At 35.6% G+C, this 71656-nt stretch overlaps 7 protein-coding genes and 1 non-coding gene across 9 annotated transcripts; 4 read left to right on the top strand and 4 right to left on the bottom strand.

Moving 5' to 3' along the window:
* Positions 1-1487: 1487 nt before the first annotated feature.
* On the bottom strand, positions 1488-2962 carry LOC111212174 (gamma carbonic anhydrase-like 2, mitochondrial). Its single transcript, XM_022713606.2, has 2 exons — positions 2501-2962; positions 1488-2063 (listed from the first exon to the last, which is right to left on the bottom strand). The coding sequence occupies exons 1-2, from the start codon at positions 2883-2885 to the stop codon at positions 1687-1689; spliced, it is 762 nt and encodes a 253-aa protein (XP_022569327.1). The 5' UTR covers positions 2886-2962; the 3' UTR covers positions 1488-1686.
* Positions 2963-3933: 971 nt separating this feature from the next.
* LOC106430807 (protein INVOLVED IN DE NOVO 2) lies at positions 3934-7217 on the bottom strand. Of its 2 annotated transcripts, none has more exons than XM_013871606.3 (7): positions 7003-7217; positions 6245-6645; positions 5261-6075; positions 4883-5170; positions 4589-4798; positions 4256-4494; positions 3934-4183 (listed from the first exon to the last, which is right to left on the bottom strand). In XM_013871606.3, the coding sequence occupies exons 2-6, from the start codon at positions 6636-6638 to the stop codon at positions 4258-4260; spliced, it is 1944 nt and encodes a 647-aa protein (XP_013727060.2). In that variant the 5' UTR covers positions 6639-6645; positions 7003-7217; the 3' UTR covers positions 3934-4183; positions 4256-4257. The 2 variants fall into 2 exon arrangements, with proteins under 2 accessions (XP_013727060.2, XP_022569322.1); XM_022713601.2 differs by having other exon boundaries at positions 6245-6638; positions 7003-7110.
* Positions 7218-8717: 1500 nt separating this feature from the next.
* Positions 8718-9221, bottom strand: LOC111212173. The gene has a single exon (XM_022713605.2). It carries the CDS (start codon positions 9102-9104, stop codon positions 8895-8897), a length of 210 nt encoding a protein of 69 aa, XP_022569326.1. The 5' UTR covers positions 9105-9221; the 3' UTR covers positions 8718-8894.
* Positions 9222-15124: 5903 nt separating this feature from the next.
* On the top strand, positions 15125-19142 carry LOC111212171 (non-specific phospholipase C6-like). Its single transcript, XM_048766081.1, has 3 exons — positions 15125-15911; positions 16265-16767; positions 18105-19142. The coding sequence occupies exons 1-3, from the start codon at positions 15331-15333 to the stop codon at positions 18575-18577; spliced, it is 1557 nt and encodes a 518-aa protein (XP_048622038.1). The 5' UTR covers positions 15125-15330; the 3' UTR covers positions 18578-19142.
* Positions 19143-35832: 16690 nt separating this feature from the next.
* LOC106430812 (nuclear transcription factor Y subunit C-1) lies at positions 35833-37161 on the top strand. The gene is made up of 2 exons (XM_013871612.3): positions 35833-36726; positions 36841-37161. Exons 1-2 carry the CDS (start codon positions 36065-36067, stop codon positions 36842-36844), a joined length of 666 nt encoding a protein of 221 aa, XP_013727066.2. The 5' UTR covers positions 35833-36064; the 3' UTR covers positions 36845-37161.
* Positions 37162-38974: 1813 nt separating this feature from the next.
* On the top strand, positions 38975-40219 carry LOC111213824 (protein transport protein Sec61 subunit gamma-3). Its single transcript, XM_022715660.2, has 3 exons — positions 38975-39236; positions 39336-39471; positions 40039-40219. Exons 1-2 carry the CDS (start codon positions 39143-39145, stop codon positions 39449-39451), a joined length of 210 nt encoding a protein of 69 aa, XP_022571381.1. The 5' UTR covers positions 38975-39142; the 3' UTR covers positions 39452-39471; positions 40039-40219.
* Positions 40220-46404: 6185 nt separating this feature from the next.
* On the top strand, positions 46405-55665 carry LOC106394129. The gene is made up of 7 exons (XM_048766925.1): positions 46405-46571; positions 48869-49301; positions 49416-50208; positions 50344-50537; positions 50865-50952; positions 51049-51619; positions 52385-55665. Exons 1-7 carry the CDS (start codon positions 46405-46407, stop codon positions 54534-54536), a joined length of 4398 nt encoding a protein of 1465 aa, XP_048622882.1. The 3' UTR covers positions 54537-55665.
* LOC125592122 lies at positions 49458-49564 on the bottom strand. The gene has a single exon (XR_007327972.1). It is a non-coding gene; the product is annotated as a small nucleolar RNA R71 (small nucleolar RNA).
* Positions 55666-71656: the final 15991 nt, after the last annotated feature.

Here is a 71656-nt window from a genome sequence, read left to right as displayed (position 1 = left end):
ATAAAAACATAATTATCAATACACCTAGCCATATTTTAACCAATAAAAAAATAAATTAAAATAGAAAATCGATAAATTTTGTATTGAAAAAATAAAATGACATTTATTTTGAAACGAAAATTTTAACTCTTCTGGTGGTGTCAGTGCTCCTAGGGATCAACTCAAATGTTATTGAGTTGCCTCGAGCTTCTCAACTAAAACTGTCAAATGGATCGGCTAATCATGGGTCATCCGTCTCTAAACTAAAATGAGTATAATTTGATCATATCTATTTAGACCGTGAATTATAATTAGACAAAATACACAAAACCAATTAGATCATGGACATTATTGGGTTTTGGGTTTGGACTATACGAACACGAACCGTCTAATAATGTACAATCAATATGTTTTTTATTTAAATTTAGGAAAATAAATTATTTTAAGAAATTAATTGAGTTTTCTCACCAAACAAGTTTTTGGCCAAAACCATAAAACAAATATCCCATAAAATCGTATAAACAAATTTACACGTAAAGTCTTATTTTCATGTTAAAACCACAAAATAAATTTATCCGTCGAAACTGTAAAAATATATTTTCTCGCAAAAAATTACAAAATCATGTTTTGTTGTTAAAATCGCAAAATCAAGTTTTTTCGCTAAAATCGTGTTTTCTCACCAAAATCTTAAAGTCTTGTTTTCCTGCCAAACAATTTTTTGCCAAAGCGACAAAATAATTTTTTTGTCGAAATCGTATAAACAATTTTTTTTGCAAACAATCTTGTTTTCCGTTGTCAAAACGAGTTTGCCGACCGAAACCACATTATCTTGTTTTCCCTCGAAACGAGTTTTTCCACTAAAACCACAAAATCGAATTATGATGTTTTGAATAATTTAAACAATCCCCTATAGCAGATTTGTATTGTACCAGGTTTTTTTTTTATGACTTACTATAACAGATTTATTTTCTAAGCTAATATTTTTATATGGTATTTACTGAAAACTCCATGGATAGTCCATGTAAACGTAACTAATCGGTTTGATCTTTAATGGGTTTGTTTCTTAATAGATATGGTCACTATCTGTCCGTAAACAAAAATGTCCATATGGACAGATAGACGCGAACAGTCTAATTGACAGCTATATTTTCAACAAGTATCAAAAGTCAAAACTTTGGCAACAATTTTCACCAAGGCCAACCAACTTTAAGTGACAAGTGCTAAACTGGTTTCAAGTGTGTGTGGGTTCTATGTGAATCTATTTTCTAACAAAATTGGCACACAATAACTGGATAGATATTTAACATTACTGCCGATCCACAAAACAAAAGCAACAAGTGAGGCACCATTTTATTGTCTTGAACATTGTTTACTTTTTTCGTGAGTTATATGACTATTTGTGCTATGTTACAAACTTGCAATCATTTTTTTTTTGTTTAATCAATAAACTGCTTCTTTTATGTATCTCAGCAAATCTGAAGCTACCCCTGACATAACTAGACGAGAAAAGGAAAACGTTTTCACCATTATCATCTTATTATCGAAAGTTCAAACACAAGGATATAATTTAACAAAAAAAACAGCGAAGACAACATTTTGAAAACAGAGCTTTGCTTTTCTTCTTGTTCCGCAGCTACTTATTAAGATCAGAATCAGATTCAAAAACAAAAAGGGAAGCAGCCCGAAAACCTGGAAAAGGAAAGATTTCTAGACAGCAATCCCAAGGGATTTCTTGAACTTCTCAACCTCAAGATAGACGGTTGAGTAAGGCAAGAACTCAGAGAAGTAATCTCCACTAAGGTGGTTAATGGCAACAGCGAGTTTCGGGATCTCTAAGGTTTCCTCATTGGTGAGTGTTCGAATAAACCTAGCTGGGTTGCCTCCCCAGAGTTCACCAGATGGGATTCTTCTGCCAGGTGGAACAACGGAACCAGCTTCCAGGATTGACCGGGTTTCCACCAGGGAACCTTCCATCAAAATCGAGTGTTGCCCGATGATGCATTCGGGTTCGATAGTGCATGACCTTAAAAGACTGTATGCACCAACTGTCACATACCTATCGATCAATGTCTCTGCTGGTAATCCTGTAATTTTCCAAAAGTAGAAAGTGAAGATGAGATATTTTTTTTTCCTCTCATATCAAAATTAAAAGCGAGCACCACCAAGAGATGCTCTACCCTTCGAGATACTAATATCGAAATGAAGACTGTTTTGAATATACAGAATTATTGACCAGAGAAGGAGGTAACTCAAATAAGTAACTACACTTTAAAAAAATCACTCGGCCTACTTATATGTTCAACTAGAGCCTAACCAAAGCAGGAGGTGTATGAGCTTAAAACGATGACATGAAATCAAGACTACAAGAACTAAACATGATGCAACTTGCTATAATACATTTGAGCATCTAAGCAACTTCCTATTACTACACAAGATGGTCTTTTGTGGTGTTATCCTCCATACTAATCTAATCACATAACAAGTTACAACTGGAATCAATAACAATGAAGAGAACAAGAACCTGTTGGGGACGACCACGCGGCATGAACAACACACCGTTCCTGGACATTAGAGCAGAACCCAAGGGTGATCTTGTTGAGATCTCCCCTCAAAACGGCACCGTTCCAGACGGACGACCCGTCCCAGACTGTGACCTGACCGGCCAACACGACGTTAGGTGCCACGTAGGCGTCGACTGCGACCTTGGGTAGCCACTGTCCCAGAGGAATGATCTGTCTCTGGCCTCTGTAGTCCCACTTCACCCGATCAGGCGACGGCGTCACCTCCGATATGGGCTTAGGAGCTTCCGTCGTCGCCACCGCTACAGCTTCCGCTGCGAAGTAACGCCGAATCAGATTCGATGAGGTGACGCATCTTCTGGAGATTCGAGCTAGCGAGGTCGCCATTGGTATGGAAATCAGGATTCTTCAACGATTTCTAGAGAGAGAGAGAGAGAGATTCCGAGAAATGAATCGAGGGGAAAGCAGTATTGGGCTTTTCCTGGTGAAGCCCGTATATTATGGGCCTAATCTGGGTAATTAAGGTTGTAGTAAAACGCAGTGTAGCAGCTTACACATACTCGAACGTAGTGTGTATCTACGTAATGGCTGGCTTCTCACTTGTGTTTCAAGAGTTTGGATGTCGAACCAAAGGTTAAGTTACAGATATTATGTTATCATAAAGAAAAAATGTCATCTAGTTCCTCTAACATGTGTACGTTTAATATTTCGCAAATTGCAAAATGCAAATGAGAGGTAATCTCTATATTCTTTTAAGTACCTTTAATTTTACAAAATTTTAATGACATTCTGTAAAAGAAAAATGTTAACAGTTCAAGTTCTATAACATAAACACAATTTTCAAATATATATGAAGAAAAAATCATTAGCATTCAATGAATTTCGTATTTAAATTTCAACTAAAATATATGTATATCCGTAGATTTTTCAGATTTATATCTTTGTATTTTTCATAGAAGATTTTTCATATCCACTAAAATGCTTCAAGTGGCGAAAAAAAACATGGTGCTATCAAAGACAGATTATTACAGTCATATTTGACATTCAGATATAGATTTTGAAAGAAACTTGTTTAAAATTACATAAATTTCAACGAATACTTAAAATCACTAAATGCATAATGGGTGAATTTGACTATATAAAATAAAATCATCACTGACGACCAAAAAAAACCATCACTAATAACATATGATTTTGTTTGAATTGAATAATCCATTTGAATCCAACAACAAACAACCCCCGTTTCACTTGAGGCACTTAGATTCATCAAGCGGGGAATATAATCCGTGGTGGACAAAAGGAAACGAGTTGATCATGGAAGTTTTTTTTTTTTTTTTTTGAATTATACCTTTTATGAAGCAAATGGCGTGGGTGTATATAACTGAACTTCACGGAGGATTCTTGTGTGTTGCATCGTTTTCAAAAGAAGACGATGTAAAACGGAAACATAGTAGTATATTCAATGATATCAATATGAGACAATATAATTATTGCTCGTCGTCCAAATATGTTAAAAGATACAATGCAAGACATCAAAGATGTTTGTGCCCCTTATTAATCCACTAATGAGTTCTGATAAAGAGAGAAAAAAAAAGCAGACACCAAAGGTTCATCAATTCCTCTGCAACTACATACCGCATCAGTGGCACAATATTATTCAGGCTAGTTTCCGCTACTCCTTTCACCTGCGAAACATCATCACCAACTACTATTATGAACGAAACATATAGGCAGAAAAAAAACAAAGCTGAAATAACCTTTAAGCCATTCCACGCTTGCGTTTAGCCTTTTCCCATTCATCAAGTAAACAAGTGACACCTTCTTCAAGTGTAGCCTTCCTGTCTTCTTTTAAGTTCCATAGCTCTGTTGTAATGTACCTTCCACTTGGGTTATACTCATTTATCTCCAACAAAGCTCTCGTTACAGCATTATAAGGACCATCTCCTAGATCATCCTTAAGCTCCCTCAGCTTCTCGTCTCTATCATCTATCACTTCCTAATAATCCCACAAAAAAAAAAGAAGCTTCAATCTTTCAGAGAGAATGATTCAATATTAAGTTACTAACCAAAAAGAGAAGTGGTCTTCTTACCATTTCTCTTTCTTGATTTTCAAGCTTGATCCGCTTGAATGGATGCCAATCTGGATCTTTGAGATAGTCTTCCCAGAGCTGGAGAACGTCTATTGCTCTGTCCTCCACATCTTGCTGACAATACTTTTGCTGCAGTGCATCCATGAATGGTTTCGTCACCAGCTCTCCCATTCTCTTTACACCGATATTTTGTTTCCACTCTTTCATAATCTGCACGAAGAAGTACAGTAAAATAGTTAGAACCAAAGATTTAGACGTAAGGAGTCTATTATTTATGTGCATTTTGATACGTACGTTTACCAATTCTTTACGTGCTTCTTGAAGCTCATCGTTGGTTCTGCGCTCTCTGAGTATAAGAGTTTGGTTAAACTTGTCGAGGTCAGCGAGTTCTTCTTCCTTCTCAGTTAAACCTTTATAGATATTCTCCACTTCTTTCACAATCTCAGCGTCTCCGTCTGATCCCATGTGCTTCTTCACGTTCAACTCCCCTTTCAACCGCTCAATCTCTAGCTCTATCATTTGTTTCTGATCTCTTTGTCTTTCTAGTCTTATGATCTTCTCATGAAGCTCCTCCTTTTGCCTCTGAGATAGGTTACACATCATCACACATCACATTTTTCAATAATGATTATGAAAATAAAAGCCTTAACAAGAAAGAGGAAAGACACTAACCCTCTGATTCTCAGCCAGTTTTTTAACTTCTTCGTCCGCCTTTTGTTGTTCCATGGAGGCTAGCTCAAGAGAACTATTCTTGGAAGCATTCTCTTGCAGATCTTCAGCCAAGTTCTTCCTCTCGGTTTCATTGTGAGCTTCCCTCTTCGCCAGCTCAACACCTTTGATCTCGAGTTTCTTCTTCTCCAACTCCAACTGCATCTTTAACCTCTCGTGATCAGCAAAGATCTTGTTAACATGACCCATTGTCCTCTCCTGTATAGCATTCAGCTCGCTGTTGTGCTTCTGAAGACTCTTCTCCTTCTCTTCCAACTTCTCCTTAAGCTCCTTTGACTTCGCTGAATGAAGCTCCTCAATTTCCTTGACTCCTTTCTTCTTCTCCTCCACAAGCTGCGTCAGATTCTGCACGAGCTTCTGCTGCTTCCTCGCCTCTTCTTCCGTAACCTCAGCTATAGTTTTGAGATCACCTTTCTTCCTCAAGTCTTCTCCGATGATGTTATTCCCGTTGTAATCATCAGCACGTGCGATCCACGCGTAAAGACCAGACTTGGGAGGACCATCTTTTCTCAACCAGTCTTTCTTCCCATGACCATCTACAAGATAAGCCTTGTCGAAGAGAAGAGCATTGTGAAGTCCATTCCAGTCTCTGTTGAACTCCACAATCGCTGTCCCTGAAAACCCCCAGTGGTTCCATAAAGTACGAACCCTAGTGGGATTAAACCCTCTTTGAATGTACTCATCTCTTAGCTTAGACCCACTCTCACCCGCGGTTCGACCATTTTCTGTCTTTGTAGTTGGAATGTTAACCACAACACCTGTTTCAGTAAAACATACACACACAACAATCAATAAAAACTTCCTCAAGATCACCTAACAAAGTGAATCTCTATATATACCTATGTAAATGTATGTTTTTGTTATTATTAGTACTGTAGTTGTTCCGCATGTTGCCATTCGGACCTTTAGAGTTTAGTAAGTGTGTACCTTTCCAAGGACATACGAGCTTCTCATCCTGGTCACAATCTTGAATAGGATCACCAGTTTTCCTTCGCTTGGAAGAAGGCTCAGCTTGTGAATCATCAGCAAGATCTTGTTGGAGGTATTTGGCAAGAGCACGGTGGCTTGCTTTCTCCTTTGCGGTTCTTTTGTCGGAATTGCTTTTACCAACTCCAGAAGCATGTTGGAGCAGATCTTTGTACTGGAAACTCGGTTTCTTCTTGTTCGGACAGCAAGGACACGTGAAAGAATGAGGAGAGAGTTTGACCTTGAGCTTTCCGCTTTTGAGAGATAGGTAGATCTTGTCTCCATACTCTTCCATTTCGGAATCACTAATGTCTGAATCTTCCTCGTCTGAACTTAAGACCACCGTGCTCCCCATCTTGTTCCTTGGTTTAAGATTACAGTTTTGTAAGAAAGAATATGAGATATCAATAGTTCCAAAAAGAATCTGTTCTGGTTTTGAATTTTAACAATGTGGTTCCCTTCCATTACTTTTTTTTTTCCTCTAAAGTTGATTCCTTTAAAGTTTATTCCTTTACATTGTTGAGCGAAGTGATACGTTAATTGCATGTTTGATATTTTGCAAGAGATTTATGAAGATGTGTTCGTAATTAAAGAGGGAGGGAATTGAGAAGAGAGTTGGAATTCAAACTACATCATCGATCTGAAAGTGAAACTCTGTTTTGTCCTCTTCTGAGGAATGCAAATTGAAAGAAATAAAATAGTTCACCGGAGAAACTTACAGGAGGGGAGGAGGAAGATGACGATGGTGAAGCCGGCGATAGTGTCGGAAAGAAGACGAACCTCTCTCTCTCTCTCTTCTCACTAGCTTTAGGGTTGAAGCCAAATTAAAAATACAGTTATGTATGTCCTTTATTTTAATTTATTACTTTTCCTATCAGAGATTTTTTTTTAAAGTAAAAAGAAAAAAGTCAATAAGAGATGAGAGAGAGTAGTCAAGACTAAAAAACTGACGTATCGAATATTTACTGTCTTTCAATCTTCACCATATATCCACTTTTTTGTTTTTACTCTTTTAGATATTTAATTTACCGTTTATTATTTTTTATTCTTAAAGTGGATGGATATTCAGTGGAGTAACTTTTTTACCTCTCTCTTGCGTTGTGTGGCATACAAACTTCTTTTTCACTGACATCTGAGAGTCGTAACTCGTAACTATTTTTATTACTTGTTGGAATCCGTAAAACATTGTTTTTGCCACACACAGTACACTTAACAAGGACAATTTTTGTGTGTTCCAAGGCTTGATTTGATTGATGATCGCTGTAGCATTGATGCGCGTTTGTCACACGCGTAATCACTTTTACAGTTAGTAGTTGAGTTGCGTCGTCGTACTGTTCAGTATTATGATACATGTTACGTATCTACTTCTGTACTTTCGAACCTAAACAGAGAGAATCGGGTCGATCTAAAGTTAAAAGCCCATTTGTTCTTGTGAGCTTTTAGACGTTTTTACAATTTATAGAACCCAAAGGAGAAGGATCAGTTTTAGCTTTGAGTTAGTTTTGGGTCTCGTTTAAATACTACGTTCAGTTTTATTTTCCATCAACATCCTACGTAGATTTCACAAGCATTTTGAAACATAACATTTCAACTGTATCGAGATATGTTATATTTATTTGACATCTTATTCGTTTTCAGTGTTAGCCGGATCTCGTGTTGAATTAGACAACTGCGACAAATTGTGTTAAAAACAACAAAGTGTATCCTGATTTGTGATGGAACTCGTTGAATGAGAAACCTTGCGAACAGATTTTTCGGTATTTGTAGACTGGTCTAGGATATAACAAAATATGGTTTTCGCCCTAAATTTTAAACAATGGAATATGACAATATACATAAATTATTAAAAGAATCGGTATGTGTCATATTGGGTTATCCGCAGAATCATATGATACCCTAGTTGATAACAATCTAATTATTGTATCAAGTATTAAAACCCGATGTATAAAAATTACATATATTAGTATAACAATTAACAATGAAAATTGGAGAAAAGAGAAAAAAGAAAATGATAGTTAACTATTGACAGAAACTGCTAATCAAATCATCAAAATGTCATGTAGCACGCAAATAGAACTTTCAAAATAAATAAATAAATAAAACGCAAGTGCAAGCGACGCGCAAGATAGCGACACACGAACCAAGTCTGTCTCTAGCCCTTCCGAGCAAACCTCACCAATATTTTACACATGAACCGAACCAAACGGAAGAACCCCAATCCGAAGTCACGCTAAACCAGGAATCTATCAAAACCGTTAAGCTTAACCGGTTCTTACCGACCTCATGCAAGTTTACTTTTTGTCCACTTTCACCAACACATTCGTAATTCATGCAACAAACAAACCACAAACCCAGAACCAAATTAATCTCAAAACCAGTCACGGCCACAAAACCATAATTCAAACCCAGAATTAAACAAGAGCAAATTATGAAATTTAGGTTAAACGCATATTCAGATTAAGAATCACATATCCGGATATGTTTACACCACAGACAGAGAGCGAGTTAAATACAAAGCCAAAGACCAATTGTAATTTTAAAACAAACCGGTAAGAAGAAGACAGCGACAAACCAGATAACCGAAATAAACTATAAATCCGGTACGGTAAAATTAACCGGTATAGATGTGGAGACGAATGGCGATGGTGAAGATGGTGATGAGACCGAAGAAAATGATGGAGTGGACGAGAATCGAGGCGCCGCTAGTTTGCATATTCCCGAATTCGACGATACGACCTCTCGCCGGAATCTGAAAGAGCAGTCCCGGTGTCAAAAGCACGAACAGTATCACTGCGATCACCACAGGTCCCCAATCCGCCATTACTTCGATGCTAGCGAGAGAGTGAGGGAAATAGCAGAGAAGAGGTCAGTCAGCGAGACAGAGAGAGAGAGGAAGAGTGGTTGAGAGAAGTTTTTTTTTTAAGTTTTGAAGAGTCCGAAACGTCTCGTGCGATGTGAAAGGAAACGGCCGGTGGCAATGTCACGTGCGTATACGCTGTGTTCGACACGTGAGTCCGTGGCTAATGTTTCAAGTTAATGAGTTGCTTTTGGTTTACGACGAAGTAAGAATAAAATGGGTCATACTGGGCCGTCTCAATCTAGCCCATTATAAAAGACTAAAAAATAATAATGCACTAATATTTTCTGACGATTTTCTTAAATCTCCACAATATCCTCCAATCCACTCGCAGTGCGTACATGCTTCATTCTCCACTTTCCAGTAAAAGGCGAGTGAGTGAGATAAACTATTCTGTACTATCTTTTAAAATTGGTTAAACAAATACTAAAAAAGTTTTATGGTTGTACTTGTGCATTTGAATGTATTCGGTGTTCACACGACCAAATCTAGTTAGTTGGTGTCCTCCTTTCTATTGTCTTTTTTCTTTTTGGCTTCACTCTTTTCTCTTTTACCTAAGTTGATACATTTATAACTTAGTCCAAGATTGAACCGACTCTAAACAGAAATTTTGAATCTCTATTTAATCAAATTTTTACAAATACCTGAATATCATATAGAACGGTATTTTAGATAATGGATATTAATCAAATCCAAATTCAAATCTATACCCAAAAAATTGAATCCAATTATCTGAATTAGTATGCAAAATAGTGTTTGAAACCTTTAAAATTAATATTAATTTTAGGTTTATTTTAATATAATATTTAAGAATATTTAAATAGAAAGTTTTACAAATTACAAATAGTTCTAGCGAAGAAATTCTGAAATTTAATAATAACTTGTTTTTATTATTGAGTTCGTTTGTACCTTTCTAACCAATTTATCACTCATAGTAATGCTTCATTACGCTTTTGAATGGTTAAGTTAGAAAGAAGAGTGTATTGACCATCATGTTTGCACCTAGTTATATAACTAGTGAAAATTGTAAGATCCCGAAACAATTTATTTCTTCTTTCGTTCTATGGATTACCAATCAATCAAATATATATTTTTCTTTCTAACAAGCACTAAACTAAACGCACTACTCATTTAAGCACTAATATTTTATCCTTTGGTATGAAAGGCACTAAGCATTGGGTGTTTCTTTAATCCCGAACTTTTCAAAATGAAAGATCAGTGCGGGACCATTAGCCAAAAGTAATTACCATGATGATATTATTATCTTTTGGTAAAACGTAGCTAGTATTTATCTTTATATATAAAGATTGGTTTTTTCTCTCTCAGTGCTGCCACCTAGAATTCCAAATAAGAAAATCAATGCATCAGAGGACGACACTTGTCCTATTACTAAAACTCACTGTATCATTTAATATGTTGCATTGTGGACTTGATCGTTTAATGTGTGTGTCCACTTTCGCGAGCCCAATAGCCAGAGTCCGTTCATAAGCCTAACAGGCTTCACCTCGCAGAGCATACGACACGGGTCGGAGATGTGTGTCGAAGACGTTGTTGATCTTCTTGATCACGACTTTCTCTCTCGTGTGCGTGTTGACGGCTGCGCACACGACTCCGTAGTTTTCTTTGCCGATGACTTCGAGGATCTTGTATCGGTTTGCGTCGCCGTACACTGTGAATAAGTCCATCTCTTTCGTGTCTTGGTGGGATCACATAATCAAATTAAGATAAAGGAGACAACTTTAGAGAGAGGGAGAGAGAGAGCAAAGAAAGAGAGTAACCTTCTTCACTTGGTTTTGTTGCATCTTCTCAACAAAAGTCTGAACTTTAATTTTGCCATGATTGATTCAGATCGAAGTGATCTCAGAGATCACTGGAATGATTGAAGAAAAAAAGATCTTTGAATATCAAGAGAGAGAAAATTTGAGGAACTCATAAAACTCTCGAAACCAGAGGAGTTCTGCTAAGCCGTGACAGTGCAGAAGACGAGAGATAAAGAAAGAGTGGACAAACAAAACCCTAGATCCAAAGATCCAAAGATCGGAGAAGACGAGAGTTCGAAGGATTTATAATGAATTTTTAAAATAAAAAATGATGCCTCTGTGCGTACGGTTTATTAACAAGTATTAGATGAGTGACAGTTTCGTTATTGTTAGTAACTCAGAGGGTGAAATTTTAATTAATTTCCTATACTTTTAACAATCCTTTTTTGAAAATGACTCATTGGCTAAGCCAACTATTGCTGGATTTAAACAGTTTATTAGTTTTTTTATCTTAGATTTCCCTATCCTTTATTATAGTTTAAATTGTATCCTCTTTTTTTCCAAATGGTCAATTTAGCCCTCACATGATGCTCTCTCTCATACCAATTTAGATGGAAACTTAATTTATCTACTAGATTTTTTAATGATAATAATATAATTATTTTATTTTGGCTTTTGGTAGATTATAAAACAATTAATTCCTCGCTCTTTTTGTCAAGTGGTCAATTTAGCTTTTACGTGATGCTCTCTCTCTCTCACACACCAATTTAGATGGAAAATTAATTTATCTACTAGGTTTTTTATGATAATAATACAATTATTTTATTTTGAAATTTGGTAGATTATAAAACAATTAATTCCTCCATCTTTTTTAGGAAATAACTATCTATTTGACTTATTATATGCAAACAACTATTAATTTTATGACCCCAGTTTCAGATTTGGAGTTAATTAATAACTATTTTAAGAGATAGTAATAGATTATAGATTAAAAACATTTTCTAGGAAAATAAGACCAAAATAATAATTAATAGATAATAAAAAATCAAAAAGAATTGTTAGGAAAAATATAATAAAATACAGAAATAAAAATAAAAATAAAAACAAAAATGAATATTTTTTTATATAAAAGGGATATGTTAAGTTATTCTAACTAAATATATTTTAAATATTTATGTCAAGGATTCTAAAAAAAACTATAAACATAGCTCCACAACTGTGTAAAAATAAAATATATAGTTATATAGTTGAATAAGACACACACGATATAAAATAATGTAAGAGAACGAATAAAACTATATAACTTTAAATAAAACAAATAAATTAACAATTCTATGCCATAAAAATAAAAACAGAATAAAACTTCAAATAAACAATTTTATTATTCGTAAAGAAAAATTTAGTTAAATGTAATGAGAATGAAACTGAATAAAGAATAACAATCAATAAAATAATAATTCATACTAATATTGAACAAAACATTTTAAAACACAAAACAATATTAAAAAAAAATAAAATATTTATTCTAACTATTTAAATTATTTTCAAATTATCATCCCATCCGTAGGGCGGGCCGACCCTAGTTATTAATATTCTTGGTGCAGATGATTCCTAAATTAGCTATTAAAAGAATTATTTTAAATTTCAACTCCGGTAGACGCATTTTAATATTGTGTATCCATATTTGAAAGTTAGAAATATAAAAACTAAGGGCATCTCCAAGCCCACTCTATTTTCTACACCAAACTCTATTATAGCGTAAAATCCTCTCTAATTCCACTCTATATCCCACTCTAAAATGTGTAACTCTATTTCTGACTCTATATTTGCACTAACTCTATTTCTTACTCTATATTTGGAGTAACTCTATTTCTTACTCTATTATAGAGCGAAACTTTTTTTATTGATACTTTAGTCCTTTTATTTTTTAGTCTTTTTATTTTTTAACTATTTATGTAATTTAATTATGCAAACATCACATAATTATCTTCAACACAATATACAAACGTTTGAAACTTATAATTATTAGCCAAAGAAAACAAGCATTAAAAATAAAAAATAATTTTATAAAATTAACCAAAGAAAACAAATACTAAAATTAGAAATAAGCAACATAACATAAAATTAAATTCATAGATAATTGTGATTTAATATTCAGGTAAATTGCCTCCAAATCTACCAAGATTGTTAAAGTAATTTCCAAAAGAGGTAGAAGAAGGAGTAGCTTCTTGTTCATGTTGATGATCACGTCTTTTTGTAAAATTCGTGTTTGTTTCTCTTGAAAATATGCACGAACTTCTGGATCTTGCACTGAATTCAAGTCACAAAATAAATATTTGTTTTCTTCCTTCAGCTCATTCAAAGCATAATACTTTTTTTTTTTAATTTCCAAGTGATATTCTCGTTGTGCTCTTGTCTTCTTTAGTTGTTCCAAAAATTCAATATTTCCTTTTTTTAAGGTATTGATAACCGATGTTATTTGATCACCAAATTATAGATTGTTCAACGATTACTTTTCGGAGACGCCGGTGTACAATGATGTTTCGTTTCGTAGGATCCTCTATTCCTTCGTATAATCGAAGTCGTTGAAAGTTATGACAACTACCTCGCACAAAAAAGGGATGCATCATATGGTCTTCATGTTCATTTAGTCGATTTAGAAAAATCAAAAATAATAAAAACTCATTTTAAGCTTCAAAATTTGTTAATTGATCATTTGTGGGAAAGATACACTAATGGTGATGTTTAAGTTAAATGTATTATGTTTTAATATAATGTAATATAATTTTTAAGATAATAAATGTTTGATATAAATATATAAATTATAAGACTTTTATAAAAAATAAAATATAAGTGATCATTTTGTAAATTTTGTAAGTAAAAGGTATTATCATAAAATAAAAAGAACATATTTAAAAATATTTTTTTTAGAGTTAAACATAGAGTAAACCATTGGAGAGAAATCCAATATGTTTTAGAGTAAATCTATTCTATTAAAACAGCAGTGTGACCCATTGATAAAAGTTGGGTCCAACAATTATTTTTCCCAAAAACTGATTATTTAATAACTGCTTATATTAAATGACTAACCACGTTCTTTGTCGATAACAAAATCAGTTATGTTTCTTCGTTCACAACAAAGTTCGATTCAATGATATACCTTTTAGACCTGATCAGAACACGCCCATGGTAATCGATTCTCTGGCGATTATACATTCCATGGTCGTTCACTATGTTGATTTGTCATAATCAGACAAGAAAATCGGGATCTTCAAAGTAACTAATATTTTGGGTTTTAAAAGGTTGAAATCAGATGTTTTGTAATGCATTACAAGTTTAAGGCATAACCAACAAGAAAAACGTATAAATTGATCAGTTATGAAAGTATGGTGGCCATTGAAATGTTGCAGAGAATTCTAAAATATTCTTGGAGAAGATGGAAAACAATTACAAGAATGCCATATTAACTCATTTATATGTGATTTAACTTAAAGTCAGTGAAGACCATATTAACTCATTTACATGTGATTTAACTTAAAGTTAGTGAAGACCATATTAAATCATTTATATATATATATATATATATATAACAGAAAATATTAAAAATTATTTTTTTTTCAAAAGAATTTCAAAAAATTTGTTCGGTTTTCGGGTTTGATATTGGTATTCAGATATAATACTATAAGAATCATTCGAGCATATAGGCCAAGTCTAATAGAGTATGAAACTTTTGATTTTCGGGCTGATTCTATGTCGGTCTTTTATAAATATTTTTGACTAATTATGTTAGGTAATTATTAAGAAAATATAATATGTTGTGAATTTTAAAAATAAAGTTTAAAAATAATTTCTGAAATACATATGGCACATGTGTATAGTTATGCAATTTGACATATTTAATATATTTACCAAATATTATATTAAATTATATTAAATTAATATTAAATAATATGATTACAAAAAAAATACAAAAATAAAAATTAATATTTTTAAGGGCAGGTCAGAATCTAGTACTGCTTTAAAATTAGAGTAAACCATTCGTGGTTTTCACAAGGCCGTGTCTTTTACATGTATTTCACAATTCCAGAATTAAATTGACCAGGAAAAAGAGAGAGTAAATCTCTGAGTTTTAGTTATTTTCTCAGTGAGAACAGAATCTTCTTTGGTAAAAAAAAACAGAATCTTCTTTTAGATAAATAAAGTAAAAGCAGTAATTGTTCTTGCTCTCCACACTTCATATCTTCTCACTCTACTCTTTTTACATCTTTGATTCTCTTCTATCCTTTATCTTCTTTTTTCGAATGTGTTTCAAAGAGACTATTATCTCTCCACTGTTTTCTTTATGTTCTGTCTGAAACCAAACCAAGGCAAAACAAAACCACAGAATCAAATCCTCTTTCTCAGATATTCCGGAGAAAACTAATCCATTCATGAAGCAACCAGCTTTAAGATTTGCCTCCACTTTTTCACCCTTTCTCGCACTCTACTGTCTTCTCACGCTATCGCATGTAGCTCTAGGATCCCATCAATGGCAATCACCAATCAAAACAGTCGTCGTTTTGGTTTTGGAGAATCGATCCTTCGATCACCTCCTAGGCTGGATGAAGAAATCGGTTAACCCTTCCATAAACGGTGTAACGGGTCAAGAATGTAACCCGGTTCCGAATTCTACACAAACCATATGTTTCACGAGCGACGCTGAGTTTGTGGATCCCGATCCGGGTCATTCGTTCGCAGCTGTGGAGCAACAGGTATTCGGGTCGGGCCAGGTCCCGTCCATGATGGGTTTCGTCGAGCAAGCGCTTTCGATGCCGGGAAATTTGTCGGAAACTGTCATGAAAGGCTTCCGGCCTGAAGCTGTACCGGTTTATGCTGAGCTGGTTAAAGAATTCGCTGTGTTCGACCCGTGGTTTTCTTCTATACCTGGACCTACTCAACCGAACCGGTTGTTTGTCTATTCGGCTACCTCACATGGTTCAACAAGCCATGTCAAGCAACAGCTTGCTCAAGGGTACATTTTCAAACTCTTTTTTTTTTACAAACATTTTCAAATTCCTTCTTTAGCTTTTTCTTGATAGTTTAATTTTTTTAATCTAATAGTATGAATTTTCATTCAAATCTTGAATAAACCGAATGAGTAATAAGTACTTTCCTAATTTATAAAAAAAATCCATATGCAATTAATAACATTTCATTTTGAAAAAGATTATAAATGGTGTTACAAAAAAAAAGATTATAAATGTGTTTGTCGGCATTCAAATACTTGTTCAATTTTATTTGTAAGAATTCTTCAATTTTATAGTACTTTAAAAAAATTATCATTACCATATATCTGTTAAACATATTATCATCATGTGATTTCAGGTTTCCACAAGAAACAATATTCGATTCACTCCATAGCGTCGACGTCGATTTCGGAATATACTTCCAGAATATTCCGACCACATTATTCTACCGTAATCTCCGACAGCTAAAATACATATTTAAATTGCATCAGTATGATCTGAAATTCAAGAAAGACGCAGCAAAAGGAAACTTACCGAGCTTAACCGTCATTGAACCGAGGTATTTTGACCTCAAGGGCTTACCGGCCAATGACGATCACCCATCTCACGACGTAGCGAACGGCCAAAAGATGGTTAAAGAAGTGTACGAGACACTTAGGTCGAGTCCGCAGTGGAACGAGACGCTCCTAGTCATAACCTACGATGAGCATGGTGGGTTTTATGACCATGTGAAGACTCCTTACGTCGGTATACCGAACCCGGATGGGAATACCGGACCGGCCCCTGGTTTCTTTAAATTTGACCGGTTAGGTGTTCGGGTTCCTACAATTATGGTGTCACCTTGGATTCAGAAAGGAACTGGTAAATTCTCTAATATAATTATTTTGATTTTTGACAATCTATTTTGGGCAATTCTAGTGAGTATACTATTTTCAAGTTTTAGTCATAAAAATAAATCACAGAAAGAAAAATGACTAAAATGTTTCATTTAATAGGTAAAAAGATCCTAATACCTTAGATATATATATATAAAACAATAAAATTACAAATTAAAAAATTAAAAATTAAAAAATTAAAAAATTAAAAAAATAATTAAAAATAACTTTTTTATTGTTTTAGATTATATGTTTTCAAATTCAAACTTTTTTATAATTTTTTTTTTGAATTTTTTTTATCTTTTTTAAATTTTCTTTTCGTAATTTGAAAATTCTTTTTGAAACTATTTTAAAAAATTTTCTTTTCAAATTTTTAATATTTATTTTTTATTTTATAAAATTTTAAACCTCAATCTCAAATCTCCACCCCTTAACTCTAAACCCTAAGGTTTGGATTAGTTAACCCAATTGGTATAAGTGTATATTTACCTCTTTGATAAAACATTTTGGTTATTTTGATCTTTAGAGTTTATATTTGCAGCAAAAACTTTTTATCGCTATCCTACGGTATTTTCCATCTATTTTACGATATAAAAATTATTTTAATATTGTATCATTAATTAGGCCTGGAACTTTTATCCGAGATCCGGATTCGATCCGTGATCCGATCCGGATCCGATCCGAAAATCCGGATATCCGGAGAGGCCGAATCCGGATCCGGATAGTAAAATGTTGGATCCGTCAAAGCCGAATCCGGATCCGGATATCTTGATTTTTTAGTCCGGATATCCAGATCCGTAAATTTTATTAATAACTATTTCAAAAGTAGTAATATCTATATATAAAAACTAATTTTATTTAATATATTTTCATTTTTCTAATAGTATATATAAATTTTATGTAAATTTTGTACTATTATACATATAAATAATTAAAAACATTATATATTTTTATTTTTAAATTATTGTTAATATTTTATATATATTAATATTATTTTTTATTTATTTTAAGGATCCAAATCCGGATCCGGATATCCGCCGGATATTATAATTTTTAGAAGGATATCCGACAACCGGATATCCGCGAACCCCGGATCCGGATAAGGATAGTAAAATTATGGATCCGCCGGATAAGGATCCGGATCCGGATATCTTAAAATTGTCCGGATATCCGATCCGTCCCAGTCCTATCATTAATTGTGGTGGAGAAATAACTGAAATCTAGAATTTGTCCGCGTGGTAGCGTGACTCATTTTTTCAACCATAATCTGACACCATTTTGATTAATTTTTGTCATCTTATTTTATTATTTGTTTGAGTGAAGTGGTGAGTGCGGCAAAAGGGCCAACAGAGAGCTCAGAGTTCGAGCATTCATCAATACCAGCGACCATCAAGAAACTCTTCAATCTCTCTTCCAATTACTTAACACATAGAGATGCTTGGGCTGCTACTTTCGAAGACGTGGTTTCTCACTTAACCTCTCCTCGAACCGATTGTCCCATGACTCTACCTGCCGTTTCACTCATGAGAGCCACAGATCCTAAAGAAGACGCAGCCCTATCTGAGTTTCAGAGTGAAATGGTTCAGCTTGCAGCGGTTCTCAATGGCGATCACTTCCTCAGTAGCTTCCCGGATGAAGTTGGGAAGAAGATGACTGTGAAACAAGCTCATGAGTATGTCAAAGGAGCTACTTCTCGGTTCATTAGAGCTAGCAAAGAAGCAGTGAAGCTTGGTGCCGATAAATCTGCCATTGTCGATATGCGATCTTCGCTCACTACTAGGCTACGCAACCTGTGACTGACGAACAAACACTACAAGAAAACAGGGGATTCTGATAGCCAAAATCGTCGGAAATTCATCGGAATAGACCGATTCCGACGAATTTCCGACGAACCCGTCCGTCGGTATCGTTTCTTCGGAAAAAAAAATTCGTCGGAATTTCATCAGAACTTCCGACGACTTTCTGACGAATACCGAGAAACGTCATTCTGACGAACTTCCGACGATATTACGATGCGGATACACGAGACCAGAGTTCATCGGAAAAACTACGTACCGACGGAGAACGTTCGTCGGACAATTCCGACGTAGAGTGTTCCTCGGTGTATTCCGACGAACTTTGGGCGTCGGAATTTACCGACGGACGACGGTCGTCGGAATATACCGACCATTGTCCGTCGGTATATACCCATTTTTTTTACAAATTAATTTTGCATTTTTATATATTTTTTTATATTAATAAATTTAAAAAATCAGAAATTTAAAACTAATAATATTATAAAATTTAAATTCATAAAAACCGAAATAGGAAAAAAACATTCATAAAGTTTAAAATTCATACAAACCGAAATAGAAAAAAAAACATTCCAAAAGTTTTAAAAAGCCGAAATAAACTAAAATGAACTCGAAGACATCAAACGATCTAGCTTCTGCATAATCTCGGTGTTGAACTTCTTCTGGGATGCCAACTCAGCAAGGATAGTGGCATTCTCCGAACGGATAGTGGCATTCTCCGAAAGGATAGTGGTGTTCTGCTCCTCCAATGCCCCAATCCGTTCATCTTTGTCATGTAGCTCCTCGAGAATCATGGGATCGGCATACGGAGCTTGCGAAGAAGATGCCGAATATTAAGAAGCACGACGGGCCAACCCAACTAAACGGCCTCATTTCCTTTTAGGAACCGCCTACAAAAATATTTAAAGTAAGTAAATAGGGACAAGTAAGTAATCGACATTATAAAAAAAAATATATTAATAAAAAAAATTACCTTTTCAACCATCTCATTTATTTGCAATAGAGACAGGTTGGTTGAAGCTCTCGTGGAGTCGCCGTCATCAGAGAGAGGCTGAGATTGGGAAACTATTTCAGCTTCCACTAAATCAACTACACCTTTGATCACGGGGTCCTGAATTTGACCCGTCGTCTTGTTAGTGTGAGCCACCTTAATGAGTTGGAGACGATCAACGGATTACCGTCATTTGCTTCGATCTAAAAAAACCGCCATTAGCCAGCGAAGAAATATATAAAATATTTATTTAAAAAATATAAAGATAAATAATAATAAAAAACTTACAAGTTCATCCTCCTTAGTAGACATAGAGCAAGTGCCGAGGTTGTGCACATACATACCTTTCCCGCCACGATCGCTCTTCCGGTTCCTGGAGTTCCTAGAAGACGTCTCTGCAGTTTCGTCCTTCTCCCAATGAGCTATCAACTGCTCCCACACCGCCCCGTTGATGAACTGTGGCTTCTTGTTCTTCTGCCAAACTGTCTTCCACGCGTTTATCTGCTTTGTGTAAGAGTCCATGGCCTTTTCGTTGAATTTCTTACGGACTGTTTCCGTAAGATCGGAGTGCCAGTTGAACTCTTGCTACAAAACAAACACAATTTAATAAGTAAATATATTTAAAAAAATGTAAAAACATTAAAAAAAATGAAGAGTTACTATACCGCAAACTGACGAAACCACAACTCTCGTTCGTCGTTAGGGATCACACTCCACTTTGGATATCCAAAACGGAGCATGGAGTACATCATCTGATTGATGCTCCGGCTAATGCCATTTTTCGACTTGGTGAACCTGTAAAAAAAAATACAAGTTAGCAAGTTAATTAAAGGAAAAAATATAATGGTACAAATAAAAAAAATACTAACCAAGTGCTATGGCCTCGTCGTGGGTTGGGTTGGAGAAACGGGAGATGCTCTCGACCTGGTTGTTGAACCAATAGATGAACCGGCATGACCCCCGGATCCTGTTGAGCAGCAGCGTGAGGGGCAAAGGGAGCTGGAGCGGGAATATATGCGGGAACCGAGTCATGAGACGATCCCAATGCACGGGAACTGCTCACAGAACTACGTCGAAGACGGGCTGCGGGGCGGGCTTCATCCTCGGCCCTAAAAAAAATTAATACATCAAACATATTTTCAAATCATTTCTATTTTTAATGTTTTCATTTATATATTTACAAAAGGTTTTATAAACGTTTTAAAAAAAACTATTAAACCTTTTATATATATATATATATGTATACAAAATTATAAAAAAATTATAAATATAGAAAAATGTTGTTGAAAATTTATAAATGAAGAAAAATGTTGTTAAATATTTATATTTTTTAAAAAAAAAACGTTTTATTATACATAGTTTATTAGTGGAAACTTATAAAAAATTTTAAAATTTTTATTATACATGATTTACATATATATATATGTATACAAAATTATAAAAAATTTATAAATATAGAAAAGTGTTGTTAAATATTTTTAAAAAATTTTAAAAACGTTTTATTATATATATTTCATTACTGGAAACTTGAAAAACGTTTTTAAAAATGAAATAAAACGTTTTAAAAAATCAAAAAATGTTTTTAAAAATCAAAAAACGTTTTTAAAAATCAAAAAATGTTCCAAAAAAACTAAAACAACAATCCAAACAACAATCCTAACTTATATATCCTAAACTATCAATCAAACAACCTAAAATACGAGATCTAACATCCAAAGCCCTAAACAATTGAGATTAAAGAAGGTTTGGGATGATTCTTACATGATTTAGGGTTTGGGGGAGGAATCGCCGGTGTAGAGGGATGAATCGCCGGTGTAGAGAGAGGAATCGCCGGTGAATCGCTGGTGGAGAGAGGAATTTAGAGAGAGAGATGCGGAGATAACGAAGAAAGAAGAAGGAGGAGGGTTATTATATCAGACGATTCCGACGGACACGGGTTCGTCGGTATTCCGTCGATATAATTAAAATATACCAAATGCCAATTCGCGAAAATTTTCAAGCGGCTTGGTTCTCCCGTGCAAATTTAAATTCCAACGGAATGTGTCCGTCAGTATATTCCGACGGACACATTCCGTCGGTATATTCCGACGGAATTCCGACGACTTAGTGTTTAGGGTGTTGATTTCAAGTTTCTAAATGTAAAATCCAAATCTTTGATAATATATATAGTATTTTGCATAAAGATTTAACAATAAAAATGTTTTATAACACAATTTTACACAATAACATTTTTTGTAGTGTAAGCTTATATAAATATGATTGTATAAGTATATAATGTTAAGATGAGATGTTATGAAAACAATGATATGCATACATAAATATTTTAATGAGTTGTTATATTTGAACGGTTGCGATCTAATACTATACTAAACACTTATTATGTGTTATTTTCATAGTTTTGGCATCTAAATTTATAGATTTTTATGAAACTTTATAGAAACACATGTCGTCGGTATTTCGTCGGAAAATAGCGACGACATTCCGACGAACTTGTCCAGTTCGTCGGAATGTCGTCGCTATTTTCCGACGAAATACCGACGACATGTGTTTCTACCGACGACCTTTCCAATTTTCAATGAAACCCATTGTCGTCGCTATGTCGTCGGTATATTGCGAGGGATTTCCGACGGACCATTAAAAAAAAAAAAAAAAAAAAAACTAATCAGAATCTTCTGAATCTTCATCAAACTCCCCAACCTCGGCTTCCGGCTCTGAATGTACGACAACATCATGTCCAAACACAGTCAAATTCTCAACGAGTTGAACATTTTCCAAATCTTCAACTGCCTGGGCGTTGCTGGTAGACTCTGGTTGCAATGGTTCATCATCATCAGAAGTTCCATCAACTCGTCCTCTTGGGTTGATTTGCGTTACAGTAACCCATGGATCGTCTTGTACGTCACCCGAGGGTAACTGATGTAGCACACCTATACATATCAATTATACAAGTATTAGTAAAATATATAACATTAATTAATTATATTGGTAAAAAATTATGAATAGATTGACATACCTGATCAGCTTGCGAACCAAGAATGAAGGGATCATAATATTGAAGTTTCCGCCGCGAATGAACTGATGTAACACCAAACGCATCAATCTTCACTCCTCTATCTAGGGTGGTGTCATACCAATCACAATAGAATACTACACAACGCAATCCAACCATTCCAGGAAATTGGATTTCCAATATTTCTTTTATGTTGCCGTAGTAGACATCGTCACCAGAAGAAGATGAAACACCAGCATCATATGTTGTCTTAGAATGACCTTTCCTTGTGAATGCATATCCTCGCGTACAAAATTTAGGATATGATTTGACCACATAGTTTGGTCCCTGCACAAATTCGCGTATCCAATCATCGAACACAAGACCTCTGGCCAAACCATCATTCACCTATAAAAAAAAACATATATGATTGCAAAATTAATTAGTTTATATATATTAAATTTAAACTAATCATTTGCATAGGGTAATATGATATATGACTCACATAACTACGAAGCCACGCAGCAAATCCGTTATCTCTAAGTTGTCGAAGCTCATCTTCTGTTGCATGCCTGTGAGTCATACGCAACTCCGCCATATATACACTATATACAAAAATATTATCAATATGAAATAAATTTATTGAATATTAATCTAACAATAAATGAATAAATATTTTTACCTCTCATATTGTAGAACATCTTCACAGTTGGTGAGCAAATATGTTTGCAAATGAGCGTGCTCAGTGTCCGTAAGTCTCCGCTTCGTGAATTTTCCACTAAGTCGTCCTATTTCCTTGAACATGCTTGGGACAGTAACATGATATGTTGCTCTCTCCCCTCTATCATCATGCCGAGCAGGTCTTCGGTGTTTTGTATGCACTTCTGGTGGAAAATAATTTTCAGCAAAGATTGCAGTTTCTTCATTGATCACCTGTGCCACTATAGATCCTTCCACCCTGCTTTGATTTTTGACCATCTTCTTCAGATGATGCATATAACGCTCAAAAATAAACATCCATCTGTACTGCACAGGACCACCAAGTTCCAATTCTATTGCGAGATGAATAGCAAGATGTTCCATTACATCAAAGAATGATGGAGGAAATATCTTCTCAAGGTTGCACATGCTGACTGGTGCGTTTGTCTTCAAATTATTAATACCCTCTTCAGTCACTACTTTGCTGCATAAGTCGCGGAAGAAAACACTAATCCCTACATAGATAAAAGACATAATTTTCGTAAGTATTAAGTTTTTATAAGCATAATTGTTAAATATAAAAATAAATTAAATTGTAAAAATATAATATACCTGCAATTGCTTCATGAACATTACGTGGCAATAATGCTGAAAAAGCAAACGGAAGGAGGCGCTGCATAATTACATGACAATCATGACTCTTCAAGCCAGTAAACTTTCCTTCGCTTCTATCAACGCAGTTCCCCAAATTTGATGCATATCCGTCAGGAAATTTCACTTTATCTGTAATCCAATCAAAGAACTCTTCTTTTCTAGCACCATCTAGCCGATAAATGGGAAAAGGGGCCGTACCGTTCTCATCAACGTGAAGTTCAGAACGATCACAAATATCGACTAAATCCAACCTTGACTTCAAATTATCCTTCGTTTTACCTTGGATGTTAAGGACTGTGTTCATCAGATTATCGAAGAAGTTCTTCTCAATATGCATGACATCTAAATTATGCCGCAATAGATGACTCTCCCAATATGGCAGATCCCAGAAAATACTCTTTTTGTGCCAGTTATGTAGCTCTCCAACCGCATTGACTCGAATGTTTTCATGTCCACCTACATCTGGCGTCCTTTCTGCATCAAAATACCTAAACTGCTTCAACAAATCTTTCCCACTAACTTCCTCAGGTGGACCATCAAACACCTGCTTGTTCTTCGTAAAAGAAGTCTTACTCCTGCGGTATGGATGATCAGGTGGTAGAAATCGTCTGTGACAGTCAAACCAACACGTTTTCCTTCCGTTCTTTAGTTGGAAAGCATCTGTGTCATCTTAACAATATGGACATGATAGCTTCCCATATGTTGTCCATCCAGATAACATACCATATGCTGGAAAGTCACTTATTGTCCACATAAGTACTACCCGCATCTGAAAGTTTTCTTTGCGCGAAACATCGTATGTCTCAAAACCATGCGCCCATAGTTGTTGCAACTCATATATTAGTGGTTGAAGAAACACATCTAGTGATCTTTTAGGATGATCTGGCCCAGGGACGAGAATTGAGAGAAATAAAAACTCTCGTCGCATGCACATGCTCGGCCGTAAGTTGTACGGTGTCACAATAACTGGCCATAGAGAATACTGCCTTCCATGCTTTCCAAATGGGCTGAAACCATCAGTAGATAATCCAAGATAAACATTTCTTCTCTCTTCCGCAAATTCTGGATATGTTGACTGGAAATGTTTCCATGCCTTTGCATCTGAAGGATGTCTAATCTCACCATTTGTGGAATGCTCTGCATGCCATCTCATTGCTTTTGCTGTGCGCTCACACTGATACAACCTCTTCAATCTTTCCGTCAAAGGCAAATACCACATTCTTTTGAATGGGATCGGAACTCTTCCCCTCGTCTCCTGATAACGAGGTTTCCCACAAAATTTGCATACATTTCGTGTCTCATCCGCTCTCCAGTAGATCATGCAGTTGTCAATACATACATCTATCACTTCATACGGTAGTTGAAGACCTGCAACAAGTTTCTGAACCTCGTAGTATGAACCCGGTGCAAGGTTATCCTCAGGTAGAATACCTTTGACAAAATCAGTAATCGCATCCATACATTCTTCAGCCAAATTATAGTCTGTCTTAATACCCATTAATCTAGTTGCAGATGATAAGACTGAATGACCATCTCTACAATTTTGATACAAAGGTTGTTTTCCTGCATCCAACATGTCAAAAAATCTCCTAGATTCGGGGTTTGGTTCTTCCCCTCTATAATGATCATGTACCATCTGCTCAGTACCTACACCATAATCTATATTCGTTCTAGATTCTTCTAACCTAATATCAGGCTGAGGTTCACTAACAGGCTGAGGTTCGCTAGTACTACCATATTCATAACCAATTTCCCCATGAAGGTACCAAACTTTATAATTACGTGAAAACCCTTTCATATACAAATGAGTCCAAACATCAAATTCTTTTATAACCTTATTATTATTGCAAGAAGAGCAGGGACATCTTAACATACCACTTTTTGCATCCGGTTGCTGTTGAACAAGCCTCATGAATTCTCCAATCCCTTGAACGTATTCTTCCGTAAGCAAATTGGTGTTCGGATCCAAATGAGGTTTATCCATCCACGAACGATAATAAACTTCTGAAGACATGATTTTCACGGAATTGTTATGACTAAAGAGAATGAAGAGAGAATGAAGTGTGAATGAGTTGAATGAAGAGGGGTTGTATTTATAGGAAATTGGTTACGGACCTCCGACGACTTTCCGACGAAATTCCGACGGATGTAAAGCAGTCCGTCGGAATTCCGTCGGTATCTCAAACGGCTATACAACGGTCATATATATTTGTCGGCAACGGTCACATGGTTCGTCGAAATTCCGTCGGAAAATACCGACGGAATTCCGACGACTTTGCTGTTAATCGGAATGTCGTCGGAAATTCGTCGGAATATACCGACGAACTTCCGACGACTACAACGGTTACATTTTTTATCGGAATGTCGTCGAAAAGTTGTCGGAAAATTCCGACGAACCATATTTCGTCGGAATTCCGTCGGAAATAGCCGACGGAATTCCGACGACTTAATTTTTTTGGATTTGATCGGAAATTTGTCAGTATTCCGTCACAAATGTCCGACGACCTTGGTGTCCGTCGGAACCTCCGTCGTAATTCGGTGTGTTTTCTCGTAGTGAAAATGATAACAAACCTTGTGAAAATTTGTAGGTTTCTTTTTGTTTTCCTTGCACTCTTCTTCCTCTCGTTTGATCTGAAAATGTGTGATTTGATGTTTGAAAACTGAAATTAAGAAACAACGAAGCAGTTAAAGTTCGTTGTTAGTATCAATACGTACGTGCTTATCAATTGATAGTTTGATGTCTTGGAACTCAATTTTAAGAAATGTTGCGCATATACTTTTTGGGTAACTTTTTGATAAATTCCTTTTCACGGAATAACCCGATTATGAGAGTCAGCAATGCATAGCTGCAAACATTATAAAGAAATGTATTCATATGTTAAAGTTAGGTTTATTTGAATGAGAACTGCTTGTAGTAATTTTGTTACGTAAAGTGCACATAATGGATATTGCAGATTTGTAGAGTAGTCCGAATAAGATTAGAAACCGTGAGACAATTGCCGAAATGAGTGAACTCAAACTAAATTATGAGCGCACCAAGCCGAACTAATATAGATTCGAGTTTAGGTTCGGTTTTGAGTGCAGGTTTGGGTATATGGACATGGTCCAATAACATGTCTTAATTTCATTTTGGTTTTGTTTTAATATATGATCAAATATTGAATTAAAAGCCGAAGTATTATAGTTTCTTGTTCAGACTGAAAATTGATGAGAAATTTTCTAACTCTTTTTTTTTATTAATGCTCAAACTAAATTAAGAAATAAACTCCATAACATTTTTGATTATAAATTAGTTAATTTTCTCATTTGAAAAATATACGCAAGAAATAATAATCTCTACATATTATTCTTTCTTATTTTTTTCTCTCTTTGTTTGTTTTTGTAATCTTGAGATTACAACACAAGAAAAAAGTTCATTAGCTTCTACTATAAATGATGCAGAATAGTTGAAATGTGGTTGTATCATGTGATTCTTGATTGCATCAAATCATCATTCTTCGTTCATATATAATTGGTATCATTATCAATTGTTGTTTCTTAGTTCTGTTCAATATCAAAATATTTTTCATTTTTGTCATTTTTTAAAAAGCATGGTCCTGTAATTCTGTTCAATATCAATATATCTTTCATTTAATCATTTTGTCATTTTGTAAAAGGCATGGTCCTATAATTAAGTTGGTATGTTCTCACCACGTTGGTCTACAAATTGATGCAAAAGTGTTGTAGGGGTTCGAACAAAAAAAAGTGTTGCAGAGTTATAATTTTGTTTTAACATGCAATTACACCACAAAAAATGCATTGGTTTCCGGATATTTTGATCGATACATTGCAAATGGGTGTGCAACATTCTTCAATTGCCGAGAGTTGCATCCAACTTAGCAAATGATCAAACAGATCATGTGCAGATCAAGACTTCGAATGATATGTAGATCAAAAAAGTGAAGATCAAAGAAAAAATGCATATCAAACAGAACAAATGCAGATCATGCTGATTATGCAGAACAAATTAAATACAAATCTAACTGGTTAAACTAATTTACGAATTAATATATTTAACTAAATTTTAAAATAATTTTGTAAGCTAAATATCTAAAACAAACATACAAATTATTATCAATACTTTTGTTATTTTAATAAATAAAAGGAAAATTTGAACATTATATAAAAGGTAAATACAATTACAACATACAATAAAAATTGAAAAAAATAATTTTGTTTTCCCATAATGGATTTGTAATAATTTCTCTAATGTAAAGAATATGTTAATTGAATATATATATATATATATGCGTTTATAAAAAAAATATAAAGCAATATATATCATGTTATACATTTTTATTAAAAAAAATAATCTTAAAATTATATATAAAAACGAAACAAAAACAAAACAAAAACTTGATACTCAAGGTTTTTGAATTTGTGAAAATTCAAGATGAAAGAGTGTATAATACTAGTTAAAAACATAAATTGACTTTTGAATTGTTTTTAATGAATGTAGATATGTGAGACAACTTTAAAATATAGAAACTAATTATACAAAAGATAAAAAACTGCATATATTTTAATATATATAAAAGAACGAAAATATATATTTACTATTTCATTGTCTAAAAATATAAATTGGTTATAAATATATTTTAATGTATATGATGACTATTAATTATAGGCATGAATTTAATAAACTAAATATTAATTAACTAAGATATAAAAAAAGCATGTATGTTTACTGATATATTTGTAGAGAATTAGTAATTTTCTACTAGTATTAATGAAGAGGGTTCTTAATTTATAAACATAATTATATTATTAAAAAGGAAAATGGAAGCACATTGGCCCTCAGCCCATCGTCACACACTGTTCCCCTTCTACCTGCAGGACAAACCAAATTGCACAGAAAAAAAGTTATGCATGCAGTTTTTATATATTTTATTATTAATCTTTAGTTCTGCATTTTCATAGTTGAATAGATAGCATTTGCAGTCCCTTCTGTATATCAACTTATCTTGCATTTCTCCTGCAATAGTTATGCCTTGCATTCAAATCCTTCATATAGAACTAGAACAAGTGCAGATCACACGGATCATACATGAGAAATGCATATTAAGCGTATCATGTAATTTATTATAATTATGAATGGCAAAAGCAGTTCAAAAATACAGATCATGTATTTATATAATTAAAATTACACTAAAATATGAACGAAAAATTCTCTACCAGCGGATGTAGAATCTTTGAAATGGTAATTGCTCATGAAAATTGTTTGATCGTATAACTCAATAAATACTCGTTCTCGGTTATGAGTCTATTTAAAATTGTCTCTCCTCTATAGATTTACAAAATTTTCAATCATTTTACTTATATAAAACTATTTGAAAACATAAAAAATTATTAACTAACTATCTTTACCGCCGTTTCTATATGAAGATTTATATTTTTTTCATCAAAAAATTATCATCGAAAAAAGTTGTATTTTATCGGCGATTAAACGTAATACCTACAAATTTAAAATGACGCAAATAATATATAAGGTAAGAACTACATCTATAAAAATTAGTTTTACTATTTTAGTTGATTAATTCAAAATCGTACCAATTTCTAAATGATTATTAAAATCTATTTTATTAATAATTATTGTATATTTTTTTCTAAATAAGTATTCTCATATATATATATATATATATATTAAATACAAACAAATAAAGACGAGGAATGGATCCTTTTTATCAGTTGACTAGTATTATTGCCCATACTATGCATGGAAACATTTTATTTTTAATATAAAATATAATACAAAAAAGTTGCTTTAAAATATATGAGTATTGTAAATATATGCGTTTTGTTAATAAAACATATAAGTGTTTCTTATATGATTGTTTTAGTATATATTTTTTTATCAAATATGATTAAACAGTAAATATATATATATATATTAAAAATGTACACATTTGAAAAAACATGTAAATAATTTCACAATAAAATCAACAAACATCATGCAATAAAAAAAAAGAGAACACCAGTTACCAGTATACTAATTACTGTTCTTTGTTACCAACAAACATTTATCTTCTCTATAAAATTTTGTCAAAACGTAACAAAAGAATACCGAAGTGAGATCAAATAAAAGTTAATAGTTTCATATATAAATGCTTATTAAATCAATCCACATCCATGCAATATAAAAATATATTAAATAATTTTTAATTAATTTTAATTTAAAAAATCATCTTTTTTGTCAAAAAAAAAATCTTTGAACAAAAGTGGAGTAATCTACGGAGCATGCAGTTGAACTACCTTTTAACAGAAAAAGACAAAAGAAAAAAATATAAATGCAGTTCTCATGTCTTGCTGTTTAAAATTTTTAAAATACATGATTGACAAAAAATTACACAGAAAAAACTGGTATAGATAACATGCTTTTATCCTGTCTCCTCATTCACACACTATAACAATGCCCTTGGTTAATTTTTTTGGGAAAATTGTTTTTTTAGGACAAAAAATGGTAATTATGTCTCATTAGACTAATCTCATATACTTTATGTCTTATTAGGCTAATTATTTTTAAAATGACAATAATGCCTCTTAATTTCAATTATAAATTCAAAATTACAATTAACAAAACATTTGTTAAATATTAAAATATAATAAATAATTAGAGTAATTAAAATAAAAAAAACATTAAAAATTCTCAAATAAAAAAAACCTAAACCTACACTTTATGCCCCATGATTTTTTTTATTTTTATTTTTTTTTCTGAATTTTTTTTTTCATATATGGAAACTGAATATTTTCAAAACGATTTTTTAATTTTATTTTTTTCTGAAAATAGTTTTTTCATATATGGAAACTGAATATTTTCAAAACGATTTTTTATTTTGATTTTTTTTTCTGAAAAATCTTTTTTTCATATATGGAAAATAAATATTTTCAAATATTTTATTCCCATATTTTTCGGAACTGATTATTTTTATCCGTAGAATACAGTAAATCTGTAGAACTTTGTTTCTACAGGTTTTTAGATTTATAGTAATGTGTAGAATTCGATTTCTACAGGTTTTAGATTTACAATAAATCCGTAGAACTCATTTTCTACAGGTTTTTAGATTTATATTAATGTGTAGATTTTGATTTCTACATGTTTTAGATTTATAGTAATCTGTAAATTCCGATTACTACAGATTTTAGAGCGATATGTTAAGCGCGAAATGTGTATTCTAAATATTTTTAGAGTACTATTATTTACGTAGATTATGTATTCTAAACATAGTAGATTCAATGAAAAAAAATGGATTTCTTTTTTCTACTTCGTAGAATGCCTATTCTACTTTATGTAGAACATAATTTGAAATTATGATTTAAACATTTTTAAAATTGAAAAAAAAATACCACTAAGTTTATAGGAGATTTACCAAAAAATGACTCAAAACTTGATTTTGATTGCAAAAGTATACCCAAACTTGAATCAAATGCAAAAGTAACTCAAAAACCTTGTGAAATTACAGCTAGCCCCTTGTGACCAAACAAAAAAAAAACAGAACTTATTTTTACGAATATAGCCCCGCTAAGTCTTCTGAGATTTTGTTAAGTCTTCTGGACGACGTCCACGGAAGTCGTCTGGTATAGTTAATCTTAAAAATAATTTATAAATTTTGTAAAAAATATTTTGATAAGCGAAAAATCAAAATCATGTAATTATAAACAATATTAAGTGATATAAATTAAGATATAATAAAATTGAATTGTTTTCAACATAGATGAGTGAAAGTAGTGAATCATGATATTCTTTGGTCTAGGATTTGGCAACATATGTTGTAATATTGTATGTATTCTTAGGGTTAGATTTTGGAAAGCTTAAATGTTTTTTTGAAAAATTAAATTTTTACCTACATGTGATTATTTCTGTGTATAGTAAACACTTTTTAAGTTAAATTTATTTTATGAAGTGTTTATTTAGTTAATTTAGTTTAGGGGTTATGTTTAGAGTCTAGACGACTAACATGTAAGTCGTCTGGCGATCAGAAGACTTCTCTGAAAGTCTTCTAACTTCCGCTAAAAATATTTTAGTTTCCTGCTAAAAATATTGAAGTCTTCTAGTAAGTCGTCTAGTAAGTCTTTTGATCGAAAATATTTAACCTTATTGGAATTTTTGTCTCCATATATAAAAGAAAATTTACACATTCTCTCTGCTCCTCTCAAATGGCTGTAGCAAAAATGGTATGTTCCTCATTCTAAAACTCTCCAACATCTCTCTAATCTCTTTGAACTTGTAAACACCAAACTTTATTGTTTTTGTCTCATGTCTTTCTCACTAGTTTATCTTGTTTTGTAGGTTTTTCACATATGGTTCTCATCTTCTACTCATTTAAAGGTAGATTTATTAATTTTAGATATGTATTTTTGTGTCTTCTATAAAGGTAGATCTATCTAATCTTCCACTCATTTTCTTTGTTTTTAAGTCATTTGAACGTTTTTGGAGATGCAGGTTTTTCATATCTGGATTTGGTTATGCAGGTTTTTCAGATCTGGAAGACTTCTGAGCTAGAAGACTTCCAGAAGACTTACAGGAAGTCTTCCGGACGACTTCCTGGAAGTCTTCTGACGGAGTCTTCTCATATGTCTCCCTTTCATAATAGATCTGAGCGTTTTGGTAAGTTTTTGTGTCTGATTTTTCTTCATTTGGTAACCTCCTGTTGCATAAAGTTCATACATTTTTCACAAACTAAAACTCTCCAAACCCACTTTAATCTCTTTGACTTGAAAATACTAAACTTTATATGAATTTTTCATTTTTGTCTCATGTCTTTCTCACCAATCTATCTTTTTGTTGCATGTTATTAATCAGATGGTTCTCATCTTCCACTTGGATATGTACTTTGTGTATTCTATAAAAGTATGCCTATCTAATTTTCCACTTATTTTCTCTATTTTTAAGCCATTTGAACGTTTTTTGATATGATATGCAGGTTTTTCAGATCTGGGTTTAATTTACATGTTTTTTCAGATCTGGATCAGACTTTAGATGACCTATGGGAAGTCTTCTAAAATATAATGCGCTAGAAGACTTCCAAGAAGTCTTCCAGACGACTTCCAAGAAGTCTTCTGACGAGGTCTTCTTGCATATCAAGTGGAGTCTAAGCTTGTCTTTGTAGAGAAATGATTTATAATAGTTTTGTTTGTGGTATGTTTTGTGATTTGCATGTGTACTCCTTTAGTTGTGACTTTTTTTGTAAATTTGAAAAGATATTAATGAAAAAGTTTGGTAAATATGTTCATTTTTCACAATATTATCTTGCAAAAATTACTTGACAAAATTGAAATTATTGATACAACTTCAATAGCAAAACACAATAACACAAAAAGTTAATCAAATTTATTACAATTAAGGGAGAAGAATTCTCAAGAAAACTTAGTCAAACTCACAAAAGATAAAAACATTACATAAGTTCAAAGCTAGAACACTTTCATTAGATACATAAATAAAAAGTATATCTTATGATCTAAGAAGACACATTAAACCATGTTACTTGATATTCTTGAAGTTACTTAACACTTTTGAAAATTAAATAAACATATCTTAAAGTTACTTAACAAATTTACAAAAACTAACGTAGAAGACTTCCACAGAAGTCTTCTCAATTAGTTAGAAACTTTACTAAGCATGAATGTTGGTAACCTTGTAAATATCACCAATGAAGTTATAAATTTCATTCAGCAGCCCCAATATTGACTAATATACATGAATTAACAAAAAAAATTAAAAAGCCTTTATACTTTTAGAGAAAATGAAAGTTTATTAAACATTGACGTAGGCGACTTCCACGGAGGTCGTCTAGTAGACTTCTATGAAGTCGTCCATATAGGTTAGTTTTGCAATTGATTTTTAACCTAGACGGCTTACATGGAAGTCGTCCATCTTTGTTTGTTAAAAAAAGGGTTAGTTTTGCATTTGACCGGATTGTGTCAGAAATTTGACTTTTTCTGGACGACTTACACGTAAGTCGTCTAGTAGATATTAAAAAATCAATATTTTGTTATACCTAGACGTCTCAGGTTAGTTTTGCAATTGAAAAACAAAACAAAAAAATTCTTTTTTTCTACACGATTTACACGGAAGTCGTCCGTCCGATGACTTACATGGAAATTGTCCAAGATAAGCAAGGTTTGACCATAATCTCAGAATAAAATCATAGACGACTTCAATGTATCGTCGGACGGACGACTTCCGTGTAAGTCGTCTAGAAAAAAATAATTTTTGTTGTTTTATTTTTCAATTGCAAAACTAACCTGAGACGACTTCCGTGTAAGTCGTCCAGGAAAAGTCAAATTTCTGACACAATCCGGTCAAATGCACAACTAACATGTTTACCCTAGACAACTTACATGGAAGTCGTCTCGAATTTTTCATTTAACAAACAAAGATAGACGACTTCCATGTAAGTCGTCTATAAAAACACATTTAAAAGTCAATTGCATAACTAACCTCTGCATTGACCAGAAGACTTCAATGTAAGTCGTTTACAGCCAGGCGAACAGATCTGAGAAAAAGCTGATTTCATAGTTTCAACGATTTAGATAACTTGTTTAGCACACATAAGTCTTCTCCAAGCACCCAAAATCTCAAACAAAAGTGACACACCAAGAATCGTAAGTTTCAATGGCTCTATGAACCATTTAAAATTTAGAATCAAAATCTTGAGTTTTTTTGGATGAATATGGAGAGAAAGTGAAAGAGATGTTGTTTTTAGTTCATAAGAATTGAGAAAGAAAGAGTGTAAATCGATTTTTAGGTGCATTAAGAGCTTCAAATTGGTTGTTCATGGTGGTTGGTGTATTGATTGCAATGATAATATTGTGAATACTTGAGGAAGATGAAGGTGATCGAGTAAAATATGCATTTTCAAAAAAAAAAAAAATTGATGGCATTTTCTTGAATAATCTGAACTTTGGGGATGAAAGAGGCAAGTCAAAGTTCCAAAAAAAACATGGATTAATTTTGTGTTTGACTTCAAGTTTTGAGTCATATTTGCAAAAATTCCAAGTTTATATTGGTATTTCATTAGTAGTTATTATTTTCCAATTTTTTTTAGTTTATAAAACTTTTCATTTGATTTATTTTCGAAAATACTAAAGAGCGTTAGAAGTAAAAGTGTTACAAAATAAAAATTAGCCTAATTGGACATAATTATCATTTTTTTTTGTCTAAAAACAATTTTACCAATTTTTTTATTATTATTTCCCAATCAAGAGTTCCGATCGACCGGAAAGGTACATGCATGAGTATGTACGAAGTGGAAATTTTCACTGATGTTTTTCTATCCTTCTACTTTTCCTATTTGAAACATAATTAAACAAGGTTAGGTGTTTTTATTTCCTTCTTTTCCTAACACATAACTAGATAAGGCTAAAAGTGAAAACAAAAACAGATAAGGTTAGTTGTATTTTACTAAACTAGTAATTAGGAAATTATCATGAGATTTTTATTTCCTATTTTAAAGGATAACTACTCAAGGTTAATTGAAATTTTCTTTATTTTTTCTAGCATAACTAGATAAGGGTAAAGTGAAATTAAAAATAGCTAGATAAGGTTGGTTATATTATACTAAACTAAAAATTAGGAAATGCTCATAATATATATGATAATCATTCTTAATGTCTCTCTCATACAAACACTATAATTTAGACTACTTTAATCCATTTTGATTATCAATTTGATTTTTGTTTTATTCAAATATGTTCAAAGCAGCTTTACCAAAGCTAACTTTTGCATAAAAAATTATCTTAATTATAAAAATTATTGTACTATTATTATCAAAATATTAGAGAAATTTGTTAGCTACTAAAATGTCTTTTGTTGACCTTCTTATGATTTGATACAAAAGTATTTTATGTGTCATAAATTATCATGACTACATGGGAGATTCTTGGCCTCTCTTTAGTTATTTTTTGTTTGGAACAATTTATGTGTATTACAAGGGGAATTGTTTATTATTATTGTAATAAAAAAATGTCTTAAAAAAAAGGGGTAAAAAATCAGCCACATCGCTCTCCACCTTATCCACTTCTGCCCCAATCCATTTGGCAGAAAAACTTCGTCACACTCCCTTTGATCCAATCATCCAATCCTAAACCCCAAATCCACGCCGACCATTCTCAAGACCCAATGGACAACAACAACCAGCAATCATCTCCTTCCGCCGCGGGAATCCCTCCTCCTGTATCCGCCGTCGGAGGAGCTTCTTACCACCACCTTCTCCAGCAGCAGCAACAACAGCTCCAAATGTTCTGGTCCTACCAACGCCAAGAGATCGAGCAAGTAAACGATTTCAAAAACCATCAGCTCCCTCTCGCTCGTATCAAAAAGATCATGAAAGCCGACGAGGATGTGCGTATGATCTCCGCCGAAGCTCCGATCCTCTTCGCCAAAGCCTGCGAGCTCTTCATCCTCGAGCTCACCATCCGTTCTTGGCTTCACGCCGAGGAAAACAAACGCCGCACGCTTCAGAAAAACGACATCGCCGCCGCTATTACAAGGACAGATATCTTCGACTTCCTAGTCGATATCGTTCCTAGAGAAGAGATCAAGGAAGAGCCGGGGATCGGCGGGATGATGCCTCCCGCCGTGAGCGGCGTGCCGTACTATTATCCGCCGATGGGTGGTCCCGGAGGGATGATGATTGGAAGACCGGCTATGGATCCGAGTGGCGTCTATGTCCAGCCTCCGTCTCAGGCGTGGCAGAGCGTTTGGCAAACGTCCGCCACCGGCGACGATGTTTCTTACGGCAGTGGGGGAAGCAGCGGTCAAGGGAATCTTGACGGCCAAGTGTAAGTTTCATTCATGTCATCACATCTTTGTGCAATGTAGATGATTCCTTGTTCATCACTTCTTTGGATATTAAATCACCCTACATTTCAATGTCTTTTGTATCATGTTTTCAGTTGAGCTCAGAGTTACTCCAAATGAAAGCATGTTTTACTTGCTGTTGAAGACAGCAAATATTAGTCGACTCTGCCTTGGATGTTTAAAAGGAGCTATTGTCTATCTGTTAACTTGTAAGGTTATTGTAGCAAAACCATCATTTCTGCGACTATGCCTTTACTCTCTATATACATCTAATGTGCAGTTTCTAATTTTTTGCTTTTTCTATTATTTTACCTAGCTCTCCTCGTTTCACATTTTCAGAGATTTGAGTGCTTGTAAACCAATAGCAAAACCAAACTGTGTAAATGTGGATCTGTATATAATAAGCTTGTGACATAGATGTAGCTAGTTGAGATGACAATGGAGTTAATTGTTTTAGTTGACGATTAGTATTTTTGATATGGACAGCAGCTTATTACAAAGCATGTTATAACGTTTGTTTCATATTCTCAAAGATTTTGATTTTTGTAGGCTAATAATAACCCTCTGACAAATATTGATCTTTTCTGTAACCATAACTTTTACAGCTTATTACAAAGCATGTTATAACGTTTGATGCACCTTAGGATAAAGCTTTCTGTCATAGCAATAGAGTCGTAAACCAGGTACACCTTCCCTGAATGCATATACAGTTACCTCTCTCTAGAGCTTAGCTGCCAATCCTCTTTTGTGATTTCACCAATTCTAGTGTATCTATTAATCAATCAGTCATATGTCCATTGCAGCGCGTTCGTTTTTAACGGCTGGTCTCGGATTCGATTCCTTTCAGATACAATTTTTAGAAAAATTTCAAAACGACGTTGTTCCTACTTAACGGAAATTAGAGACGGTGATTAACTCCATCTTAATCAATCTGTTATCCTAGTTAACGTCATCTTTAATTTGGTTTAATTAAAATTAAGTTGAGGTTTAAAGTGACTATTCAAACTAAGTTGGTGGTTTAAATGGTTCAAAGAAAAAAATTATGTGTTTTTTTCAACCAAATTTGAAAGTTCGTCATTTAAATGACAACTTTCCGTTAATCAATCAGTCATGAGTTGATTACACTAAGAAACACTTTTTGACTTTCTATTACACCTATATACACTTTTTACATGTGACACACTTTGTTGTGGGCCAGCGACAGACTGTTAACAATTTTGCCCTTAATGAAAACGACACTTGTGGATGAGTAATTTGTGGACGAGTGATTTGTGGACGAGTGATGCGTGGTTGGGTGATTTGTGGACGTGTGATGTGTGGATGAGTAATGTGTGGACATGTGATGTTAATGTGTTTATAGTAGATAACGTGGACAAAATCTATGTTTTGATTCCATAAAACTATACAACAATATGTGGATATGGACTCATGTTACTAAAATTATACCATAAAACGTGGACACGGACTCTGTTATCTCCAACACAAGCAATTGGCTTCTTCAGCCCAATTGATAAATTATCTGCAATTAAACTTCAATCAATATGAGAAAAAGATGACATTGTGAGTATGAGCTGAGAGAAAAATCGAAGAATCGTTTATCTTCTGTCGGAGAGTAATAGATCTTGCATGTCAGAGATTTTCGATCTAAGGAATTTGCGTTTTGTCATGATGTGGATGAATGTAAATTTGATTAGAGTTGAATTTAGATCCCGAAATGATGAATGGAATCGAAGGAATATTGTCCATGTCCACAACTAGTTTATAATTCTGTTAAGATGTCCATGTACACAGGTAATTTATAATTCTGTTATCCACGTTTTGGTGTCCACGTCCACATTTAGTTTTGTTTACACATTAATATATATAATATATATATATATGAAAATAGATCTTAAAAGATAGGTAATTTTATATATAGTTTATTATGACAATTATTTTTGTTTAATATATTTTAGAATTTGAGATAAAAGTAAATAAAAACATAAGTAGAATAAAAAAAATAATAAAATGAAATAAGAAGATGAGATAATTTTTCTTTAGTTTAGGGTCATAAGAATCTTTTTGACCAAAGAAAATGCATTTCAAGTGATAAGTGTCTTGTATTGTAATTTGAATGTAAAAAAAGTATCTAAATGTAAAAAATTCAAAATAGATATAGTCTGGTTGTTGTATTTTGTCCGGCACTACTAGCGAAGACAAAATACAAAGACTAATGATAAGAAACCAAACCGGAGTCTTTGTGTTCAGACCGAAATCAAGTCTGAATTGGAAGAGGAAGCAAAGTCAACGACACCAAGAATTATAATTATTATTAGTGGTAGAAAGTAAGAATGTCAAAATAAAACCCCTCATTTACCTCTTCTGAAACCCTAATTTTCCAATTCGATCTGAGAAGCTATGGACGCTATTGATTCCGCCATCGATCCACTCAGAGATTTCGCTAAAAGCAGCGCCCGTCTCGTCCAGCGCTGTCACAAACCCGACCGCAAGGGTACGCCCATTTTCAATTTTTCTTTTTTATCTTTCAGAAATTTGTTACGATTCTTGAGGTTCATTTTGGATCTGGAGATCATTTTTGATTTGTCTCCAGAATTCACGATGGTGGCTGTGCGTACGGCGATAGGATTTGTGGTGATGGGATTCGTAGGGTTCTTCGTGAAGCTCGTATTCATCCCAATCAACAACATCATCGTTGGATCTTCTTAGGCTAATACTCTTTTTACCAGGTTTTACACTTATCTTCCACCTCTGATGATTTTGGCGACATAGTTATAATAACAAGTCAATATGGCAAATGGATTTCGCATTATATCTGCATATATACGGGTTATGTTTCTTGCATTGAATCAATGGTTCTGCTCATTGCTCCTTGACTAGACCACAGGGATTTGTAATTATATTGGCGGACCGAAGTTGCTGTTATAATATGATAATTTAGGATGAATTTTCAGCTGGTTTCTTGCCTAGGTTTAAAAACCTTTGCTTCATCTACATTGTTTTACCAGATTCGCTACGCTCGTGTCTCATTGTATATTTTCCCTTTATTTATCCCATGCTGAGTTTTTATTTGTTCTAAATCTGTTCTCTGCGGTTTGTCATGGAGTCTTTGTATCATCTTGATTTGAGTTTATTGTTCATGAGGGTTGCCTTGTAGTCTTTCTTTACCCTGCGTATCTTTAATTGTATTTTTTTCCTACTACCCTTTGATTGTTTATTTGAAGCAAGATATCATGATAATGAAAAGCTCATATGTGTAAGTATCTCTAATTGAAACTAAGCTGTTATTTTTGCAGGCTATGCGCCAAGGAGTAGGAAGGAAAGAGACTCCAAAACCTGTTGTGAAACCTTGTATTCTGTTTTTTTTCTAGGTTACATTTTCTCCCTTGTGGCCTAATTTTCTACACTTGTTTGAATTTTCTTGTTTCTTTTGATCTTTTCTTGCTATTGCCTAAACTTACAGAGATTTTACTTCTTTTTTTTTTTGTATACCAAAAAAGTATAGTCCTCAAGAACTAGGCTTTAAACACGAAATCCGAAATAAAACCAACCCAAGCCATCATATTATTGTGATATTCGTGATGCAGCATATATTTAGATCTCATAATGAAAGGGATAAGAGAACTAATTATAAATTCCTCTCATCCAGAAATTCTACAATTAGTGGCTCAAATTGCGAAGTATATTTTCTCTCAAATCTATAAATAAAAACCGAACCTGAATTACAAGGGCATTTTCGTCATCACAAAATAATTTTTTCACTAAGTCTCATTTTTGAAAACAATTTGGATTTTTTCTATGTGGATTCCTTCTTTGTTCTCCTCAAAGCTTACGTACTATGTCGGCGGCAACAATAACATCTTCTTTGATCTTTTTCTCAGCAAAACCATCTCATCACTCATTCTCAAAATCTTCACTATCCATTTACAAAATCTCCCTTCCCTTCTCCTTAAAGTCCCACAAACCCTCCTGCCATCGCTGCCGTCCTCTCTCCTGCACCACCGTTCTCAACTCACACATCAACATCGCAAATTCCTCTCATGAAAAACCCATCAAGAATACAACTTTCATCTCTCGATATGCTCCTAACGAGCCCCACAAGAGAGCCGACATCTTCATCGAAGCCCTCAAGCACCAAGGCGTCGAAACAGTCTTCGCTTACCCAGGAGGCACATTCATGGAGATCCACCAAGCCCTAACACGTTCCTCCACGATCTGCAACGTCCTTCCTCGTCACGAACAAGGAGGTGTCTTCGCCTCCTAGGGTTTTACTCGCTCCTCTGGTAAACCCGAAATCTGCATCGCCACTTTCGGTCCATGTGCCACCAATCTCGTCAGCGGATTAGAGAACCCGATGCTTGACAGTGTCCCTCTCATCACGATCACTGGACAGGTCCCTCGCGGGATGATTGGTGCATACGCTTTTCAAGAGACTCCCATCGTTGAGGTAACAAGGTCTATTACGAAACATAGTCTATGATATACCTCAGATCGTTCAAGAAGCTTTCTTTCTACCTACTTCGGGTCGACCCGGATATTCAGCAGAAGCTTGTGATACCTAACTAGGAAGAGTCTATGCGGTTGCCTGGTTACATGTCTAGAATGCCTAAACCGCCGGAAGTTTCTCATTTAGAGCATATTGTTAGGTTGGTTTCCGAATCTAAAAAACCTGTCTTGTATGTTAGTGGTGGATGTTTGAATTCGAGTGAGTGTTAGACCCAATTACTCGCTTGATTAAAAATGGCCGAAGACCCATGCCCATTAATATTTGTTCACAATCGAACTCAACCGAGACTTTGGAAAAGACCATTAGCTAGGTCGCGTCCCGAGTTCAACGAGGAAAAAGTCAGCAAGAGATCTCGGAGGTTGAGAGATCCTCAGAACAGGAATGAAGATTAAAGGAGAGGAGGGGAGCAGAGAAGGACATATGAAACCCTAGAGACTCATACCCAACACATCAACCTCAAGCTCTCTTATTCTTATACTTTGTATTCAACTTTTATTTCTTCATAAGCTGTGTTCCAATCTCATTCTATCATTATATTCAATCAAACCTTATCAATAAAAGTCCATTTTAGTCAACCAGAATCTGATTACATCGTTGTGTTATGAGTATATCGTTGCCCACATTAATTCTTCCCTAATATTTACAAAAAAAAATCACTACCAAATACCAAGTGTAGGGGTTTTAGCATCCACATTTTGGCGCCGTATGTGGGAAAGAAAAACGAAAAACATCCTTTCTAAGAATCCAATCTAAGGCTCCTAAGTACGATCATGGATCCCACTCAAATCCCATCCGGTTCCACTGAGCAAAAAAAAAATCGACGTTGATTTCCCCTGATCAAAACTGAGAAATCAAACATTTCTGGTGGGCTCCGAGCATACCAGCCAGACCGCTAAAAGAAGAATTGATGGGTGAATCAAAACAAAACCCGCTAGAAAATGACACGCGACCACCGATGGCAAACGATCTGACACAAGATTAACAGTATTACGAACAACGATTAGATCTAACGGTGAACCACTTCGATCCAAAAGAGCGATCTCAAATGACAAACGCTCCAACTCAATAAACCTCATGACGACGCTCTCGTCGTCGAGTTAAAAATATGGGGAACCATATTCTCGAAGATTTTAATCGATACCAGGAGTGCGAGTAACATTCTCTCACAAGAAGCCTTCAAGGCAACAAGCTGTCTCGAACTCGTAGTTACTCGCGGAAAGACGCCATTCGTCAGTCTCGGCGGAAACACGATACAACCGCTAGGAACCATATCGCTGATCTTAGAAGCCTGCGATCTTGAACGCATGATCGAGTTTGCAATAACAAAACACTTTATTCCCATCGACGCTATACTAGAACGACCCTGGTTACACAAAATGAAGGCCGTCCCCTCGTTCTATCATCAGTATGTAAAGTTCATCTCTCCAACCGGCGAAAAGACCATCCCTGGAAGCCAGAAATCTTCACGAGCCTGTTACATGAATGGATTCCTAAAGACCCGTCCTCCAAAATCGAAGCGACCCCAAGAATGCGACCTCTCTATCCCGAGACTCGGGAAATAAACTCTCAAACGCCATAGCTTTGGACGATCGCTTCCCAAAAAATGCGGCAGCATCGGAAACCACCTTTCTCAAGAAGTAAAGAATGATCTACTGGCATTCCTAAAACGAAACATTCATACATTCTTATAGTCAGCAGAAGACATGCTAGGAATTGACATCGAGATCACCTCTCACGACATAAACATTGATCCAACATTTAATCCCATAAAAAAGAAATGTAGAAAGTTAGGACCTGAACGAGCCAAAGCCGTCAACGACGAAGTTGATAAACTCCAAAAAATTGGATCTATCTGAGAGGTACAATATCCAGATTGGCTCGCCAACCCAGTCGTGGTGAAAACGAAATATGGAAAATGGAGAGTATGCATCGATTTCACCTACCTCAATAAAGCTTGTCCGTAAGATATCTTCCCGCTCCCGCATAACGACTGACTAGTAGAAGCTACCGCGGGACACGAGCTACTTTCATTTATGGATGCTTTATCCAGTTATAATCAGATTCTTATGAACCCCAAAGACAAAGAAAAAAAGTTTCATCACTGAGCGTGGCACTTACTGAACATAATGCTCTCTAGACAACTTGGCAAAACGATGGAGGTTTATATAGATGAAATGCTAGTAAAGTCATCAAAAGCCAGCGATCACATCCTTCAACTTCAAGAATGTTTCTACATCCTTAACAAGTTCTGAATGAAGTTAAACCCGATGAAATGCACGTTCGGAGTGGCCTCAGGGGAATTCCTCAGATACCTCGTTACCAAGAGATGAATCAAAGCCAATCCAAAGCATATCGCAACACTAAATGATACACCCTCACCAAAATCAACACGAGAAGTCCAGCGGTTCACCGGAAAAATAGCAGCACTAAACCGCTTTATCTCGAGATCCACCGATAGATACTCCCATTCTACAAACTGCTAAAAGGAAACAAGAAATTCGAATGGAGAGAAAAATGTGATTCTGCTTTGATAGAGCTGAAGGCCTATATTAGTGAACCCTCAATACTCTCGAAACCACTCGAAGGTGAAACCTTGTATCTTTACATAGCAATCTCCGAGTGTGCAGTAAGCAGAGTGCTGATCCGCGAAGAAAATAGAAACCCATTTACTATGTAAGCATGTAACTGATCGACACTGAAACAATATATCATGTGATGGAGAAACCGGCGTTATTGGTCGTCACAGCTGCACGGAGACTGAGACGATATTTCCAATCCAATACCATTATCGTCATGACTTCCCAACCATTGCGAACCCTACTTCTCAGTCCCAGACAGTCGGGAATACTAGCAAAATGGGAAATAAAGCTTAGCGAATACATCGGATATAAGTCTCAGACTAGTTCGAAGGCGCATATGCTGACCGACTTCGTCATCGAACTCGTCCCACAAGACGTTCACCCAGTAACAAAGACCGAAAATAAAGGCTCCACATCGATGGAGCGTCCTCAAAACAAGGATCTGGAATTGGGATCCAGCTCGAATATCCATCCGGGAAAAATATCGAGCAATCATTTCGCCTACGCTTTAGTGCATCAAACAACAATGCATAATACAAATCCCTCACCGTAGGACTAAGCCTCACCCTAAGTATTGGCGTTCAAAAAATCAGCACCTTCAGCGATTCACATCTCGTCACAAGTCAATTCCATGGAGAATACAAAGCCAAACACGAGAGGATGGAGGCTTATCTCACGATACGACATGAAATTGCACAACAATTCGAAGAATTCGAGCTGACGAGAATCACTAGAGGAGAAAACACATCAGCGGACGCCATCGCCGCACTCGCTTCGGCTTCAAATCCTAGAATAATACCAGTCGAAGGGATAGAAAATCCCATCATAAGTCTTCCCCCCCCCCCAGGGGACATGATAGCCCAGCTATTAAGCTCTCCCCTCAATTCAAATTTATCACAACTCTGAGCATAGCTCGAAGAGCTGTTCGAGACCGCAAAGGTAGATAATCCGAGATTCTGCAATCACATACAATCCCAAACGATCTCGATATCGGCCATACCGATAATATAACAAGCCAAAGTAGTGATACAGAGGGCCTAGAAGACGGCGACGAAAATGAAAATACTCTCCGAATTGAGGAAGACAACCCCGTTGGCGAACAATCCGCCAAGGCCGGAACATTGTCGGCAGCCCGGACACCGCCGCTCAAAAATAACAACGACCACGAGGCCAGCTCCAAGCCTCATGTAAACTTCCAATAAAAGCTCGAAGCAAGACCTGACTTTAGAATCTCAATAATTAATTACATAAAGAACGGTGATTTCCCTCAAGAAAAATTGGAAGCTCGAGAACTTAAAGCTCCCAGTTCGCGTTACTGCATCATGGAGCACTACAAGAAAACACAACATTAACGACGGCGAAATTCGTAGTAAGTTCGTCGTAAAACAGGCTTAACGAGGAATTAGCGAGGAAACAAGTTTCGTCGTTATTTGTTCGTCGTAACACATATTTTCTCGCCAATTCATCGTAAAATAGCGAGAAACACAATTCTTCGTAAAGATGAAGAACTGTATTCGTCGTAAAAACTACGTAACCTTTCCACATAAGGAGGACGCTACATTTCCTCATAAATACCTCGAAAGTATTTTCTTGTAAATTACACATAAACCCTTCCACGTAAAATACTCGTTAAGCTTTCCTCATAGTGTTGTCGTAAAAGTTTTCTTAGTAACTTCCTCGCAAACTTTCCACGTAATGTAGTCGTAATTTAGCTACGAATTTACTTCGATTTTTTATTTTCCAGAATTAAAAATATAATAAAAATTATTTAATTTATTAATAAAAATATAATTTAAAAATAAACGTAAATACGAAAAATATTTTATATATAAATAAGTTTTGAATTTATAATACAACCAACGAAAAGAAAAAAAAAGAACTAAGTGTCATTCATCGCCCGGTAGAATTCTTCACTCCTCTATACAACCGCCTCGTCATGTGTGCCGGATGACTCGCCTGGAATGGGATTTTGTCGTCGCATGTTCCTCAACAAGGACTCCCATTCCGGATTTGTGGCTGCTACAATGTCCAAGAAGCCCTCGACTCCAACCATACGAGCTGTGAACGAAGATCGCGCCGAGTCCAACTCGTTACGCAGCTGAATGACTTCATCATCCCGTCTCTGACCATAAGACGATGTCGCTCTCGGAACATCGTTGACGGAACCAATCCCTAACATACGTCCCTTTTTCTTCGGGACAACCTTAAAAACAAAAAATAAACATTGTTAGTAAAAAATTAAAGTTAAATTAAGTGAATAATAAAAAAATTAAAATTTAAAAAAATTTACCTCCTCGTAAATCCTATCCACTTCAAGTGTGGATAAGGTGACGGGTAATCCGTCGGTGGACTGCTGGGTCAGCTGGGTCTGGCGGTCTTCAACCTGACCAACCAAGTCATTGAAGATTTGCTCGGATCTAGCATCTAGAAATTGGCCCGCCTTGTTCTTGTGGGTCCTCTCGTAAAGTTGCAAAAGAGACGGGAGTTCTCCCGTCTCTTTGGCCTAAAAATCATTTAAGAAAGTTAGAATATATATATATATATAATTAGATTAAATATTTATTTACCATATCCAGATGGATACCGGCGTGGGGTTTTTGACCCGTAGAGTGAAGCATCGGGCCGTGGCTGTGCTCATCTACTGTCTGACGGGAGGCAGAGCAAGATTCGGCGACTCTAATGGAGTCAAGATCCCGCCAATAACGGATGTGGTCATCCCACACATCCTTGGTGAGCTCAGGAGGTTTGCCACGCTCATACCCCTTCACGATCCAGTCACCCTTCCAGTTGGAGACCGTGTCCAACAAGCGAGCTTTCGCCTTCACGTTAAACGCTTTCTTCACCCTCTCATTGCCCCCATGGATCAATGATATTTTTGCTGTAACAGAAAAAATTAAATTAAGAATTAGTTTAAAAAAATTAAAAAAATTTAAATCATAAAAAAATAAAGTATGTATAATTAATTAATAGTAACTTACAGCGAAAACTTTGAACCACGTCTTTCTGACGTAGATCGGCGTATTTTTCCAGTTCGGATGTGGCTCGGAGAAGTAACCTTTGATCGTCTCGGTTACGTTCCGAGCAACGCAATTGTCAACCCCAAACCTAAAAAAACAAATTTCAAGTATAAATTATTTATTATTGTTATAAAAGAATTTTAAAAAAATGTAACGTACCACAAAGTTCTGTCCGGTCGGTCGGGGTCTAGAACTGATAAACCTTCTCTGCCTGGCTGAGCGAGAAGGTCCTCGACAGTGTACTGTGAGTAAGGAGCACTCGACAGCACCATCAAATCGGGATGAATCCCGGCCGGCATTGGAGGAGCCATCAGAGAAGGCACCTCTGGGACATGAGCATGAGGAGCTGGTGGTGCAACGAATCGATGAACCGATGGTGCACCAGAAGGAGGCTGATATCTTGTGAATTTACATGTTTTTAACTTCTTATTCTTGCATGGTTTGGTCATTTAGAGCATCATTTAGGCACATTTAGGTTGCATATCATTGCATTTGTACATATCAGGTGTTGGAGAGCACCATGGATGAGTTAGAGGACCATTGGAGGGATTTTGAGTCCAAAGAATGAAGATGAGTCGTCTAAGTATCCTAGCGGCCAGGCGTAGCGGCTTCATGAGGTCGCTACGAGTTCAGGACTTCAAGCGCCTTCTACAGCGGCCAGGCGTAGCGGCTTCATGAGGTCGTTACGAGTTCAAGAATGCGAAATAAAATCGTCTAAGTATCCTAGCGGCCAGGCGTAGCGGCTTCATGAGGTCGCTACGAGTTCAGGACTTCAAGCGCCTTCTACAGCGGCCAGGCGTAGCGGCTTCATTAGGTCGCTACGAGTTCAAGAATGCGAAATAAAATTGTCTAAGTATCCTAGCGGCCACACGTAGCGGGCATGACAAGTCGCTACAGAGCGTAGTGACCTCTGGTAGCGACCTTTTATGGTCACTACGGAGAAAAATATCTGTTTTTATGGGTCAACCCAGGCTTGTTGGGTTAACCCAGCTCGAGTTTTAGTCTTCTATAACTACTTTTCAGACAAAAGTTGGGGATCTATCTTGTTTTTCCAGAAAAAGAACACAAAAACTCTCTCTCTTTGAAATATCATTGTTCTTAGTGTTCTTGAGCTGTTCTTCAATTGTTCATCATCTGTTCTTGAGTTTTAATTTCGTTTTGCTTATTTAATCCTTGTTTATCTTTATTCTCTGTTGTATCTACTTGAATATGCTTCAATCTATTATGAGATTAAGTGTTTTCATGGAGATTAGTGAGTAGTTTCCTTAAGAATTCATGGGTTAGGGAGATTAGAGTAACTTAGTGAAGATCTATGGTGTTATTGTATTAGATCCTTGTATGAACTTGCTTGTTGAGTATTTTTAATGCTTGTTTAGTCTTGATCACTCTAAACCTGATTTCTAAACACTTCTCATCAGACATGATTAGATGAAGTGTTTGAATCAACTCAACTAAGCTCTAGTGAGATTAGCCAAGGACACTTGATGTTAAAATTGCTAGATAGTTATTAAACTTGAACTTAAAGATTGCTTGATTGAATTAAGCCAAAGACATTTGATGTTTAATGATTTCTAAGCAAATGGACATTTACCTAGACATAGGACTTGTCTAAAATTGTGTTTAGACTTAAGAGATTACTTTGATTGAAAGCTTGTCACCTAGATTGGATCTTAGTTACTTGAAGTCAATTCCCAATACCCATGGATTCACTTGTTTAAATTGATTAAAACCTTGTTGTATTGCTCTGTTTGCTATTGTTAGTTGTCACACACTCACCACTATTGAATCTACTTAGCTTAAGAAATGACTTGTATTCTCACTGATTCACATCACTAGGACTGGTTCGACATTCACCCCACTATACTACAACATTTGCAATAGGCAAAAAAACCTATTACCAAATTGGCGCCGTTGCCAATCCTAGTCTGATTGTGACATTGAGATTTGGCCCTTACTTGAGACTAAGTCTTACTTTTATTATATCTAGTTACTGATACTCTATCCTAGCAATTTTGTATCTCAGGTGCATGAACTTGAGGAGCAGAGGCCCAACAAACCTAGTTCCACCAGTTGAAGACATTAAAGCACTTGAAAGGCAGATCGCAAGGAGAAGAAGAGAAGAAGAGCAACAGGCTCACCTACACAGATTGGGATTTATGATGGAACCAGTTCCAGAACAACCTCAAGCTGAAGAGGGCAATGGTCAAGGAGCTGCCAACCTTCGACCTAGACAACCACAACGCCAAGCTAGAGCCATCGGTACATATGATCAACCGAACATAAATGGGAATAGGTTGGGCATTAGGGCACCCCCAGTTGCCAACAATAATTTCGAGATCAAGTCCAGCCTCATCAACATGATTGAAAATAACAAGTACCATGGACTTGCCTTGGAAGACCCACTAGATCACCTTGACAGATTTGATAAGTACTGTGGCTTGTCAAAAACAAATGGAGTTTCAGAGGATGCTTTCAAGCTCAGATTGTTTCCCTTCTCTTTGGGAGACAAGGCTCACACTTGGGAGAAAAACATCTCAAGTGATACTATCACCACTTGGGATGAATGCAAGAAGGCCTTCCTCAACAAGTTCTTCTCTGCTACAAGGACTGCCAACCTTAGAAATCAGATCTCTGGTTTTCAACAAAGAGGACTTGAAGGATTTTCAGAGGCATGGGAGAGATTCAGAAGCTACTTGTCTCAATGTCCCCACCATGGCTTCAACAATGAGAGCTTGCTAAGCACTTTCTACAGAGGAGTTTTGCCTAAATTCAAAAGCCAACTCGACACTGCAAGCAATGGAAACTTCTTGGGGAGGACTGTCGAAGATGCTTTAGAACTCTTGGAGAACATGGCACAGAGTGACTCTGTATACAATGATGAATATGATAGAAGAGACAGAGGTGGTGGAGGAGAAGATATGACCACAAAGAGAGAGCTGAAAGCACTTCAAGAAAAGATTGACATGCTACTATCAGAAAAGACCAAGAAAGAGGAGTTACATATGGTTGCTGAAGTTGATGGAGTAGAATGCCAAGAAGATATGTACTATGTCAATGCTCAGGGTACATGGTACAAGAAGGAGCCTGACTATCAATACCAGAACAACTACCAACAGAAACCCTTCTACAACAACCAACAGAAGCCATTCAACAACTACCAGCCAAGACCATTCTACAACAATCAACCTAAGCCATTGTACAACAACAACCAAGGTGGTTACCAACCCAAACAGAACTTCCCTCCTGGATTCTCACCAAAACCAAGTCAACCTGCACAAGACCAAGCTGGATCATCAACACAACCTCCACAAGAGAGTAGTACTGAAGCTATGCTGAAACAATTATTGGAGGGACAAACAAGAAGTGAGAAACAATTAGGGTATGAGCTGAAAAATCTCCACAACAAGATTGATGGGAATTACCATGATCTAAACAACAAGTTCAAAGCCTTGGAGAACCAGTTTGTCTCTATGACAGCCAGCTCAAGTCGCCAACAAGGTTCCCTACCTGGAAAGCCTGAACAAAACCCAAAGGAGACAATGAAGGCAATCACCCTAAGGAGTGGAAGAGAGTTGCCTCCTAAAGTTCTCATTAAGGATAATGAGAAACAAGGTGGGGAGGTGGTCATCAATGTAGATGATGATGTGGTGATTGTGGATGAGAAGACTAATGAGGAAATCTTGGAGAAGATAGTTGAAGCTAAGGGCAAGAGAAAGATGGGAGAGGAGAAAGTTGAGAACAAAAATGAGGCTGCTACATCAACAAAGGAGAAATTGTTCACTCCTCCTCCCTATGAGCCGAAGCTTCCCTTTCCTGGAAGATTCAAGAAGCAACTCCTAGAGAAGTACAAAGCCTTGTTTGACAAGCAAATGAGTGAAGTTCAGCTCACCATGCCCATAATTGATGCATTTATGCTGGTTCCACAATACAGCAAGTTCTTGAAAGATGCTGTAGAACAAAAGAAGAAAGAGATGGAAGGGATGGTGATTCTTACTCATGAGTGCAGTGCCATTATTCAGAGACTGACTGTCCCAAGGAAGCTAGAAGACCCTGGTAGTTTCACCCTGCCATGCGCCATTGGACCTTTGACATTTGAGAAATGTCTATGTGATTTGGGAGCAAGTGTCAGCCTCATGCCACTATCCATTGCCAAGAAGCTTGGGTTTACACAATATAAAAAGTGCAAGATCTCTTTGGTGCTAGCTGATCGATCTGTCAAGCTCCCCATTGGCATCCTAGAAGATCTTCCTGTCAAGATAGGAAATTGTGAAGTGCCTACTGACTTTGTAGTGCTTGAGATGGATGAAGAGCCTAGAGATCCTTTGATCTTTGGAAGACCTTTCTTGGCAACTGCTGGAGCAATGGTGAATGTGAGAGATGGCACAATTGATCTCCACCTTGGAAAAGATCACATTCTCCATTTTGATATCAAGGAGATGATGAAGAAGCCCACAACTCAAGGAGAAATATTCTACATTGATGAGATGGATGCCTTGGCTGATGATTTCCTTGAGGAGTTAGCGATTGAGGACTCTCTTCAACATGCCCTGACCATTGAAAGAGAGACCCAAATGATTGAAAACAAGGAGAGTGATGAGCTAGTAAGAAGGCTAGATGTTCACCTTGAGGAGGATGGAGAAGATGAGTTCATGGAGTTGCCACAAATGACTCAACATGCTGCCTCAGCAGACATTCAAGAGAACCTCCATGAAGCTGATTGGAGTGAGCTCAAGGCACCAAAAGTGGAGCTTAAACCTCTTCCCCATGGTGTAAGGTACGCTTTCCTTGGACCTAATGAGACATATCCTGTCATTGTGAGTAGTGAGCTGACTGAGAATGAATTGTCTATGCTTTTAAATGAACTTAAAAAGTATAGAAAAGCACTAGGATACTCACTTGATGACATTAAAGGAATCTCACCATCTTTGTGCATGCATAGGATACATCTAGAGGATGAATCTAAAACTTCAATTGAACACCAAAGAAGATTAAATCCTAATTTGAAAGATGTTGTTAAAAAAGAAATAATCAAATTGTTAGATGCTGGTGTGATCTATCCTATCTCTGATAGCAATTGGGTTTCACCTGTGCATGTAGTTCCTAAAAAAGGTGGCATAACAGTTGTTAAGAACGAAAATGATGAGTTAATACCAACAAGAACAATAACTGGACATAGGATGTGCATTGACTATCGAAAACTGAATGCAGCCTCTAGAAAGGATCATTTCCCTTTACCATTCATTGATCAGATGTTAGAGAGGCTAGCTAACCATCCTTATTATTGTTTCCTTGATGGATACTCTGGATTTTTCCAAATCCCTATACACCCAAATGACCAAGAGAAAACGACATTCACTTGTCCTTATGGTACCTTTGCATATCGAAGGATGCCATTTGGACTGTGCAATGCACCAGCAACATTCCAAAGAGCAATGATGTCAATTTTCTCTGATCTTATTGAGGATGTAATGGAGGTGTTTATGGATGATTTTTCTGTATATGGTTCTTCGTTTGCTACTTGTTTGTCAAATCTTTGCAGGGTATTACAGAGATGTGAGGACACTAACCTGGTGCTCAATTGGGAGAAGTGTCACTTCATGGTCAAGGAAGGGATTGTTCTTGGACACAAAGTTTCTGAGAAAGGAATTGAAGTGGACAAAGCCAAGATAGATGTCATGGTTGGTCTAGCTCCACCAAGAACAGTGAAGGATATAAGAAGCTTTCTGGGTCATGCCGGTTTCTATAGAAGATTCATCATGGATTTCTCTAAGATAGCTAGACCATTGACCAGGCTGTTATGCAAAGAAGCTGCATTTCACTTCGATGGGGAATGTATGGAAGCTTTCAAAAACCTGAAGAATGCACTCATCAGTGCACCCATAGTTCAACCGCCAGATTGGGATCTCCCCTTTGAGATCATGTGTGATGCAAGTGACTTTGCTGTAGGAGCAGTCCTAGGCCAGAAGAGAGACAAGAAGTCACATGTGATCTACTATGCAAGTAGAACCCTTGATGAAGCTCAAGCTAAATACTCTACAACTGAGAAGGAGCTATTGGCCATTGTCTTTGCATTTGAGAAGTTCAGAAGCTACTTGGTTGGGTCAAAGGTGACTGTCTACACTGATCATGCTGCATTGAGACACCTCTTAGCCAAGAAAGATGCAAAACCAAGACTATTGAGGTGGATTCTGCTGCTACAAGAGTTTGATCTTGAGATCAAGGACAGGCCTGGAGTTGAGAATGGAGTAGCTGATCACCTGTCCAGGTTGAAGGTGGAGTGTGGAATCCCTATTGATGACAGACTTCCAGAAGAGCAAATGATGGCTATTCATGCAGTGGTAGCTGTTTGTGAGACAGGAAAGAAACTTGAAGAGGTGAAGGCGGCTGATGAGAAGGGTCCTTGGTATGCTGATATAGTCAACTACTTAGCTAGTGGAAAAGAGCCATTGAACCTTGAAGGTTATGCCAAGAAGAAGTTCTATAAGGATGTGAAGAGATATTATTGGGATGAGCCTTACCTCTACATACTTTGTAGAGATCAACTCTATAGAAGGGCAGTGGCTGAAGAAGAAATTGATGGGATCCTTACACATTGTCATGGATCATCCTATGGAGGCCACTTTGCTACATTTAAGACAGTTGCAAAGGTGCTACAAGCTGGATTTTGGTGGCCTCACATGTTTAAAGACACCCAAGACTTTGTCTCAAGGTGTGACTCTTGTCAAAGAAGAGGAAACATCACCAAGAGGAATGAAATGCCTCAAAACCCCATCCTAGAAGTTGAAGTGTTTGATGTCTGGGGTATTGACTTCATGGGGCCTTTTCCTTCATCTTATAGCAACAAGTACATACTGGTGGCTGTAGATTATGTCTCTAAGTGGGTTGAAGCAATTGCAAGTCCAACCAATGATGCAAAGGTGGTTCTAAAAATGTTCAAGAGCATAATCTTTCCAAGGTTTGGGATTCCAAGAGTTGTGATCAGTGATGGAGGGTCTCACTTCATCAACAAACTGTTTGCAAACCTCCTTAAGAAGAATGGTGTGAAGCACAAGGTTGCAACTCCTTACCACCCCCAAACAAGTGGTCAAGTTGAGATTTCCAACAGGGAGATCAAGTCCATTCTGGAGAAGATTGTGGGGGTTACAAGAAAAGATTGGTCCATCAAGCTTGATGATGCATTGTGGGCTTATAGGACAGCTTACAAGACACCTTTGGGAACTACACCTTTCAACCTTCTCTATGGAAAGTCTTGCCATCTACCAGTTGAGCTTGAGTACAAGGCACTATGGGCAGTCAAGTTGCTGAACTTTGACATCAAGAGTGCCAAGGAGAAGAGATTGATCCAGCTGAACGAACTTGATGAGATAAGACTTGAAGCTTTTGAAAGTTCAAAGATCTACAAAGAGAAAACAAAGGCTCTCCATGACAAACATATCCTGAAAAGAGACTTTAAAGAAGGAGATCAAGTTCTTCTCTACAACTCCAGACTGAAGTTGTTTCCAGGCAAGCTCAAGTCAAGGTGGTCTGGTCCTTTCAAGGTTAAAGAGGTTAAACCTTATGGAGCAATAGTTTTGTGGAGTTCTGATGGAAGAGAGTTCACCATCAATGGACAAAGGGCTAAGCTTTACTTGGGAACCAAATCGGAAGACCTGGGAACTTCAGTTCCACTTTCCGATCCAACCACAGTCTAACCTAAAGGAGGCAAAGTCAAGCTAGAGACTTAAAACAAGCTCACTTGGGAGGAAATCCCAAGAGTATCCTTTGTATATATGTGTGAATGTTTTTAATAAATTGTGTGAACTATCCTTGTTTGTGTGTTTGTTTGTGTGAATTGTGTGTGATTTCAGTTTGGAGGGTGCTCAGGAAAAGGAAAGGTTTCAAAAGAGGCTAGGAAAGAAACACAAGTGCTGCGGAGACATGCTCATAGCGACCCACACATGTCGCTATAACCCTTTACGGACAACCTTAGCGACGTGCATAGCGACATCCTCATGTTGCTACGACGAAACGAGGAGAATGCAATATTTGGCTAAGGACCGTAGCGACATATCCATAGTGACATGCTCATGTCCCTGCAGTCACAAGGTAACTACTCTAATCCGGTTTAAAATCTCTCCACATCTCTAGTAATTTTTATTTCACCTATCATGTAAACCACTCCAAATTCAAAGTCACACAAGAGACTGTGTGATTCGGGTGTGGTGGAGGTACTATAAAAACTGATCATTTTGCTTGTTTTTATTTGGATGATTTGCATTTGACATATCTAGCATTTTGGATTTTCTTGTGATTTCTAAAAAAAAAAAAAAAAAAAAAAAAAAAAATTTAAAAAAAAAAAAAGTTGTGTGTTTTGAATTATGCATAGGGAGCCATGACTGAAATTGCCATGAAAAGAACATATCTACAAGCATCTCTTGAGCCTTGAAAACTCTTTTTGAAACATGTGGCTCATATGATATTGACATTGTTCTTGAAACCAATTACAAACTGAACTTGGGCATAATGAATTTAATCTCTCTTGCATATGGGCACTTGCATACTTGATCATGGATTTCATACACATTTGGGTTATCTTATTCCATGTATTATCCTTTGATTAACCCAAATGGCAGTCCCCTACCCTTGAACCCTTGCCATTCTTTGAAACCAATATTGATTTGTTGAGTGAGGTCTCTTATTGATAGCTTGTTATGTGCAAAATCTTGAGAGTATTGGGAGCGACATATGTTTGTTCTCATCTATTGCTAGCATAAGATCCTCATTTGAACTAGCATCTAGGATGGTGAGTGAGTTTGTGTGTTTTTAAGTTGTTATATCTTGGGTTTGAGAAAAAAAAAAAAAAAAAGTGTCAATAAGAAAAGAAAACCAATAGGAACCAAGAAAATAAAAGAAGAAAAACTCTTAAGTGTGTCAATTAGAATTCCCCAAAGTAAAAAAAAAAATGAATGAAAGATCATAATGGGGAAAGAAAAAGAGTGTCAAGTTCTTAGTTGGTTGATCATGTAAATAAAAAAAATAAGAGAGAGTTCACTTGGTGAGAAATGTGAGTGAAGTGTATATACTTGGGTTTTGAAATATAAAAGATGGGTAGAATTTGTAATCACTTAGGAAGAAGAGTAGAATGATGAGAATGAGCTATGTATGCATGAATTGCTCCTAGTCTTAGATAAATTTTGCATAATGATCATGCTCCTTGTTCTTGAGTGATTACCACCATTAAAAAGATTGTATTTGAACCTTTCTTTTCATTCATAAAAGACCATTAATCTACCAAGCCAAGTGATTGAGATCATGTGCCCATTTGTGAGAATCCACCTTGTGTGTGTGAATGAATGTGAGAATTGGTTGAAGTTACTTGTTGATTGATGAGCATTGCACTTTGTATAAAGAAATAAAAAGAGTTTGATAGGCATTGAGAAGCTAGACTGATAAAAGAATGACCAATGATTGTTTGCTATGATCATTTGGAATGTTGTAGAAGAGCTAGGATGTGTGTCTTTTGGCTATGAGCTCCCTTTTTCAAACTTCTTCCTTCTTAGGACTTGAAAGTTTACTTGAGGACAAGTAAAGGACTAGTGTGGGGGAGTTGATATCTTGTGAATTTACATGTTTTTAACTTCTTATTCTTGCATGGTTTGGTCATTTAGAGCATCATTTAGGCACATTTAGGTTGCATATCATTGCATTTGTACATATCAGGTGTTGGAGAGCACCATGGATGAGTTAGAGGACCATTGGAGGGATTTTGAGTCCAAAGAATGAAGATGAGTCGTCTAAGTATCCTAGCGGCCAGGCGTAGCGGCTTCATGAGGTCGCTACGAGTTCAGGACTTCAAGCGCCTTCTACAGCGGCCAGGCGTAGCGGCTTCATGAGGTCGTTACGAGTTCAAGAATGCGAAATAAAATCGTCTAAGTATCCTAGCGGCCAGGCGTAGCGGCTTCATGAGGTCGCTACGAGTTCAGGACTTCAAGCGCCTTCTACAGCGGCCAGGCGTAGCGGCTTCATTAGGTCGCTACGAGTTCAAGAATGCGAAATAAAATTGTCTAAGTATCCTAGCGGCCACACGTAGCGGGCATGACAAGTCGCTACAGAGCGTAGTGACCTCTGGTAGCGACCTTTTATGGTCACTACGGAGAAAAATATCTGTTTTTATGGGTCAACCCAGGCTTGTTGGGTTAACCCAGCTCGAGTTTTAGTCTTCTATAACTACTTTTCAGACAAAATTGGGGATCTATCTTGTTTTTCCAGAAAAAGAACACAAAAACTCTCTCTCTTTGAAATATCATTGTTCTTAGTGTTCTTGAGCTGTTCTTCAATTGTTCATCATCTGTTCTTGAGTTTTAATTTCGTTTTGCTTATTTAATCCTTGTTTATCTTTATTCTCTGTTGTATCTACTTGAATATGCTTCAATCTATTATGAGATTAAGTGTTTTCATGGAGATTAGTGAGTAGTTTCCTTAAGAATTCATGGGTTAGGGAGATTAGAGTAACTTAGTGAAGATCTATGGTGTTATTGTATTAGATCCTTGTATGAACTTGCTTGTTGAGTATTTTTAATGCTTGTTTAGTCTTGATCACTCTAAACCTGATTTCTAAACACTTCTCATCAGACATGATTAGATGAAGTGTTTGAATCAACTCAACTAAGCTCTAGTGAGATTAGCCAAGGACACTTGATGTTAAAATTGCTAGATAGTTATTAAACTTGAACTTAAAGATTGCTTGATTGAATTAAGCCAAAGACATTTGATGTTTAATGATTTCTAAGCAAATGGACATTTACCTAGACATAGGACTTGTCTAAAATTGTGTTTAGACTTAAGAGATTACTTTGATTGAAAGCTTGTCACCTAGATTGGATCTTAGTTACTTGAAGTCAATTCCCAATACCCATGGATTCACTTGTTTAAATTGATTAAAACCTTGTTGTATTGCTCTGTTTGCTATTGTTAGTTGTCACACACTCACCACTATTGAATCTACTTAGCTTAAGAAATGACTTGTATTCTCACTGATTCACATCACTAGGACTGGTTCGACATTCACCCCACTATACTACAACATTTGCAATAGGCAAAAAAACCTATTACCAGAGGCGACCGAGAGACTCTCTCAGAAAACTGTGTCTCGAGGACAGTCTCCGGACCCGAAGAACCGGGAGCTGAAGAAGACGGGTCTAAACGACTACCAGGCTCACCAAATATCTCTCTGTAATGGGGAGTAAGTCTGTTCTTTCGAACCTGGAAAAAAATTTTAATTTTTAAAATTAACATCAACAATAATTAACAAATTCTATAAATCTAGCTAAATTCCCTACATTAACCACCTAATCAACACTAATTAACATAAAATCCGTAAATCTATCTAAATTACCTACACTAACCACCTAATCTACCCTAAACTAATCAAATTAGAGAGGAAATGGAGAGAGTACGTACCATTGCTACGAAAGAGAGAGGAAGTGGAGACGAAATGGAAGTGAGAAGCTCGCATTTATATATAAGAAATTAGTAATCCTCGTAAAGTTACGAGGAACTCGCGAGGCCCGTGTTTTTTTACGAGAAATTAGCAAGGCTCGCGTTTTGTTTCTTCGTAATGTCCTCGTTAATTTACGAGGAAATAGCAAGGTCCATGTTTTTATTTACGAGGAAATACAAAGGCCCGCGTTTTCTAATTACAAGGTCTTTATGATGAATTCTGCTTACGTGGAATTAACGAGTCCCGCGTTCTTTATTTTTAGGATTCGTCGTAAGTTCCTCGTTAGTTTACGAGGAAATAACGAGGATTATGTTTAAGTCCCTAAAATCCGAAACCTCAAACCCCATCTTCCTTATCTTCTACTTCATATATTCCAAACCCCAAACCCATATTCCCTTTCTAATTCCTTAACTTATAATCTCAATCTCTTTTTTCTAATTCAAAACTCCCCATTACCTTACACAAATTAAAATTATATAAATAGATTTTCATGATTAAATCCATCAAATCACATGCATTAAGTCTGAAAATCAATCATATTAAAAACAAATACATCAATCGGATACATCGACATTCTCGTCATCACTAGAAACATCATCATTTACATTAAACTCGTCTTCAACAGCTTCGCCCGTGGCATCGTCGGTAAGATCTTCGTACTTATGACTATGCGGACCAATGAGAAGAATGTCATCAATTTTTTGTTCAGGTTCCTCAACTTCATTTATCTGTTCTTCTTGCAATGGTGGTTCTTCTCCACTGATGATTCGTTGACGAGGTGTAACTTTGATCACGGCTAACCAATTTATTCCCGATTCTCTTATCCGAGGGTATAGAAGGAATCTAACTTGTTCTGCTTGTGAAGCTAAGATGAAAGGCTCGAATTTGTTGTACCTGCAAAAATAAGGAAAACGTAGAAATTAATCATTTAGATCATGTATGCCAAAAAAAGAATTTGTTGTACCTTCGTCCACCATTGACATCAACTACACCGAATTTGTTAAACCGAACACCTCAGTTGACGACGTGGTCGAACCATTCACAATTGAAGAGGATGCATTTCAGCTTCAATAACCAAGGGAATTCCACTTCAATAATCTCCTGCAAGATCCCGTAGAAATATGTTTCGCTTTTCACACATATTTCATAGTTACTGGTCGCCCGCTGTCTACCATACCCATATGTGTGAAAAGTATAGCCTCGTGTGAAATACATATATGATGTGGTGACCTTTGCAAGTGGAGTTTGAATTACTTCGTGAAACCACGTAGGGTAATATGTGTCGCCGTCGTCATAATCAACCTGCAAAAATAAAGAGAACGTTGAAATACAGATCATGTATGAAAAAAGAGTTTGATCGATCAACCTGCAAAAATTAAGAGTTTGAGTTAATACCTGATTCTTTAACCACTTAATAAAGTGTTGATCTTTCCTTCTGTCTACGTCACTTGTGGATATACCTGGGAATGTTTCTTCGAATTGAGTAACAAATAGACTGTAAAATCACATTTTATATTAATTAATCTTTGGAAATTATATAATTTATCCTTATATGTGTTTAGAAGTTTCTATAAAATATGTTACCTTTCAAAATAACGCGTCAATGGATCCTCGCAATTAAGTAGAATATAGGTGTGTCCACTATGAGCGTCTTCTTCACTCGACCACCAAACCTCTTTCGATTTCCCACCGATTCGCCGAATCTGGCGAAAGATATCTGGAACACCAGTAACTGCATATGTTGGCGCGACACCACCATCATCATATCTTCTTGGAGCTCTTTTCCGGGTACGTACTTTTGACGCAAAGAAGTACAATGTGAAGTGAGAAGTTTCTTCCGTCAAACTTCCAGCAATTATAGAACCTTCAACTTTTGCGAGGTTTTTTGTTTTTCCCTTCAAATATTTCATGGCTCGCTCATACTGATACATCCATCCGTAATGTACAGGTCCACGAAGCAATGACTCATATGGGAGGTGGACAGCTAGATGCTCCATGACGTAAAAAAATCCCGGAGGAAATATCTTCTCCAAGTTGCACAATAAGATGAAAATGCTCTCGTGAAGTTGTTCCACGACTTCTTCTTTAAGAGTGTGTGTGCTTAGATCCCTGAAAAATGCTCCAAAGCCTTGTATATTCCAAAAAAAATTAAACATATTAGTAGTCATATATATATATATATATTATTGCGAACTAAACCATTATAAAATTAATGCGTTATAATAGACTACATGCAAGTGCTTCATATACGTTTGTTGGAAGTAGCTCCGTAAATGCAAAGGGAAGTAGTCGTTGCATAAAGACATGACAATCATGACACTTTATCCCGGAGAAATTTTGATCCTTTTCAACACATCTAGAGAGATTTGAAACATACCCATCGGGGAACTTCACTTCTGATGCCACCCAGTTGAACAACACCGACTTTTTTTCTGAAGACAATCTGAATATCGGAACAGGAACTTGTCCATTGATTTTTATATGTAATTTGCTTCTTGAGCAAATATTCGGCAAGTCCAACCTCGATTTTGTGTTGTCTTTTTCTTTCCTGTGACATTCAATATTGTATTCATGATGTTCTCAAAGAAATTCTTCTCTATATGCATCACATCTAGGTTGTGGCGCAGAAGAAGATCCTTCCAATATGGCATCTCCCAAAATATACTATTCTTGTGCCAGTTATACCAAACACCGTAAAAATCAGGCATACTACCGGGGACATGCCAATTACCACCACAACGAATTGTTTCGTTACCTCCGTAGTAATCAATTTACGCTTCAATTTGTTCTCCAGTTAGATATGGAGGAGGAGTGTCTCTCACAACCCTTCTGTGCCTAAACAATTTTTTGTTTCTTCGGTACGGATGGCAAATGGGAAGAAATCGACGGTGACAATCGAACCAACTTGTCTTCCTACCATTCTTCAGTTGAAACGCATATGTTGTTCCATTACAATATAGACAAGCTAATCTCCCATGTGTAGTCCATCCAGACAACATCCCATAGGAAGGAAAGTCACTTATGGTCCACAAAAGCATCGCTCGCATCGTAAAATTCGTCTTCGTTGAGTAGTCATACTTTCTCATCCCTGTTGACCACAAATCATTCAACTCTTTTATCAGTGGTTGTAGGAAAACATCCAGAGACCTTTTTGGATGGTTCGGATCATGTATTAATATGGTCATGTATAACAACTCCCGTTGCATGCACATCTCTGTTGGCAGGTTGTATGGCGTAAGAAAGACTGGCCACAGTGAATATTGTCTCACTGACATTCCGAATGGACTAAATCCATCTGTGCATAATCCGAGATACACATTCCGGCTATTGCTAGCGAATTCCGGATGTACTTTGTTAAAATATATCCAGGCTCTTGCATCTGATAGATGAGTCATCTCACCATCCGTCTGAGTATGCTCGGCATGCCATCTCATCCCTCCGGCAGTCTGCTCAGATTGGTACATTTTTTTCAATATGTCTGTAATTGGTAGGTACCACATCCTTTGGTACGGTACCTTATTACGTCCTCGTCCTTGCGGCTTGAATCATGGCTTCTTGCAGAATCGACATTCTTCTAACTTCTCATCATCTCCCCAGTAGATCATGCAATTGTCGATGCAAATGTCTATCATCTCCGAAGGCAATCCAAGACTATAAACCAGTTTCTGAATCTCATAATAAGAATCAGCAGACACATTGTCTTCCGACATATACTCTTTAAACAAGTCTGCCCATTCATTCATGCAACTTTCAGGTATATTGTGATCAGTTTTAATATTCATCATTATAGCGGCCAACAACAATTTAGAGAAACCTTCTCTACAACCACTGTAAAGTGGCTGATTCGCAACATCTAACATTTCATAATTATTTTTTGCATATATGTTAAGTTCTTCATCTTCATCATGAGCTACGAATGCATCAGTTACCATATCATGAACCCTATTATAATCTACCATCTGCTCTTCAAGATGGTAACTATGTTCATTATGCAAATGATGATCAACCGGTTCTTCCTGAAAATTGCTATTACTACTACTAGCTTCATTCTCATAATTATAACCTTCTCCATGTTGAAACCAAATATAGTAATTTGGCGTGAAGCCTCTATTTATTAAATGCTTCCAAACATTTTCACGATTTGCAAATTTCGAATTGTTGCATTTCCGAAAAGGACAGAACATTTTACCGCTTTCTTGGGCGAACGGTGTGGAATCTGCTTGATGCATAAATGTCTCCAGCCCTTCGAGATATTCTTTCGTCACTCTCCCATTAGCATCTTTGTGCATATACATCCACCTCCGCAGCTCGAAAATATTCCCAGAGCCCGACATTTTTTTTTCTTTCACGTTTTTTTTTCTTGTTGGTGTGTTTAAAATGATGTTCAAACGTCCATATTTATTGGAAATTTTTGAATCTGGTAGTTGAAAGTTTATTAGGAATTTATGACGAAATTTAGTTAGGTAGCCGAAACACAAAACATGTTACAACTACAAAGTTGGTGGACTCGAAATTTTGTCGTTAAGTAAACGTAAAATATTTCCTCGTAAATTAGACGCTATTGTTACGTCGAGTTTACAAGGAAACCATTTTTTCTCGTAAAAACCACGTTATATTACGTCGTTTTTACGAGGAAATCGTTTCGTCATAAATTTACGACGAACTAACGTTGCTTTTTGATATCACTCAAATTACCCTAAGGAGTGATTTATACTCTCTCAAAAAAGATGCCGAGTTGTAGTACTTAGGGATCGAAACCACAAGAAGCTTGGGCATACAAAAGATCTAATAATTATACGATTAAGCTAGGCTAATATTTTATAAAGTAGTAAATATAGATAGCAAAACAGTAAGAAGTAAACAAGTGGAACAAGACTATTGTTCAGCTTGGCAAAGATTTGTTTGATGGAAGGAAGGTTTGCTAGATCTAGGGTTTCTATTCAGGTAATCATTATTATAATGATATAGAGGCTAATTGTTGCTTGCAAGATATTATAGAACTCAAACAATAATAATAATCTACCAGCTCTCGCATGTCTAGATTATCTATCACTAGATATAAGATCTCAGCTCTCGCATGTTGATCTGTAGAAAGTGTCGATTGATTATTCTATAGGAATATCGATCGATACACCTTTCACAATATCGATCGATTAATCTATTGGATCATCGGTCAATATCGCTTCTAGGAAGCTTTACGATCGGGTTGAATATGTGTTCACTAAGGTTCCTAAATCAACTCTCGTATGTTTCTAGCAATCCTAGCTCAATAGAATTCAGTTCAGAGAAAAGACCAAGCGATGGCATTGTGCCTAATGATTCTAAGATCAGAGTTCTACTTCATGACTCTAGAACACAAGCAGTAAGAACAATCCTATGACGAATATCACAACTTAGCAGTTCTATATTTTGTGCTAATCCCTTATAACCTATATGAACCCTAAACCTAACAGGTGGATCTATTCAGACATGAAGTTTGTAACAGAAATTATGGATAGAATAGATGAAATTGCAATAGATATAAAAACCAAAGACAATTGAGTTCCAGGAGGACTCTGAAGGAGTTCCTCCTTTCTCTCCTAACTAAGAACAATGAATTAAAGAAAGCTTAGATAGCGTAGCCGTCAACAATGGCTTATAAATAACATAAATAGGGTTTCTGGTCGTCCAAGGGTATTCTGGTAATTTTGGGTTGCTTCTGGGCTTCAGCGGTCATAAAATATGCTCATCCCATATTCTGGCATCACTTTCGATCGATACCAATGCTGTGTCATCGATCGACAGTCCTTCATCTCCTCGACAGCTTCCTCTTACGAGGCAGACTGACCACTCTTCAGTAAAATGGGCATAACTTCTGTTACAAGATGCTTATTGACCTCAAACCGGTGGTATTGGAAAAATAACTCAAAGCTATATCTTGTGTAAAAATATGGGCTCAATCTAACGGTGGTAAGGTCTCCATCCATAGCAAAACATCTGATACGTCTGTGCAGTTCTGCACCTCAAAAGACTCCAAAATCACCATATTTCTCCAGAACGTATATGGACCTGTAAATACTCGAAAAGACTCTATATAGTAGTAAATATATATTAAAAAACTTATAGACCATGGCTGAAAGTGGGTAAAATCCATGGTCTATCACTTTTAAATTTCCTCGTAAGATACTCGTAAAATCGCGTAAATTTACGAGAATTAAATTTCCTTGTTAATTTTCGTCGCTATAGTTGCTTTTTCTTGTAGTGGAGGAAAAATTGCATAATTTAAGTATAAACGAGCCTTATTTAGCATATCCACTAAAGACGCATTCACAGTCCTAAAATGAACACACGGCGGATCATGCGGAAGCCATTCTAGCGGACGATCACTAGCGATCAAAATCAAAAAGCACTGGTACTTTTGGCTTACCATCGCGAAAAACATCGAGCAATTCACACTAAAATGCGGCAAATGCCAACAACATGCACCCATGATCCACCAGTCGGTTCAGAAGCTATCCTCCATATCTTCACCTTATCCTTTTATGAAATGGTCCATGGACATAGTGGGACCCTTAGTGGATCATGGTTCATGTCGAGTCAAATGAGTTACCCAAGGAGCGTCGGATTAGTCTCAGTTTTTGCGCTTTTAGATTCTGGGCCATCACTAAAATGGCTGAGGGACAATAGTTGGACCCAATAACTCGCTTGATAAAAAAGGCCGAAGACCCCAGTCCATTAATATTTGATCACGATCGAACTCAGCCGGGACTTTGGAAAAGCCCATTAGCTAGGTCGAGCGTACCGAGATCGACGAGGAAAAAGTCAGCAAGAGATCTCGGAGGTTGCGAGATCCTCAGAACAAGAATGAAGATAAAAGGAGAGGAGGGGAGCAAAGAAGGACATATGAAACCCTAGAGACTCATACCCAACACATCAACCTCAAGCTCTCTTATTCTTATACTTTGTATTCAACCTTTATTTCTTCGTAAGTTGTATTCCAATCTCATTCTATCATTGTATTCAATCAAACATTATCAATAAAAGTCCATTTTAGTCGACCATAATCTGATTACATCGTTGTGTTATGAGGATATTGTCCCACGTTATTTCTTCCCTCATATTTACAAAACAATCACTAACAAATACCTAGTTTGGGTTTTAGTATCCACATTGAGGAGCTGGGTAGGTTTGTGGAACTTACTGGCATCCCTATTGTGAGTACTTTGATGGGGCTTGGATCTTATCCTTGTGACAATGAGTTGTCACTGCAAATGCTTAGAATGCACGGTACTGTGTACGCTAATTACGATGTGGAGCATAGTGATTTGTTGCTGGCCTTTAGTGTTAGGTTTAATGATCGTGTCACGGGAAAGCTTGAGGCTTTTGCTAGTAGGGCTAAGATTGTGCATATAGACATTGAATCTGCTGAGATTGGGAAGAACAAATCACCTCATGTGTCTTTGTGTGGAGTTGTTCAGCAAGCTTTGCAAGGGATGAACAAGGTTCTTGAGAACCGAGGAGAGGAGCTTAAGCTTGATTTTGGAGTTTGGAAGAATTAGCTAAATGAACAGAAGCAAAAGTTCCCTCTGAGCTTCAAGACATTTGGAGAAGTGATTCCTCCACAGTATGCTATTCAAGTCCTTGACGAGCTAACCGAAGGGAAGGCGATTATCAGTACTGGCGTTGGGCAGCATCAAATGTGGGGGGCAAAATTTTAGAAGTACATAACCAAGGCAGTGGTTATCATCAGGAGGTCGCAGAGCTTTGGGCTTCAGACTTCCTGCTGCGATTGGAGCCTCTGCTGCCAACCCGATGCGATTGTTGTTGACAATGATGGTGATGGAAACTTCATAATGAACGTGCAAAAGCTAGCCACAATCCATGTGGAGAATCTTCCGGTGAAGATACTTATATTAAACAACCAGCATCTTGGTATGGTTATGCAATGAGAAGATCGGTTCTACAAAGCTAACAGAGCTCACACATATCTTGGGGAGCCTGCAAAGGGGAAGGAGATATTCCCGAACATGCTTCAGTTTGCAGCAGCTTGCGGGATCCCAGCCGCAAGAGTGACGCAGAAATCAAACCTTAGAGAAGCTATTCAAAAATGCTGGATACACCAGGACCATTCTTGTTGAATGTGATTTGTCCGCACCAAGAACATGTGTTGCCGATGATCCCGAGTGGCTGCACTTTCAATGTCATAATAGAAGGAGATGGTCGGACTAAATCCTGAAACATGAGACCGGTGATTATCAGAACATGTTATGGTCTTGCTGCATATTTCTACTTTCTTTTCTACGGCAATTTGAGTTTATTAGTTGTTGAACTGCTTGTTTTATTAACCCAAACTAAAACTTGCAGTTGTTTTGTTTTTCTTATATATAAATAAATCGGTTATTGTTGTGAATGGCTTTGTTTAAAATGGGAAACTGAGCAGTCTGAATCGAAACTTCTTTTTAACATTGGTTTGTTATCTTTTACAAATTATAATATATTTTTTTACAAATGATAAAGATGTTGTAGTTGAAAGCTCAAGAAGTAAAAAACTTACTTTTAAGGAATTGATCATTAATAAATCTCGAATCAATATTTGAAGTTTTAGGCTAATGCATAACTATTTAAAAACTTACTTTTAAAGAATTGATCATTTTTGCACAAAAAAATTGATCATTAATAATGTAAATCTAAATTGAGTTTACCAATTATAAGTAATGAAGTAAAATTTGACCAGTTAACTAATTTTTAATATAGTTAAATCTATCTTATAAATAACAAAACATCTTATATTTTAAAACACTAAATGTTGTTTTTTACATTACGGAACAGAGAGAATATATCCTATCAAAATATGTTTAATGATTATATTTATATGATTATATTTATATCACATTGAAACGAATAGAGTTATATATATATACCAGTTGATATCTCTCGAATCTTTCCAGGAATTTGTCCTTTCAATTGCGTTTGATTGAAATGTCCATAGATTTTGGGTTAAAGTTGAATTTTAGTGAAGAAGATTTGCCAGTCTTTAATTTAGTTCTAACAAAAAAGATAAGCCAGTCTTCACTAATTAGCTCATCACTTAATCCAACGTATAAAAAGCTAAAAGTATTGATAACTCTTATAAATGGAAGTATGAAAAGATACTGAATCCTCTCACATTATGGATTTTTTTTTGATTTAGGTCACATGATCCAAAAAGAAACCCAGATGCACTAATCAGACATTGGAAGAAGTAAACATATTGAAAATGTTGGTTTATTGATGTATGTGACAAAAGCTTTTTTTGTTGAAACTAAAATAATAAACAGAAAATATATCTTATTCCCTCAGTTCACAAATAACGTCAATTAAACATTTTTCACACATATTAAAAAATGATTAAATACATTTATGTTTTTATTAATGTCATTTATTTAACCAATAATATTTTAGATAAATACATTTATTTATAAGATCAATGCATTTTATAATTAATATTAAGTTAAAAGTAAATATAAATTGCATTGAAATTGTAGAATGATATTTTTTTGTGCAAAAATAAAAAATTTTAAAGTGACACTTAATATGAAACAGAGGGAATATATCTTAGTAAAATATTTTATACAAACTTATCATTAAAATAACTTGTTAATTACACTCTAATAGCACTGGAAACTATCGTATCCTAACTTTAGCATTTATTTTTTTTTTGATCAATTAAAACAACCATAAACATACTTTAATTGTTTTTCAAAACTAATTAATATTAATCCACACACTTGATAAAATTTACAAATTTACCTCAACTGATTTCCGGTAAATTCACCACTTTTTAAATAACTTAAGTGTTTTATAGTCATTCATATAATATATAAATAATTTAAGCAAAAAACATATAATAAAATATAAATTAGTATGTAAATATATTATTATCATATATTTTATATAGAGAAATTTCGCAACGTGACCATAACAAACCACAAAGATAAGTATATACCCATAACATTCAATAGGCTATCTTATTTATATATTATTTACTATTTTTCTTCTTTTTTGCACTTTCACTTCTCCTTTTTAACTAACTTTATAAATAAAAATTATTTATTTGAATTTATAATATACCTATTAAACATAGATTTTTTTTTGTATATGACATATTTTGAGTTTTTATAAAACTAACATATATTTATCAAAGTAAATATATACGATAATAATAAAATTATGTTTCATTCTATTAATGAAACCTAGAATAGAATTGTAATTATGTAATCCTTCTTTTTTCAATCTTTTTCTCTCGAGTAATATATAGTTGTGTTCTATTCTATTAAAGAAGCATAAAATATAATTATAATTGTACTCTTTTTATCTCTCCCTCCCTTTCTTTTTTTCTTTTTCTTTTTAACCACCTCTCCTTCCCTTTCTTTCTCTCTCCATCTTCTTTTTATACTCATTCTCCACTTTTTGTTCATGTCTCCACCGTCGCTTTTCTTTCTCTTCCTTTACTCATTTTCCTTTTTTTTTCCTATATACATTTATATACTATAATACATTGTCATTAAATATAGAGTTGTATATTTTTATTCTTTATAATATTTCAGCTAAATATATTCGTTCACATAGTATATTTTGCACTAAATATTTGTCCTACGAATTAATATGTTCTTCAATATTATTAATTGCGCAAACTACATTGAACCCTATATATAAATAAATAGTACTAAAGATATCAAATTATTTTCTATTATTACATTGCCCAGAAAGATTCATCTTCGTAAAAGCAACTTTTTGTTCATAAGAAAATCAGAAAAGTTTATTTTGTTTATTAAAAAAAACTCATTTTTTTTTGTTTTAAATAGGGACCCAAAAATCTCATGTCCGGTTCTTGTAGTAGTGCACTGAGAATTCAATATGATTGTTCTTGTAATAGTCCAATGCAAATTTAATATGATAAATATTGAAGAATATAAAATAGATAACACCAAATTTTAAACTATATATAACAATTTTATAATATTTTAAAAATTTGATCTATAAGATGTAAAATTCATTCATTCAGACACATGCTCGTATATTAAAAATTTGATCTATAAAATTTAAAATTCATTCATTCAGACACATGCTCGTATTCTAAAACTTATAAATGATATAGTTTATGGTTAAAAAAATAAAATAAAATTATTTAATATAAACTATAAAATTATTCTGTTTAGAAATATCATATCAAACAATTATTTAATACAGATAAATTTTAAAACTTTATACTACTATTTATGCAAAATAAATATTTATTTATATAAAATAAAAAAATATCTTTGCAAATGCAGGGACCAAGCTTTAGTGTGATAATCTGTATTTGAATACATAAACAAGGGCTTTTTGCAAAAGTGACTCAAAACTTGGAGTCAAACAGAAAACTAACCTTTTCTTTTGACTCCTTTTTTTTTTGAGATTTTAACCCCACACCTGCACTTTATCTACGAAAATGCCATTAACATTTTTTTTTTTTTTTTCGAAAATGGCTTCTTTACTGTCTCAACCTCATCTTCTTCAAGTATTTACAATACTGCCACTGCAATGAATAGTGGCAACAACCTTGTACGAACTGTTTGGAGCTTTTAATGCCCTTTAATGCACGTAAATCTCTTTACACTCTCTCTGTTTCAATTGTTATGAACTAAAAACAACATTTCTTTCACTTTCTCTCTATATTCATCCAAAAAACTCAAGCTTTTGATTCAAAATATGGGCTATGGTTGCAGAGCCATATTTCTTTCGTTTTGACTTACGGTTGCTTTCGTTTGAGGTTCTGGGTGGTTGGAGAAGACCCTGTGTGCAAACGAAGTCATCTCACCTAGTTTAAGGTACGAATTTGAATTTTTTTTCAAGATCTGTTCGCGTAGAAGACTTACTAGTAAGTCATCTGTATGTAGAAGACTTACTGATGAGTCTTCTGGTCAAACGGACGACTTAAATTAAGTCGTCCAGCTTTGTTTGTTAAAAAAAAACACTTCAGACGACTTATATATACGTCGTCTACGAGAAACGGGCTAGTTTTGCATTTGACCGAATCGTGTCAGATCTTTGACTATTTCTGGACGACTTATAATTCAGTCGTCTCTGGGAAAGTTAAAATTTCAATATTTTATGAAAACTTGACGACTTACGTGTAAGTCGTCCTAGGTTAGTTTTGTAATTGAAAAATAAAACTTCATAATTTAACTTTAACCAGACGACTTAATATAAAGTCGTCCCTCCAGAAGACTTAATTTAAAGTCGTCCGGGGAAAGCAAAGTCGTCCAGAATTTTTCCCAATTTTCTGGTCAAACCTTGCTTATCCCGGACGACCTTAAATTAAGTCGTTTAGCTGGACGACTTTCATCTAAGTCGTCTGGAGAAAGTTAAATTTCAAGTTTTATTTTTCAATTACAAAACTAACCTAGGACGACTTACACGTAAGTCGTCAAGTTTTCATAAAATATTGAAATTTTAACTTTCCCAGAGACGACTGAATTATAAGTCGTCCAGAAATAGTCAAAGATCTGACACGATTCGGTCAAATGCAAAACTAGCCCGTTTCTCGTAGACGACTTATATATAAGTCGTCTGAAGTTTTTTTTTTAACAAACAAAGCCGGACGACTTAGAATTAAGTCGTCCCTTTTAATTTTCAATTGCAAAAGTGACCTCTTTAGACGACTTACCTTTAAGTCTTCTGGACGACTTAATGCTAAGTCGTCTGCGGCAATGTTTATTGAACTTCTTCATTTCCCTTTTCTCTATGTTTACTAATGTGTTTTATTTTGAATATTTGCAGATGATTTTTCAGTTACATGCAGTGTATGGAGAATGGTTGTTGAGAGATTTCCGTTGGGATTTTGTGGTTGATGATCTCAAAGGAGGAAGATTGTTTTTATTGAATGAAGATTCAACACATGCTGAACTTGTTGCAATGGCTCAAGAAGATTATAACCTGGACATGAGAACAGTGAGTGTGGAGATTAGCTACTCATTACCAGCAGAAATGATGATGGCTCCAGGCAGTCTTCCCATTCATGTTACAAGTGATAGACAAGTTCGAAACTTGCTGGAGATACTCAAAACCCATAGAGTATGTCTTTGTGTATCAAGCCGCAGCAAGGTCGAAACGGTTTCAGAGAAAAGGGATATTGATGAAGCTGGTGAATGGGAAAAAGATGTTGGTGATAATGATGAAGCTGGTGAATGGGAAGAAGATGTTGGTGATAATGATGAAGCTGGTGAATGGGAAGAAGATGGGGAGGAGGAAAATGGGGAGGAGGATGCTGATAATTCTATTGTTGGTGAAACGGATCAGAATGGTGGGGATTACAGTCTTTATGGAAAGGTT

The sequence above is a fragment of the Brassica napus genome, chromosome C8 (genome assembly GCF_020379485.1).
Source record: "Brassica napus cultivar Da-Ae chromosome C8, Da-Ae, whole genome shotgun sequence".
NCBI lineage: Eukaryota > Viridiplantae > Streptophyta > Magnoliopsida > Brassicales > Brassicaceae > Brassica > Brassica napus.
This window is presented reverse-complemented; position numbering and strand designations above follow the sequence as displayed.

Bases quoted from the DNA above. Each gene is read 5' to 3' on its own strand.
- LOC111212173 (XM_022713605.2), bottom strand. From the start codon at position 9,104: ATGGCGGATTGGGGACCTGTGGTGATCGCAGTGATACTGTTCGTGCTT.
- LOC111213824 (XM_022715660.2), top strand. From the start codon at position 39,143: ATGGACGCTATTGATTCCGCCATCGATCCACTCAGAGATTTCGCTAAA. The intron at 39,237-39,335 runs GTACGCCCATTT...ATTTGTCTCCAG, and splicing joins TCACAAACCCGACCGCAAGG to AATTCACGATGGTGGCTGTG.
- LOC106430812 (XM_013871612.3), top strand. From the start codon at position 36,065: ATGGACAACAACAACCAGCAATCATCTCCTTCCGCCGCGGGAATCCCT.
- LOC106430807 (XM_013871606.3), bottom strand. From the start codon at position 6,638: ATGGGGAGCACGGTGGTCTTAAGTTCAGACGAGGAAGATTCAGACATT. The intron at 6,076-6,244 runs GTACACACTTAC...TTACTGAAACAG, and splicing joins GCTCGTATGTCCTTGGAAAG to GTGTTGTGGTTAACATTCCA. The intron at 4,495-4,588 runs GTAAGAAGACCA...TGGGATTATTAG, and splicing joins AAAATCAAGAAAGAGAAATG to GAAGTGATAGATGATAGAGA.
- LOC111212174 (XM_022713606.2), bottom strand. From the start codon at position 2,885: ATGGCGACCTCGCTAGCTCGAATCTCCAGAAGATGCGTCACCTCATCG. The intron at 2,064-2,500 runs GTTCTTGTTCTC...GGAAAATTACAG, and splicing joins CGCGTGGTCGTCCCCAACAG to GATTACCAGCAGAGACATTG.
- LOC111212171 (XM_048766081.1), top strand. From the start codon at position 15,331: ATGAAGCAACCAGCTTTAAGATTTGCCTCCACTTTTTCACCCTTTCTC. The intron at 15,912-16,264 runs GTACATTTTCAA...ATGTGATTTCAG, and splicing joins AAGCAACAGCTTGCTCAAGG to GTTTCCACAAGAAACAATAT. The intron at 16,768-18,104 runs GTAAATTCTCTA...GTTTGAGTGAAG, and splicing joins TTGGATTCAGAAAGGAACTG to TGGTGAGTGCGGCAAAAGGG.
- LOC106394129 (XM_048766925.1), top strand. From the start codon at position 46,405: ATGGATACCGGCGTGGGGTTTTTGACCCGTAGAGTGAAGCATCGGGCC. The intron at 46,572-48,868 runs GTTTGCCACGCT...TTTGTATCTCAG, and splicing joins ATCCTTGGTGAGCTCAGGAG to GTGCATGAACTTGAGGAGCA. The intron at 50,953-51,048 runs GTGATTTGGGAG...CTTTGGTGCTAG, and splicing joins GACATTTGAGAAATGTCTAT to CTGATCGATCTGTCAAGCTC.